The sequence below is a fragment of the Bombyx mandarina genome, chromosome 12, assembly GCF_030267445.1.
Source record: "Bombyx mandarina strain Sakado chromosome 12, ASM3026744v2".
NCBI lineage: Eukaryota > Metazoa > Arthropoda > Insecta > Lepidoptera > Bombycidae > Bombyx > Bombyx mandarina.
Window position 1 is genome coordinate 833,484 of NC_143219.1, and position 60,948 is coordinate 894,431.

Here is a 60,948-nt window from a genome sequence, read left to right on the forward strand (position 1 = left end):
CTTAAAACGATGTTAATAGAAAACTAATTTATTTTAATCGCGTGATCGAGCTCACGTACCGCATTTTTTTTTATTGCTTAAATGAGTGGGCGAGCTCACAGCCCACCTGGTGTTAAGTGGTTACTGGAGCCCATAGACATCTACAACGTAAATGCGCCACCCACCTCGAGATATAAATTCTCAGGTCTCAGTATAGTTACAACGGCTACCTCACCCTTCGAACCGAAACGCATTACTGCTTCACGGCGGAAATAAGCGTGGTGGTGGTACCTACCCGTGCGGACTCACAAGAGGGCCTACCACCAGTAATTACGCAAATTATAATTTTTCGGGTTTGATTTTTATTACACGATGCTATTCCTTCACCGTGGAAGTCAACCGTGAACATTTGTTGAGTACGTATTTCATTAGAAAAATTGATACCCGCCTGGGATTCGAACACCGGTGCATCGCTACATACGAATGCATCGGACGTCTTATCCTTCAGGCCACGACGACTTCAAATACGAATATCTTGAACACGAACATCTTGTGTTTCATGACAGCTACCCGCTACAACAACATATCATTATTAAGAAGCTAAAAGGCACTTTCACAACCTTATCAACAATTTAACTTAAGTTAATCAACATCCAACCTTATTCGTTGCTGATAAGAATAAGACTTCTGTGTAATAATTTGTTAAGATATGATCGGCTGACCTTCCGAAATGTTCGATTTTACATAACAATTTAGATTAGGTAAAGTTCGATACATGCTCTCGAATTGTAATGTACGAAATCGTTTACAAACTATAATAAATCGGTGAAAATATATAAAAAAGAACCAAGATAACAGTAATACCAGACTGAAAGAAAATAAGCTGTGACAGAATGAGTGAAACTGCTCAAATATTTATCGCAAGCCATAAGCGTTTGAATACTACAAAGATAATACAAAAAATCTTTTTTTTTTTCATTCAGATTACAATTTTATTTTTATTTTTTTCATTTTCAAAGCTCTTGTCAACTATTTTAGGAAAACTAAATTGAGGAAGCGATTTTTTATCTTGCTCTAACACTCATATTCAACAGAAATACAGAAAAGTCAGGCGTGCATATTTCATAAAATTTGCACCAGAACTTAGCTGCGTTAACATTAAATGAGTTCCCTCCCTTAATCTTCATTTGAAAAGCAAAACACTTAAAATGTTTTTGAAAAATCGTGCCCGCGACTCGTCAGTTTCATATCTCTTGATGGCAGCCCTACGGACATTCAGTCTCGTATTCCACCGAATAATAATAATTAAAACATTGATATTTACTCAAAACAGGGTCCATTTGTGTATCAGGAGTCAACTTATCGTAATTGCCTTCGAACAACGTACGAGACATTCTTAATTATCGCAACTGGTTGTGTAGCCTTTCTTATATAGGCGTTAAGTAATCGTGCGTTTTAGCTGAGTCGATCGGAAGCCGTACTAAGAACGCATTTACCCACTGATAATATAATCGATACCACTACGCACCTTGAAACATGTGGCCAAACTTTGTACCTTTTTTTTGTTTTTTTCGGGCTGGGGGCTGAACCTCCTACGAGATCCCCCGCGACTAGGGGGCGCGCGGCGTATGTGGGACTTGACGATCTGCAAGGTGTTGGGAGCAGACCGCGGACCCAAGGAATTTTAGGGCCCTAGGCCGAACTTTGTACCAATATCAACTCCGTCTGTTGAAAAAAAAACTACGTTAATTAATATTAACAACTTACAAAAAAAGCACTCTCCCACCCGTCTACTTTGAAGGTACGTCTGCTTCACAAAAAGAATAGACGAGGTGACGGTATACCTGTGCCAGCCCACACTGTGAGGCCTTTAATGAAAAGCCGCAACAGAGAAATCAGTCCCATCAACTTAAGAATCAAAATTAATTGTAAATGTTCCAGAATGTTCCAGTATCAAGACCGACGCCTCTTATCAGGATTCCGATGACTTCGAGTACTTTACACTTTGAGCGTCACGGCAGATGGTGAGTTTTACCTATCTAGAACAATAAGAAACAGAAAGGTCACGTTAAATTTACAGTTTTATGTCCCATTTATTATTTAAGAACGCAGCTCAAGGCTCAGGAGGAGACACTTAACATCCATCGTCGTGTCCAGACGACGTCAGATCACGGCTTACCACTTAATGGAGTCTGCCGCCCAAAACAACGACAAATATCGCATTACAGTAATTGCGCTGGGATTACGAATGTTTTTAAAACACACGTAATTCGATAGTTTGACGTAAGCGATACGATAATGATTGCAAACAATGCGCTGTTGTCGACGTTGGAATCCCTTAAAATTCACGGTCGAATGGTGAGGGTATTTAAAAAAAACCTTTTAAGTACAATCACATTAAATGTTTTGGAAATAAACGTTCAAGCTTACAGATAAGAAATTCTTGGTTAAGTTTGAGCTTAATTGATTAAGTTCAAAAAATTACTGGTAGTAGGACTCTCGCAAAATTATAATTTGCGCAATTACTGGTAGTAGGACGTCTTGTGAGTCCGCGCGGGTAGGTACCACTACCCTGCCTATTTCTGCCGTGAAGCAGTAATGCGTTTCGGTTTGAAGGGTGGAGCAGCCGTTGTAACTATACTTGGGACCTTAGAACTTATATCTCAAGGTGGGTAGCACATTTACGTTGAAGATGTCTATAGGCTCCAGTAACCACTTAACACCAGGTGGGCTGTGAGCTCGTCCAACCCATCTAAGCAATAAAAAAAATTTAAAAAAATTGGTTGCGTTACAGAGGTTTGTTGTTTTTCAATAAAACTTTACGTAAGGTCTTAATTTAGTCGGTACAGTGGTTTCGAACTGAATGTTGATTCAACCGTCGGAAGCGGATGCTGTAGTCGCTGTCCTGTCTCGATGGTGGAGCCATTGACGGTTGACAGGCAGACTTGGACGTTTGAGTAGTCTTTAAAGTTCACTCGCAAATGTTAGCGATATTCTGACTTTATCCATTCTACAATGTAAACAATTAAGGGCGATTAGTTGACGTTAGTTGTAGAGTTCGAGAGAATATTTAACGGTAAACATTAGTTTTGACAGTTTCCCTGACAACGCCATTGTCAAAGAACAATATTAAACAATATTCTAAGATCAGGTATGTAGGTTGTAATTTCAGCTGCCGTGGAAAAGCAAAAATGCATCTGTAACATGATATATAGCTTTAAAGTCCAGAAGCTTCTATTGGAAATTTTAAAATTTGATTGATAATAGTTATTAAAAACAGAGCGCTCCACAAAAGAGCAACAAGTTATCATTGTAAAAACTTATTGTAAAAATGAGTAAAGCGCGGAGATCACTGGCAAATTTCATGGGATCTCAGTCGAAAAAGTACAGCTTAGTACAGTTGTTTCAACAACTTCAAATTCCACAAAACACTACGTGGCGAATTTTATTAAAAGGTCACCTACACCTACGCCTAGACAAGAATTATCGTAACTAAAAACTCAAACCAGCGCACTATATAATAAAATACAAACGCCTGAAATTCGTTCAACGCACAAAGTTGATACTGAGTTTTTTGGAAAAAAAATCATCTTCACCTATGAACCGAATTCTCTTCTTAACCTCTTTGTGAATAAACGAAATTATCGAATCCAGGATTCAAACTATCCTCACGCAATCCATGAGAAACAAATACGTAAACAATAAGAAATTATCTGCGAGCGATATTTGTTGCCCAATAACGGCCAATCTTCGTGGTCTCAACTGGATGATACACTCGTGGATCCCACCGACTTAACCCACTTTAGGCGTATACGACAAAGGGAAAATTTTCCACCGATCGAGTGAATATTGCTCTTTAGACTGACACCGCGACGGTCCGAATTTGGTTGTTGTTACTTCCTTTTAGGCTTTATGAAGTCTAAGTTTATGCGAATAAACAAGAAACATTGCCTAAGCTCAAGGCCAAAAGCTCAATATGTCATCGGCATCAAATCAACATCGATAGCGATATCAAAATCAGGAATGACCTTGTCATCAAAGACGCGATGGCGATTTGCTGGATCTTCCGTACTTAACACGTTGACTGCGAGACTATATGAGGGATTTTTGGCCAGTACGTATAAGGTTTTTCCAAGGCAAGATTGGACTTATTTACCGTATGAGACCTGATAGCCCTCAAAAATATTTTCGAATGTATCCGATTGTACCCGTACTTATAGAAAGAAATGTGGACTTGTCGTTTTAACGCACCAAGCGAAAAGTTTTGACTGCGGCATCAGGGAATAATCGTGTGTGGGGCTTTTAAGTCGCATAAGCCGTCAAAATGTTAATCGGAACATTTTTACTTTACATTAAAATTTTCAGAAATCGCTAAAAAAGACATTGCCGATAAAAGTATACCTCATGTTGCTTACATATTGCCTGACATCGAATTATCTGTTTCTGTATTACTTTCCCGGATTTATTCCACAGTGAAATCATACATATAAAAGATGAGCTCTCATTTCCAATTCACTTCATATGTGTCCTTAACACTCCTAAATAATAAAACAATACAAACACGAACAGCACTAAACTGAACTCCCGTATTTACCTCAGATCACCATATACCAGCGGTGATTAATCAACGGAATCCATTTACAGAGTAGCATCAAACAAAAGTCGAGATAACACGCAAATTAACCCGTCGTTTGAAGCCGGATCCATGATTGGCCATCAATCAGGCGGATCAAAAGATCAATACTAATTGATTTCCCTTTGTCTTGTTTATTGAAACCAAAAAAAGCTCCCACCGCAAACGGGAACCTAAATATGCGTTTGATTGTAATGCGAAAAGCTGGTACACGAAAAGCAATTCATCAGACATATCTGTAATAAGGTTGTGTTGTCCCCAGTATCCGAATCACAGACATACTAATTGAAACTGTTTTTAACCGACAAAAAAAGGAGGAGGTTTCTTCATTCGACTGTATTTTTTAAGCGTGTTACCTCCGAACTTTTTTCTAGATGAACCGATTATGATGATTTTTATTACAAATCTGGTACTTCTCATGTGGTCCCATTTAAATTTATCAAGAACTGACCAGTAGTTTTAGAGTACTTAGTCCTTAATAATTTATAATCCTTAATTAACGGCAGGCAGCAGCTTAGCTTTATTCCTGGCATTGCTGAGTTCATGAGCGACGATAACCACTCACCATCAGGTGACCCGTGTGCTCGTCAGCCTATAAGGGCGATAAAAAATAATAATAATAAGAATGCATATTCAATTGACTTTAATTACATTGGTAAAATTCTCATTTCATTTTCTTGAAGTAGATCTTTGATTTTTTTTAATTTTTATTAAACGGTTTTATCTCGCAGCTAGATATTATTGTCAATACAAAATGTCCTAAGTTTCGAACACTACAGTTATCGTAGTCATGGTCAACTAAGGTGGTATTCATGGTTATTTCTGTGTTTGTGTGTGTGTGCTCTGCTAACTATGTGCGCGATTAAACCGTAAAAGTAGGTTTAACTATATTGATATATCGATAGCACGGGTTGATGGTGTGCACTCCTCTGTGCGCTTAGTCCGAGTTTTTAACGTTCTCGATAGCGTAAAAGTTAACTCACATTTTGTATGCAGTTGGAGCAGCGCCCCTAGCCGCAAACGTAGGCAAACGTTCCAACTCCAAACAAATTTGAGTTAACTTTTACGCTATCGAGAACGTTAAAAACTCGGACTAAGCACACTGAACACGCTTTATGATAAATACGACTACAGAGGTCCGCAGCTGTATCACGTATTTCGCAGACAATTAGCAGAAGACAAATATTGTGCAAATATTGCTGTCAACTGTCCATTTCGTATTACGGACTTACAACAAAAAAGCAGATCGCGGACCATCACTAGTGCTGCCTCTGCAGAGCGATTTGTGAAACTTTAGTGCATTCTTTTCCATACAACTAACAACAACTGGCCTAAAGTCGGTATTACGGATGCTTTTGTTTGCCACACAACAGCAGATATTTAGCAATTTCGTTTGTCAAATTTGCGACACCTTTTGTATCTGGTGCTGAATTGTTGCTAACTATCTGCAAGTGTAAAATTTGTGAAATTAAATTATTTTAACTTGATTTAGGTAAGTGTAATTGGTTTAGATCTTTATTTGTGTTTGTGTTTTCCATAGTATTAACATTAAATACCACGCTGGGCAATTTAAGTACATTAATAATGTTGAGGTTATAAAGTTTATTTTTTACAAATTAATATTTCTTCTAGGTATGTACTATGGACAGAGCCCAAATAATGGGGCTTTGGAGTCTAAGGAAATTAGGTCGGATACATACGAATCAGTGCGTTTGCGACGCTGTCTTCGGGATCAAGCCTGACCCCTTAATCTATCGGAAAGTTTGTTCAGAACACATTACAGAATTTCGAAACATCAATATTTACAATTGTGCTCTGAATTAAAGCCGTTAATAACCTAGATCATCAAGACGAACAAGAATAGAAAGTAAAATGCAAGGTACTTATATATATTCAATTTAACATTATAATATATTATGTGTAAATAATGAAGAAAATAAAAGATTCACAAAATCTTGTCTTCAAAAGTAGCATTGTTTTTTTGATTTCAGATTTATTCTTAACTAAATGTTTTAAATAACTTGTTTATACAGGTGTTAACAGCATTGCAAAATTTCATACCAGAAACCTGTGGGAATGAGCTTTTTGCAATTTGAGTTAAACTGTAGTAAATCCAATAGGGAAGTGGCTATGGCATTAAACAATCTTCCAGTTTTATTGAAACATTTAAAGTTTCTGCAAACAGTACAATGGGTCACAAGTTATTATAATGGGTAAGTTAAATAATAATCTTATAGTATAGAGCACAAGAGTTCCACTGATTTTACAATTTCCACGAGTCAATCATATAATAATATATCAGTTATATTCTTGAAGCTTTATAACTATAGCTATATTTAGCTATATATAGCTAGCTATATTTTAAACAGAGTTCTGAGAAATGTTAAGTCCTGGTGAAACTGGAAAGGCCTTCAGGCCACCATTAATCTTTCCTACATAGTTTTTTTTTAATTCAAAATTTGTCTTATTTTTATAGTACATAGATATTTGAACAATAATAATTTTGTGATTGAAAACATAATAGTAAATAAATTTCTTTTCATTATAGGTTTTACAATAAATTTGGCTTTCCTGGGGTTTCGGGGTGTATAGATGGCACTCATTTGCACTTATCAGATCTTCTGTATATGAAGAAAGGTTTTAGAACCGCAAGCATTATCATTTTAAGAATGTGCAAATAGTAAGTATTTTGCTGAAGCCTATCATTCACAATAACAAACATTTGATAGTACTTATCTAAAGAATTAAATTTTTCAGATATGTGATAATGATCTTAACATTTTTAGTATTAATGCAACATTTCATGATACATTTGTCTGGCTTATCACAACCGAATATGCCTATGCAGGACCTGCACCATAATAGTGAAAAAGTTTGGTTTTTAGGCAAGTAAAACATCATGAGCTCTGTCTCAGTAACCTGACTACAAAATAATACTCAATCTAAAAGTATATTTAAAACTGGGAAGGCAGTTAATATATAGTACTATAGTAATGTTTATTGTCATACCAGGAACACTGTTGACCATTGTGAGTATTGAAAGGCGGTTGGAGATGCTTGTTGGTACATAGAGTACTGCATTATGATCATCATATGATGGCCAAGACCATAATTGTTAGCTTGTATTGCATAACATGGCAAACACACATGGGTTTCCAGTGCCCTAACTCTCTGACGAAGATGCTGAAATTGATGTTTCTTATCAAATTCATAACATTGTATTTTTTGGGAGAGAAGAGGAAACACAGCACTTAGCACCATGTCAACATTCAAGGGTGGTTCAATTGGATTGTGGAGAACAGACATTAAATTTAGTCTCAACCTTTGTATTCTAGTAATTTTATGTAGTTATTTTTAAAACTGCTGTTCTTAATTATGTGAACTGAGAGGGCAAGAATAGCCTAATTATTTCTGCCTATAATTTTTTAATTGTGCTTAGTGGAAATATACATATTTCCTTAACATTTTTGTGTTTATAGTAAAGGATGGATTCATAACTATTTGAAAGCAAAATTGTGAGGTTGTTTTATTAAGACAATGTTTTAATCTGTCGTGCTCAATTTGTTCTGTATCATTTTATCTTTATGCTAACCCCGTTTGTATGTTGTGTTGTTATATATATTATTGTATATACTGCTGTTTTAAATAATGGAATAGAATGAATAACAAATCGACTAGTAATTCATAATTCTTCTAGATTTTGTTGGATACTTACATGAATATTACTTACAAAATGAAAAACATAATTCATAATTTAGACAAAATGTTGATCAACCACCACTGATTTTTGTTCATTGTGATAATAATAATAATATAAATATTTAACTGGTCCCGTGATAAGTTTGTAAAGAACTTGTGTTACAGGTACCAGATAACGGAAATAAATGTAGGATTTTTATTATACACATACACATACATATATTTAATATACATCCATAACCCTGGAAAAGACATTTATATTTATCATACAAATATCTTCCCTTGGCGGAATTCGAACCCGCGACCCCCTTGTGTAGCGACCATGTCACTTACCACTACACCAGACGGCCGTTAGATAAGTTTGATAATAATTTTTTTTGTGTAATTTTGTTTTATTTGAATAATAATTCTTAAATTAGGAAATCGTAGTTTGTTTGTAATACATGTCCAACTTCTTGCCGGATGAAATTGAAGCCACAATTGAAATATAATATCGACTGCCGATAACTTCAAAGAAACATAACTGAACTTGGGGCCGAGGTAAGTAGGATGATAGTAAGGTGATAGCTCTATAACCCTATAGACTAGAAGCAGAACATGCCGAATACTGCGAGTACAAAATATACAATGAAGCTAAATACTGGTATTCTACTGGTGGTAGGACCACTTGTGAGTCCGCACGAGTAGGTACAACCACTCCGCCTATTTCTACCGTGAAGCTGTAATGCGTTTCGTTTTGAAGGGTAGAGCAGCCGTTGTAACTATACTGAGACCTTAGAACTTATATCTCAAGGTGGGTGGCGCATTTACGTTGTAGATGGCTATGGGCTCCAGTAACCACTTAACACCAGGTGGGCTGTAAGTTCGTCCACCCATCTTAGCAATAAAAAAATAAATAGTGATTTTGAAATGCTAAGTTGAGAGTAGTTTTATTAGCGTAAAATATACTCATTAGTGTCATAAAATTTACTGTAGTACCAGCCTAAAGTAAAACGTATATATTTGGATTTGCTTGACTATTGTAACAAGCGCTATTTCGTTTTTATGGTAATATAAACTATTATGGACTTGGCTAAAATTAAAACAAAATTGAACTTATTATTTTAAACAAGGTTTTTGCCGATATTGGTCAATTCCTTGAATTTTTTTATATATCTCAGCTGGAAGATGCGTGGCCTCTGCCTGCGTACGAGCAGCCTCTGCTGAAATGAAAGCTGCATGAGCCAGTGGTTCGCCTTAGTTTCCATTTTCTCCTCTTTCTACAACTACAGCTCACGATGTGTCTACTCTTCTTTGTTGTCCGCTATAGTCTAGATAATATAATGATTGATTAACATTCTTACTGCCGTGAGTGAGTGCAAAGAGTACCTGGTTAATGAATAAAAATAACTTACTAAATATCGGCCTGATATTTGCAATGAAGCTTCTCTTAAGATGGCTTCGTCGACGAAAAACTGGGCTAATTATAAAAATAAATATTTATTTATTGTCTTAAAATATTAGATTCATTTGTTTAAAAATAATATAGAACATTAAGTTAATGTCTGACATGCAGTTTCCTATTCACGTCATATTGCCCATGACCTTGGGTGAACATTATTATGAATAGTCTGCACAGCTTTTATTTCCCTTCAAGCTGTGAAAGACTGCACTATATTTCTGGTATTCAAATCAAAGCCTACTCTTGCCAAGTCAAACAAATCCACTATCTATTACTTGATAAAGAAAAGCAGCATCTCTCCTAGAATATCATCGACTGGTTGTTCTAGCGTTGTCGGCCTCATGTCGGCGTAAGATGGATCTGTTGTACACTTTATTATTGATAAAACCATAAAACTAACTCATTTATTCTAGAATTTACTATTTAATTTGAAATCTTACTGAACCAGTGCTAGAATCCCGCAGGCAGCTATCAATAAATCCAATGAAACACGTATTTGACATATATACATGGAAGACTTCCATGATTAAGGATTCATTCATCTTTTATTTAAAATCAAATTAGCAAATATTCTGAAATCGTTGGTGGTAGGGCGTTTGATTAACCCGCAAGACCACCATTCCGCCCATTTCTACCGCGAAGCAGTAATGCGTTGCAATTTGAAGAATGGGGCAGCCGTTTTGGTATACAGTTGAAACTCAGACCTCGTTTCTAAAAATGGGGGCGGCATTCACGTTGTGAGGTCTATACCACTTAACACTAGATGGGTTGTGAGCTTATGTACCTACTTACTTAATTGATAATGAAATTAATAAATTAGGCTATAATTTTGATCCATTCTTTTTTAAAATAGGTTCGTAACGTAAACAACTATCTGATTACAAATTATCAAACGATTACAAAAAAAAATGTTATCAGTGTTTGACACGACACAATTACATTTTTATAGCTATTATTCAAAATAAAGCAAAAATTATTATTAGATCACTTATTTTTAGTAACGCTTCATCCAAAAGAACAGAATTAGCAGCTCTCACTTGGCGTTTCAAACGTGAATTCCACTTAAACATTTTGAAATGTTTATATGTAACGCGCTTTTATAAATTCATTTGCCGGTTTGTTCAGCAAAAAAAAAAAGTAATGTGGCTTTTTAGTGCCAATTATTGCTACCCGATTGCGACTGGCGCTAGTTGTATGACAAAAAACTGCAGTAAGCGGTAAGCGAACAATCGCGGTACGTGATACGAAATAATTTGACGTTTTGCGATCGGTCGCGACGCGTCTGCACAACATCTGCAAAATTGTGGCTGTCGCAAATTTTTACGTGATCAGGGGGCCGATGTGGTGACGATTGCTTCCCATAAGCGATATCGCCGTTTTTTTTTATTGCCCTTATCGGCAGACGAGCATACGGCCCACCTGATGGTGAGTGGTTATCGTCACCCATGGACTTCAGCAATGCCAGGGGCAAATCCAAGCCGCTACCTATCGAAACCTACATACCTACCTGCTCGCGTGGTAATGGTACTCATATTGCGTTGTCTGCTGGCCCCCGAAACCACTTATAATCAGGTGAGCCGTGCGCTTATCTACCCATGTGATAAAAACAACATAATTCTTAAGCATCTACCAAGAAATTCAGCGCCAACGTAAATGTTTAATGTAAATTTTCGTAATCGTATGTTTTAACACTGGCCAGTACAGCGGCGGCAACATCAAACGGCCAACAAACAACATCAAAGAACGCCGCCCGAGGTGCGTTAGTAAACCGAGACTAGTTAAAAGATAATCTTATTGAATTTAAACTGATTAATTTCGTGATAAATTAACAATGTGAGTACTTATGGAGGTTTTTGGAGCTTTCTTTTTGAAATTGGTCGGAAGTTTTGAGCTTTTGTCTGTGTGTATTTAAAAGTTCATAGTTTACGAGTTTTGAAACAAGTATAATATACTTAAAGGCAAAGATTTTTTTTTTAATTTCCCGTTTAAAGGAGGAAAGTAAAAGATTAACAAAGCATTAAAGTTCGTCATTCTGAAGGTGTTTATTACGAAATTCCATATTGCTTCCTTAAAAGTTAGTCTTTGTCATTCTTTTAAAAAAAGTAAGCCTTTGAGGTTGTTTTTTATTGCTCTTGTAGGTAGACGAGCATACGGTCCAACTTTTTTTTAATGCTTAGATGAGCTTAGGGCTTAAATGCCAAATTGAGATATAAGTTCTAAGGTTTTAAGTATAGTTAAACGGCTACCCCGCCCTTCAAACCGAAACACATTACTGCTTCACGGCAGAAATAAGCAGAGCGGTGGTACCTACCCGTGCGGACTCACAAGAGGGCCTACCACCTGATGGTGAGCGGTTACCGTCGCTCATAGACGTTAGCAATGCCAGGAGCAGAGCCAAGCCGCTGCCCACAAAGAGGTTCTAATGCTTATATGCACCTATATATTAGAGTACGCAATTTATATGGGATGTTCGTAATTTTTGAAGCAAGAAGCGTAAAATTCAATGTATCTTTATAATTATATACAATTTTCTATTTATAATTTAGGAAACAATACTATAAATAATATATAGAAATTACTGTAAACTTAGTGTAAGCGCAATATCCTGATAAAATCGTATGAAGTCGAAGCCCGGACGCTGCTAAAAATATTTAACAACGTACACTTGGTAAGAGTTATAGTTACAAACTTATGGTACTCATTATGGCGCTCATGAGCTTACGGTAGAAGACTTCAAAACGTCTATATCGTCACCCACCTCGACACATGAGCATGAGCACCCAAATTTAAAAAGCTAAAAAAAAAGCACTGAGAAAACTTACAGGAAAATTAAGTGCTTTTATGTGTTTCTTTACTGATTAAACAAATGAGGTCATACACCTTCTTATTAAGTAGCTCATTGTGACCTTAGATCGAAGTTGGAATTTCATCACAGCACACAGCAATCTCATTCTTCAGAATGGAACCAAAGTAAGAACATCCACTGCTGTGTAAATATTAAAATTTCAGTAAATTTACTTTTCACGAATTTTCATTTTTGGATGAAAAAAGACTTTTCTATTATATCGACCGCCTGGTTGGTTGAGAGCTACGTGACCCAAACTATCATATCACGAGCACCGAGTTCGATTCCCTGTAAGAATTCCTAAAGATATCTTCACTACCTTCACTAAAGATATTTAGTGTTGAGAGCCTAGATGTTTCTTGTCACGTACATATGTTTCCTGTTAATTTTATCCTGGGGGCGTTAATTGTGGATTTTTAATTCAACTATTTTTTTATAATCTGTCTTTTAATAAGCTCATGTTTATTAATTTTCGCCAGCATCAAAAAAAAACAACAGCTAATACATACCTATAACACTTTTTGTATTGAATTTACTAGGAATTGTAAGTTGAAATAAACGTCGCGTTGCTCTGAAAAAAAAGGTTTTATTATTTTAATAACTTAAAACGTACATAACAGTACCAAACAGTATAGGTAATCACATTGCAAACCTATAATAGGTATCTCACCTGAAAACAAAGAAACGACATTCAAAGTCCACCACTATCAATTCCTTATCATAATTATCCAATTTAATTTAATTTAGTAATAATATGCCCTAACATCGCAGATGACATCTCCTTAAATATCTATGCATGTTACCATTATCGGCAGCGCCATCTATATGATTACAAAGGAGCTATAGAGCGCTGTACAAATGTACTATAAAGAAATATAGCTTACTGGTGGTAGGACCTCTTGTGAGTCCGCGCGGGCGGATACCACCGCCCTGCCTATTTCTGCTTTGAAGCAGTAATGCGTTTCGGTTTAAAGAGTGGGGCAGCCGTTGTAACTATACTGACACCAGTAATTACGCAAATTATAATTTTGCGGGTTTCATTTTTATTACACGATGTTATTCCTTCACCGTGGAAGTCAATCGTGAACATTTGTTGAGTACGTATTTCCTTAGAAAAATTGGTACCCGCCTGAGATTCAAACATCGGTGCATCGCTCAACGCGAATGCATCGGACGTCTTATCCGTTAGGCCACGACGACTTCACACAACTCAGCAATAAAAAAAAATCTTTACATACATAATGTTTAGAGGTTAATTATACCTGAGAACGTCACCCGAATCAGATTCAGCTACCAACGACTATGAAAACTACAATTCAGCGGCTCTCCTGTCTATACCTGACGCCTCAACTGACCCTAGCAGATATATAAAGCTTGCAAAACCAACGCATCTTGTAATACGCTACAATTTTCTGCGTAGCATTAACACAGACCACCTCAGAGTCGTTCCAAAATCTTTAGGAGCGTGTAGCGCGCGTCTAGTGCAACTAAAAACAAAAAATTCTTAGAACGAACGAACGTGAGGAATGTTTTGAAACATCAGAGGAGGTGAAGAGTTCATAATGGCGTTAGATTGTTTTATAAACATTTCGTTTTAACACACAACTTTTATACGTCCATCTTTTTAATAGATCACCCTACATACGTACATAGATGTATGAGTAGGTTGCAATGCGAACTTTTTAAACACTGGAAATGTTACATTACCTCAGTAACTAATTTGAGTGGGGTGGGGCCTGTTGTGTGCTCGTACGGATAGGCATTATCATCCAGCCTATTATGCCGCAAAGCAGTCCAAGATTCCACAGCAATCACGCTACGAGCTCATCGACTAATCTATACCTAGTCAGGTCATAAATTCTGTCACATGTTTAATGTAAAATAATTGAAACAAGTTTATTCATTAAGTAACCATTCATATACCAAAATGAACTTAACAAAACATAAATTCTTATGACACTAAAGTTTATTCAAAATGACCTCCGTGATTTTGAATACAGGCCTTCAATCTGCGCGGCCAGTCGTCTATCGCAGCACGAACGAGGTCCATGTCAATATCGGCGGCTGCCTTAATCAAGGATGTCTTGAGTGACTCCAAATTGGGATGAGGCTTTGAGCACGCCTTTTCCTCCAAGTGTTGCCATATCTTGTAATCTAACGGATTCAAATCTGGACTGGAGGAGGGCCAGTCTTCGTGCCGGATAACGTCGATTTCACGCGCCGCCAGCCAGTCTTGTGTGCTCTTCGCTCTATGAGCTGGCGCCGAATCTTGTTGGAATACCCAGTGCCTGTTATTGAACATGGTATGAGAAACAGGTTCCACAAGGTTCGTCAGGACTATATTTTGATACACAACTGCATTCGTTTTTACACCTTTCTCACAAAAATGTACCTCTGTTAAGCCCCAATAAGAAACTCCCAACCATACCATGAGCGAGGATGGAAAATGACCTCGTTGGACACGCGGAATACGGTTGCTCGCTTTTTCACTACTGTGTGCGTACACCTTATCATTTTGTTTGTTGTAGCTCTCTTCTACGGTAAACATTTTTTCATCCGAAAAAAGAATTTCCCGATATTTTTTTCTCGCGTACCGCTTCAACAATGCGCATGCCGCGCATTGTTGAAGCGCATTGTTGAAGCTCTTCAGTCTCAGGTCCATTAGACGAGCATTCAAACGATGTCCTGTTTTTCTTCGATATGCCCGAAGCCCTAAGTCTTCATTTAACATCCTTTTTACCGTGGTTCTGCTTAACCCCATCTGAAGGGCCAACAGTTTCTGCTTACGTTTGGGATTTCTTTGAATTCGCGCCTTCACAGCTTTTATCACTGCTGGAGTCCTAACAGACCGAGGGCGACCACTTCTTGACCTGTCATCTACACTAGAGTCTTCATTGTATCGTTTGATGGTACGATAAACGAATCTTTTGGTTATATTCAAATTTTTCAGTATGTTAAAAATTTGAATTGGCGCGTAACCGCAACGATTCAACGCAATAACTGCAACACGGTCTTCTTTAAGCGTCCACTCCATATTTAAAAATGAGTAAAATTCTAAAAGTATACATTTTTATTTTCATGAGCAATTCGAAATTCGAATTCAATAAACTTTTTTGTGGCCAGCATTCTAAGAGAAAAGTTTTTACTGTGTGACAATACTTATGACCTGACTAGTTATATATAAAAATGAATTGCTGTTCGTTAATCTCGCTAAAACTCGAGAACAGCTGGACCGATTTGGCTAATTTTGATCTTGAATGATTTGTGGAAGTCCAGAGAAGGTTTAAAAGTTTTAAAATAAATATGAAAATACTGGGAATTAAATAAAAATAACAATTTTGTTTTTCCTATGATGTCCCCCCATAGGACGGATTCCTTTTGTTTGTTTTAACTTTATTTTATACAAAAGTTTAGGTATTTTATTTATCGATTGAGGCACTACGAAGTCTGCCGGGTCAGCTAGTATGCAATAAAAACTCTCGAAGTAGTGTGACCCCGCACAAGTGATGAACTTGTGATCCTGTGACATGATATCAGTAATCACCCTTTCAGATCCAGGGTCCACACGTATTAGGCATACAGTTTAGTTTTACATTAGTCTTAGAACCGCAAAGGATCAAAGCAGAATTAGTTTCGGACAGAAATAGGATGGTGGTATCGAACCGACTTATCGTCCAGCCACCAACTATAGACCACCAATGGATATCCGACTTACCGTAGACATTACAACATAGGATGAAGTTGACGACTCATTTGTATACAATAACGGCTGACCCACTCTTCAAACTAGGTTGAATGCCTTTTTTTTTTATTGCTTAGATGGCTGGACGAGCTCACAGCCCACCTGGTGTTAAGTGGTTACTGGAACCCATAAACATCTACAACGTAAACGCGCCATCCACCTTGAGATACAATTTCTAAGGTCTCGGTATAGTTACAACGGCTGCCCCACACTTCAAACCGAAACGCATTACTGCTTCGCGGCGGAATAGGCAGGACGGTGGTACCTACCCGCGCGGACTCAAAAGTGGTCCTAACACCAGTAAAAAAAAAAAAAGACGAAGCATGTTGCGGATAATAACATGTACTTTTAGGTTAGGAATATTGTGTTCTTTTTTTTAATAAATAAATTAATTTGTAAAAAAAATGACTTATGGCAGATACAGACAAATTAGGTAAGGGGTCATGTTAAATTATAACAGAAGTATAAAGACGATTAATTAATTATGAGTATTACAGACGAGTGCGGGGAACCCTTACTGTGGATCTAATATTTTAAAAACGTTTGTCAGATACCTTAACTTAGCAATAAATGAAAAGATGTGTCTTAAATTTAATTTCCGCGCTATTATTAAAGGTGAATACGACCGCAACGTCTTTACGAAGTTTTAGTTAAAATCAAAGGACTTTACTTGTACACTAACAGACATTAAACCTAATTTATAAATTTTAGATGTGGGTAGGTCGTCGGGTGCAGAGATTATAAATTATGTCCATGTGATTTGTAACATCGTCATATTCTCAATTTCATTTATGCCTTGTGCTTGGTGTGTTTGAGTTAGTTGAAATTGTAACTACAAAGCCATTTGTGATTTAGGAGATAATTGTTAATAATTACAATAATTTTTCAGCTTACATAAAAATAATAATGTATTATTATTACTTTTGAATACTGCTACTACTTTAAATTCGTCGTGGCCCAAAGGATAAGACGTCCGGCGCATTCGTATCTAGCGATGCAACAGTGTTCGAATCCCGCAGACAAGTATCTAGTAAGGCTGGAACACGTGTTACACTTTTTGGCACTTTCAATCCTGTCACAAAGTTCCAGTTTTTTTATTTATTTTTTATTGCCTTTGTAGGCAGACGGGCATACGGCCCACCTGATGGTGAGTGGTTACCGTCGCCCATGGACTTCAGCAATGCCAGGGGCAGAGCCAAGCCGCTGCCTACCGCTTAATACTCTCCATAAGCCTCGTTTGAAGAAGGACATGTCATAGCGCTCAGGAAACACCGTGGAGGGGAGCTCATTCCATAGCCGGATGGTACGTGGCAAAAAAGATCTCTGGAAACGCACTGTGGATGACCGCAGTGGCTCCAGGTAGTATGGATGAACTCTACTCCGGTAGCGGGCGGTGCGATGGTAAAAACGAGATGCTGGTATCATCTCGAACAATTCCTCAGAGCACTCCCCATGGAACATACGGTACAAAATACAGAGGGAACCGAAGTCCCTCCGCAGACCCAGAGGCTCCAGTTTCACCAGGACGAGCAAAGGCTCAGCCAGCAGGAGCGGGACTTGCTAACAACTGCCCAAGCGCCTCCGTAGGAGACCTAACAACTCAAAAACAGCTGCTTCGCGAATGAGTCTACTACCGGATGAGAATCGCAGCCCGCTGAGAAGATCCGGCGAGAAACTCAGCGAGCTGATGCATAGATTAGGTGTTAATGTACTCCAATTGCCCAGTAGACCCTCACTGTATACTAATATTATTTCTAATATAAATACTAATGTAATACCTTTAGATAAGGATACAGAAAAGGATAAAGTGTACTTTTATCTGCTACTAGCGACCCGCCCTCGCTTCGCTTCGGAAACATTAAAACACACATGAAACTAAAAAAAAAATTAAAAAAAGTAGCCTATGTTCATCAGGGACAATGTCGGCTTCTAATGGAAAAAAAATTTTTCAAATCGGTCCAGTAGTTTCGGAGCCTATTCGAAACAAACAAACAAACAAATCTTTCCTCTTTATAATATTAGTATAGATTTCCCGGGGGATAGATTATTTTCTCTAATTACGTGAGTCGAGCCGCGTTTGAAAGCTTCAATGTTTTAGTGCCGCTGTCACTTAATAATCAATTACGAATGAAACGAACATTTTAAAATCCTTTTTCTTGGGTTTACGGCTTGAATATATTCGAGCATAATATCTAATGCTCATGCATTTCCACAGTACAATTATAATGCCAATCACGTCATTTTAAATTCCAAAATTCAATACACGTAATCACAACATAGATAAAAGAGCAAAATATTTACAGAAAATACATTGAATGTCACAAAAGGCGGACAGTACTATTATTGTAATTGTAATCTCGAAATAGGATTGAATGTGACAATAATCTTGCCAATTGTCAGTCATGCGTCCATTGGCCAAGCATAAATAGGTTCCATGTTATTATGAATGCGATGTTATGAATCAACTAAATGTGGATAAACACATTCACAATAGAATCTTCAATAAGAATAAAAATAAGATTAAAAATACAAAATTGTGCGAGCTATTCATAAATTTTGAAATATTTCCTTTCTTATAACGAAAGGGTAAGGGGACTTTGGTTTTTTTTTAAATATATTTACGAAATATTTAAAGGTATTTGTAGTGACATATGGATAAAATATCACGCTCAGAGTCAACCTAAAATAACATTGTCTGTATGTATGTATGTATGTTTTGCTTCCGAATGTACCAAATAGTTGTATCTCTTGATTGATGATTTATTATTGGCGGTGGAATTTTAACTGTTCACGATATCTATAACATTAGTTTCTTTTATTTTGAGAGCCAATGAATATTGTCAATAACAATAAATACACCAATGACAAATTAGTTCGTTGTTGGAATCTATTTTAGTTTTTAAGGAAAGAAAACAAAGTTGTGTTTTGAATTCTATTTAGAAGTTCAATTCAGAATTCTATTTAATTTTATTATTGCATTTATTTGGTTTCCAGTTTACTTAAATATTTTTAGTCGTGGATACAATCTGAATTAAATTTATTTACAAAACATACCTAATCATCTTAATTGGTTATTCACTACATAAATACTAATAATTACGAGTATTTTGTGCTATTACTATTTTCGATGCTGTCACATTGCGTTGGGTAAATACGTCAGCTATTAATTAGGTCCTTACTCAAATATTAAAATAAAGTCCTTTATTGAACATCCAAAAAGGAAATGTAATTAGTTTTAATAACTTTATCATAATATATTAACCCTCCGTAAGTCTTAAAAAAAGAGAATGAGCACTACATTATATGTATCTTCAGTTGTATTGGTGTGAGTTATCTTGAAACGACAACACGTTCTCATCCGACAGTTCTTGTATACGTGTATTTGACATTGGTTTTTAATTAGGGCACCGTTGAAAAATTCTAATCCCAAAATTTATGTAACAACTTAACAACGAACAAAAACAAGCACACCATATATAGAAATACATTTCCCGAAATGTCCCGCAATGTGGTACCATATTTAACTAAAGATTAACAGCGACGATTTGGCGGGAAGCAATGACTTTCCAAATGCACCGCATAAAGCAGTAACCCACTGAAACGGGTTAATCGTCGAATAATCCCCTGACATATGTATCTGTCTTTCGATTTTGACGCAGATTTACAATTATTTACAAGAAATTCCCGCGGGCGCACCGCTTGTGTCTGCTCACGATAATCCGTGGATTAACTCCAGCGCTTGTTTATGGTACGCGTCTCCCGTCTAATTGTCTATGCTCATGAAAAAGCGCGGGAATGCTGAAACAAAATGATCGGTTGATTTATTATGAGGTTAAACATTTTCACAATATTTCCTGACAGCAAGATGTTTTCTGTCGCTTAAACTGCGGGATTAGACTGATCTCTTGTTACTGTCAAGTGTTTTTGTTGGCTCCGCTTTAGTGCGAACGTAGTTTTATAAGGAACACCTTTAAGTTAATCTTGGCCACAATCAACGGCCTCATGTTGAGATTTCCTCCCGTATGGTGGAATGCTAGGGAGAGATATACAAGACAAGAACAAACATGTTATGAACATAGCTATTTAAAAGAGTTGGTATCCATGATTCCACCAAGTCATAAATATTTTACGCTTCGTCGTACGTAATATGCAATAAAATTATGATAAAATTTAACTGATAACTGGTCAATAGTTGACATTACTATAATTAATACACTGCACGTCTTAAGTATTGGACCACGAATTTTTTCGATACTCAAGGCTGAGAAAGAAATGCTTTTGAAAAAAAATATTTATATGAAAGCATTATAAAACGCTATATTGAAAATAATCTGAGTGTATTCGCAATAACATCAAACGACATATGGCGACCGTCAGAAGCTGACGACCACTACGTAAATAATGTAAATGTTTGGACTGAAAACAGACAATTCACTCCCTAACGACTCCAATATTTAAAAATGTGTGTTAACAATGACGTTTTTTGTTTTTGAACATAAATTTTAATAAATTAAAATGGACTATGATTTTTAAATTAAATAAAAAAAAAATTTTAATAAAAATTCGTGGGTTTCGCGTTTATTTCCGATCCTATTTCCCCCTCATCTGATTCGTATAGTGTTTCGGAATTATAATATGTACCTACAACGGTGTCCGTGTTTGATAGGCCAGGGTGAAGACTTACCTTTTTAATTCATTATGAAGATGGATTAAGTGAAGGCTTAACTGGCGACAGCTACATTTGAAAGAGTCACTTAGGAAAATGTCAATGAATATCAAACAGCTTGGTCATCCGTAGCCACGAAAACAGTAAAGGATTAGAAATGTCGGAAATCTCAAAGTAATTATAACTGTGTCTCGCGAAAACCGAAGACAACACTATAGTTACACTTTATATTAGGGATATGGGTTTCCTTGTTGTAATCTTGTAGTGGCCATAAATCAGCTAGCTTGGAATCGTTAAGTGTGATTCGGTTCACGATTAAAGTTAGAAATTTAAGCTTTGTCTTTACCTCTCCATTTCAGTTGAGTTACGACTTGGATCTTCTTCGACTTCGTGCAAACACTTGTATTTTATTCGGTAGTCATATACCCTGACAGTTCCTCGGTTCTAACGTATTTTTGTTGTGAACTGGGTAGGTCTGCGTTAGTACGAGTACATTTTATTAATTGGGATTAAAGTAACAAATGCCCGCTTTGCATTAAAATTAAAAAAGTATACCTAAACCAAAATTCATGATTTGAAACATAGTACAAATTTGGCATAATATGATAGTACTAAATATGATGGTTTTGTGTTCGGATTAACACGGATACTTCAGAAATTAGGGTAGGCTTCCAGTGCGCCCTTCAACGAGGATCCAGAGCAGCACAGACAATTTGTAGCTTCAATGTTGTGTTGGATAATATTAACAATTTCGCTATGGGTAAAATTACTATCCATGGGTAAAATTGTGTCAAAAACACAAGATATTTTACAGATCCCTCAATCAGGTCTATGACATTTTCAAGATATCCACAACTTCGATTCCACCCAAAGGCAAAGTAAAAAGTGATAAATGATAAAAAATATTGTCATGTTTGGATTTTCGTTAACCCACAAACTTTCTGCACCAATTTTGGTTAAAAACTAGACCAACAGGTGCTTTGTCATGGGCACTCATGCTGATTATATAAGCATATATGTATGTATATAAAGAAATGAAAGGATCTTGAACCGAACCGTGATGTGGTATGTTGAAATGTAAGCAATAAAAAAACGGGTTATTAAAAATAATCGAAAACTAAAAAGGCAATAACCGAACTCAATTATTTATTTATTCAACTAGTGTGTATCAAACAAGAATGGCAGACAGAGGCTACCTTAGTGCTTAAGGCATTCTACCATTCAACCAAGGTTGGCGTGGAGGGCTTTATTTATTTATTGCTTATGTGGGTGTTACAAGCTTACGGACCACCTGGTGTTAAGTGGTTACCGGAGTCCATGGACATCTACAACGTAAATTCCGCTACCCACCTTGAGATATGAGTTCTAAGGTCTCCGTTTTTACAGTACAACGGCTGCCCAGCCCTTCAAGCCGAAACGCTAACGGCGGAAATAGGCAGGGTGGTGTTACCTATCCGTGCAGACTCACAAGAAGTCCTACCACCAGTAATTACGCAATTAGTAATTTAATGGATTTCATTTTTATTACACGATATTATTCCTTCACCGTGGAAGTCAATCGTGAACATTTGTTAAGTACCTACGTATTTCTTTAGAAAAATTGTTACCTACCTGCCTGCGGAATTGGAACACCGGTGCATCGCAAGATACGAATGCACCGGACGTCTTATCTTTTAGGCCATGACGACCACAATGTTGAAGAATAAATGTTTTTGTGAAAAATAGTCATGAAAAGAGTGTAGGGTAATAAAACACGGTACTGCCTATGAGATAGTACAACCAGCAACTGGATTCATACATGAGGTGGTTGTACTGAATGGAAGTAGCTGATCTGGTTGTACTGGTGGTAGGACCTCTTGGGAATCCGTGCGGGTAGGTACCACCATCCTGCTTATTTCTGCCGTGAAGCAGTAATGCGTTTCGGTTTGAAGGGTGGGGCAGCCGTTGTAACTACGCCTGAGACCTTAGAACTCATATCTTAAGGTGGGTAGCGGAATTTACTTTGTAGATATCTATGGGCTCCAGTAACCACTTAACACCGGGTGGCTGTGAGCTGGTCCACCCATATAAGCAATAAAAAAATAATAAATAAATTTAAGCATCAATTGAACTAAGCAATGCTAGCACCCATCTGAACAGACACAGCCAGCCAAGCTAACAGTACCTATGCTCTGTTTCATTGAAGTTTTATAAAAACGGAAATACTTCTTTGAGACAGTAAAAAGTGGTTCTTGACCTTGAGAACTTACAAGTAAAATATTCGAAATTCTAAAGGAAATTATATCCAGCTATTCGTGACGACTCATTAAGCAATCAAAAATGTTATCACGAAAACTGTCCATAAAGCACTCAATTAAATTGTCACTCGTTTTCAAATAAAGAAAGGGTCGATCTCAGAAATGTTAACTCAAGTAGTATGTCTTTCCGGGCGCGATTTTTTCTTTCTAGCACACTACGACGTTTATGATCGAAAATATATTTTTTTATGTAGCTCTTATCAGCTTACCTATATTATTTGATAAGATTCAAAACGAGCGACGAAATTTTAAATATATCAGAGCTATTTATAAAAAAATACCTTATACGTTAAAATTGTCATCAAATAGGCCTAGCAAGAACAGACATGTAACGCACGTTTCACAAAACCATACGTAGTTCAGGACAAAAATCTTTATTGCATTAATATAACTTAAATTAATTATCTTATCCGCTACAATGAATTCATTAAATAATAGCTTACGTCGACAATAAATAGCGATACGACTTTATACAAGGTTCATTCTGTACATTCTCCGTTCACGGCTATCACAGTCCAGTGCACTACGCGGTCACTTGTCTTCGCCGGGATATACTGAAATATCAGTGCAAAGACCCCTGTCGATCAACTGTGCTTGACGAGGTGGTCGGGCTCCGGCGGCGGGCTGGTCGGAGCCGCCAGTCCGTGCAGCCGCCGGTACAGCTGGTGGTACGGGCTGGGCGGCGGCGGCGGCAGCCTCAGCAGAGGACTCGGAAGCGCGTACCGCCCGTACACTGACAGCAGCGGCGGGTACAGACCGACCAACGACGCGTAAGGGTTCCCGAACATCGGGTGCAGCAGCGCGCCACGTTTGAACGCGGCCAGTCGCGACCGGGACGCGGCCGTCGACCTCCTTCGTAGCTTACCCGTCGTTCCGCCGATGAACACGTCATCCGAAGACGGATCCAGCATCCAGTAGTTCCCCTTGCCGGGGTCGTCGTAGTGGCGCGGCACTTTCACGAAGCACTTGTTCAAACTCAAATTGTGACGTATAGAATTTTGCCAACCTTGTTTGTTCTCTTTGTAATACGGAAAGTTTTTCATGATGTACTCGTAGATACCGTTGAGAGTGAGTCGTTTCTCGGGGCTGCTGCGGATGGCCATCATGATGAGTGCGTTGTAGCTGTAGGCCGGTTTTTCGTTTTTCTTGTTTTCGTTCGATGTCGAGGCACAGGGCGGCGGCGTCTCGGTGCCCGTGACGTCGAGCTCGGCGTCGGAGGGCGAGGGCGAACGCGACAAGGCCTCCGGGAGGATGTCGCGGATCGCGAAGCTGTGCGGAGGACTCATAGTGGTGCGGCATAGCGCGCCGCTCGCGCCTTACTAAGGACCGCAGCCGCTCCACGCCCCGCCTCGCGTCGCCGCCCAGTGCACTCAGACCACACCCTCCAATCATCGCTTTATGTGCCGCCACGCTCAACACCCGCACTATACGATATACAACTTTATTACTTTCGCTTAAAACTCATTCTCCATTCAAATGTGGAACGAAAGGTTCTTACAGGGTTTTGTTGGGGTTAAATTTGACGCGATAAGCCGCGCTTATTAAACAGGTTTTTTAATAATTTTTCACGGGTTGTTTGTGAGTTTATTTAGCGTTGCTATTTATGTGTCGTAAATGTAATTATTAATTGTGTTTTTAAACATTGAAGCAGATGTTCGGATTCATGTAAATTATGGAAGTTGAATTTGACAAATTGGCTTTAGAAGTCACCTCGTAAACCATTAATCTAAATAATAATTGTGCTTGAAACGGCCACAAAAGATTTATTATAACTTCATTACTTTAAGACAAATAGCTTTTGTGTTCACGCTGAAACGTTGACAACGGTTGATATTATATTTAAAGTATGAAACGACATTTATTAGCCCCGGAGAGAATGTGCTTGGAATTTAGATTTTTTAAAACTTACTGTATAGGTAGGTACATACGTTCTCTTACTAATAACATATCTTGCTAAAGAAATCGGAATTAGCTCAAGATTTCTTCGAAATTGTAATATAGCAAAAGGAGAGTCGAAATAATTAACTTTAATTATCTGCTTGAGGTGTTTTGCATTCCATTTTCTAGTTAAATTTTAATACAAGTAATAATCTATACTAGTAAATAAAATTATTTTACAAAAAGTCGTGTTAAAAACTCTAGAGTGCGCTCGAGGCTGCTGTAGGTAGAACTTACCCACCCAGCGTGTCTCATGCGAGAGACCATGCGGTCGTAGCCAGACATGAACCAAAAAAATTTCAGTAATTTATCAAGAACCATAGATAATACACTTAACATTTAAATCATGTCCTGTCACGATTGTCCAATCACGTATAAAAGATTTGACATGAACAATGAACATAGGTGCTTGTTTAATTTCTCTCAATTTTCTTAGTTTATCTTTGTACAATAATAAACTTATTTTTCTTTAGTCTGTTGTGGTTTCAGTTTTTAATTTTATTCTAAGAGTTACTGAGAAAGAACGGATTTTCCTGGTAGAAGCGGTCTCTCCCCTTAAAAGGATGGCTCCAGTATACTATAAATATTATATTATATATAGTATCATAATCATCAGCCCACAGTCGTCCACTAGACATATATAATACTATAGGTATATATTATACTGTAGTACCTATATCTAATATTGTACTATGTAATATAGTCTAAAATGAAATTAAAAAAAAATATTTGCAGCGAGACAAATGCTTAGTGTTGGTATTCTTCTAGTAATGTGTCATTAACTTATGGTATGACTACGATTTCAGAGATTTACAACCTAATTTTAAGAGCAAAACAACACGTCTGATACACGTAGTTATATGTGTTCATTTATTACCTAACATTGGCATAAAAGTCTCGGGAGAAAACTAGATATGTAGGTATATGGAAAGACATATCCTGCTTGGTAAAGGCATCTCCCCAATTGGAGAGTCCTAGTCAATGTGTGACATTATACAGTATCTAATGTAACGTCCTTTTTTTCATGTCGATTTAAAGTTTTCAAACAAAAATTAACAATACTTGTTAACAGTTACTAAGGTACAGATTGAAAATAACCACAGAAAACATAATTAAAATTTGAGTACCAAGTTATTTAATAGTAAAAAAAATCAAACGCGAAAATATCACACGGCAAACTTTGTCACAACGCTATAGTTTATCTACGGTTGTTTGTACAATGCTCCCGCCCACATTGCGACACGCCCCCCGGTACTTCAAACAAAGCCGCTCTCACGTGCGACGTCTGCTTCCCGACACTCAAGATATACTCGTTACAAATATTCCACGAGCGTGGACCAAATAAGCTTCGAAGACAGGGACCGCGGAACTATTCGAAATGGATGAACGTTTGAAATAATAAATCGACCTGCAATATGACAAACAATTTCTGCCCTAACCCCACCCAAAGGCATTATTACTAGAGCAGAAATAAACAGAAAACTTATAGATAACCACCCGGGACGACCTTCACTATTAGTTCTATAATATTCTTAAATTAGGAACTAAAAAGTTAGTGAATTAACTAAGAACAAGTGTTCTAAGACTGATTTTTTAAGGGTTTTTATGACCTGGTGACTAAGACCTTTAAGTCATGTCATATTTTAATTTATATTTTAATTTTTATGAAAAATGATAATATGAAGTAAAATGAAATGAAATGAGATGAGATGTTATGGTATGGTATGAAATATAATCTCAGTAAAATGGTGGTCATTTACTGAGACTTTTTTTCAGTGGACTTTTTGGAGGATCCCGAGAAGTTAAGTTCAGCGGCTTTGTATGATTTTTCCACATTTGTGCACTTTCACATTTAAATCTGAAGAAACACTAAATAAACAAAACAAAACAAATCACCCAACTTCACTCCTCGCGTTCCCGCCAAAAAGCCCTAAGACGGATAAAAAGCTGGTAAAAATCAGTAGCACTAGCTGGCCCGGCAAACGTTGTTTTGCCATATAAATTATTTGTAGGAAAGATAAGTAATCTAGATACTGACTGCAGCGCCATCTGCCGGGCTGGTTTGTGAATCTAAACCATCCAGGGTGCCACCCAAACGCATACAAAAAAAAACATTCAAATTGGTCCAGCCGTTTAGGAGAAGTTCAGTGACAAACACACGCACATAAGGAATATATGTATAAAGATTAGCTCGGGTAAAACCTGAGTCTAATACGCTATTACCAATAAGATCCTCGGAACAAACATCCAAAGTACGAGTAACATAGCTAAATTTGGAATCCCTCTAGAGTTGACATTGATTGATCAAGCAACATACAAAACGGAATGCAACGGTGATACTAAATCTTAAAATAAAAAATTCGCATCCCTATTGTGGTGCCTAGTGTCAAAAAGTTTGACGGACGACATCTGATATGTCAAATGTGTTCAAATATTTTATAGCGCCCAATTCGATACAGTTTGTAAAGTATTAATTATGTTTATTTGTTGGAGAGTTTAAAAAAACGAGTAAGGGTGTGTTGGAGAGTACAAAATGAAGGGTTCTGTAAAATAAATATTATAAAAATAAAATAAATAAAAAGTGTGTGTGTCCGCTCCGACGCACGACTGGAGTTTACTGGATATAAAAAATTAAACGAAACAATACGAGAAATAGTTCTATATTACGACAACACGATACACTACAGATTATTAACAAATTAACGAGACACAAAACAAACGACTAACAAATATATGAAAATACAATAATGAGAGAAACGCGCGATCAGTACGAGGCTTTGTGGCGGACTGCCGGCGCATGTACTAGCATGTCACACGAAATGCGCATAACGCATTTCGTGTGACATGCTAGTACGATTTTGGTCCCCATAATTTTCATACCCCGGGCCTATATATGTAAATCGATTCTAAAGGAGTAAACTCCAAAAATACATATTTCAAAACAACAACATTTGCAACAGCTTTGAATGTTAAGAAATTATATCGTATGATACTTAAGGCAGATTAAAAGATACATAACCATTAGACTTACAGAGCACTTAGGCAGACTAATGGATCTAACTAGTAGTAAGTAGGTAATCAAAATGGCGAAGCCATGTGACCCCGCCCACCTAAAAGCTTGAATTAGGCGCTATTGTTTTCAATCGGCCTTGTTACGTCACATTATTTCATGTCTAATTCTCTCATCGCTGCTGTCTCCGATACGCCCATCGACGGTGTGTACACTAAGAACGAATAGTCATGAACTACATAATCGAATTCGATGGTTTTTTAATATGCTTTTATTAGCTTCAGACGTATGTATGTTAGTATGTATGTTTGTAACGGAATTTTTGAACATAATTTTGACCCCCTTCAAAACGTCGGATTAACTCGAAATTTGGTATACTTATTAAGGACCGATGACATTTTAATATTTAAAAAAATATTGAAAAGTTGAAATTCAACTAAAAAATGAAAAATAAATAGTTTAAAAAAATTAACAAAATGCGCTTTTATAGAAATTATAACAAAAAAATAGAAAATAAATTTTAATAAATTTGAATTAAAAATAGTGTAAGAAAAAATGACTTTATTGAAACAAGCGTTTGATGCTTTTCAGGATATTATCAAAATAACCCTTCTACTCATATCTGTTCATAAAATATAACTACTGATACCATGCACCCCACGCTTTTTTTACAATAAAATATTTTTTTCTTACACTATTTTTAATTAAAATTTATTAAAAATTATTTTCTATGTTTTAGTTGGATTTTCTATAAAAGCGTATTTTGTTAGTTTTTTTAAACTATTATCTATTTTAAATTTAAACAGCTCCTTCGTTATGATATTTCGAACCAAAAAGTTGAACCCAAATATTATGTAAACATACGCAACGCCTCCTCTTCCTCCTTCAGTCGATCGCTCATTGCTGAGCATCGTGATGCGCCCACCTGTGACCTTTTTTGTGATTTATTAACCACCACTTATATTGGTCAGTGGCACAGTGAAGTGCGCGGCGCAGTCTCGTGTCCAGAAGCTGCACCAGTGTGCTTAGTGCGAGTTTCTTAACTTTCTCGATAGCGTAGAAGTTAAGCAAATTTTGTATGGAGTTGGAACAGCGCCCCTAGCGGCAAACGTACGCAAACGATCCCATTCCATACAAACATGAGCTAACTTTTACGATATCGAGAACGTTAAAAAACTCGCACTACGCACATTGGTCACTCCATCTTTTTTGGTTCCGACCTCTGGATCGTCGTCAATCCACTTTCCCCATCACTATGAGTCACTCCAGGTCGTCAGAGGGTTTTCTTGCTATATGACCATAACGCAACATCTAAGGAGGCGCAATAGTGATTTGTCGTAAACATTATTTATGAAAACATATAATATTTAAATTTATTTTCACAAATAACGTTCTTATGCAATTGAAGTCGAGTTCGATTGTGTTCACCTAACTGCAAAAGCTTCTGGAATATTCGTGCTCCACCTTAGGCTATTCCCGTGAGAGCCTAACGTCAGCTGCACTGTAAAACCCAATTTAGTGTCATTTAAACAAAGCATTAATAAAGCAGTGCCAAGTTGAAAGCGTTTTATTTCGAATGAAATCATTCTTTTTACACGCTTTATATTAGCTTCACTTGTATGTATGTTTGTATGTTGTAACTGACTTTTTTAGACGCTATATTGACCCACTTTAAACGGCCAGATTTCATTCAAACTTTGTAGATTTATCGAGGACCGATGACAATACACTAATTTGATAAGATTATTCCATTATTCAATTTGCAAAATAATATTTTTGCCAATTTATATAATTTTTATCTATAGTCGATAAGGCAAGAATTGATGTTAAAGTACTTAATAGTTTTAAAAATACGCTTTTATAGAAAATTTAACTAAAAAATGAAAAATAAATAATACTTTAAAATAACTAAAAAACACGCTATATATAAAATTCAACTAAAAAATAGAAAATAAATTTTAATAAATTGAAAATAGTGTAAAAAAAAATTTTTTTTTTTTATAGCCTTTGTAGGCAGACGGGCATACGGCCCACCTGATGGTGAATGGTTACCGTCGCCCATGGACTTCAGCAATGCCAGGGGCAGAGCCAAGCCGCTGCCTACCGAAAATATATTTTATTTAAAAAAAAGCGAGGGTTGCTTTTTAAGATATTATTGAAATAATAATTCTTCTACTCATATCTGTCAGAAAAATATAACTAATAACACCATGCACCTCATGCTGTTTTTACAATAAAATATATATATTTTTACACTATTTTCAATTTAAATTTATTTATAATAATAACTTTATTCTTTTTAAAATAACCCGCAATCGAAGAGCCTAAAAAAACTTGTCTACCGTCAAGCTCGTTAAAAGTCAAAAGATTTACATCGAGTGTCCGCACCTTGGAGTTTTTAAACAAATGTTATAAATTTTGTATACAAGGATATGTAAAGGGTGCACCATCTGCATGCGACAATCAATTATCACTATTGTAAAGCTACTTACAATGATTTCTTAGCATGTCGTCGTGCCGTGTTAAATATTTGGAGACTCTCGGAAATTGACATATCCTGTGGACGTGACGTAATGTCACAGGTTTTGATTTGTTACGGGAAACCTTTCTGCGAGAAAAGTAGGTTCTAAACTTTTAATATTTTAAACAGTTTATCTAAATAACGATAACATTACTAAAAGATTTTATTTGATTTCACCGTGTGTCTTAAGCTGCTTTCAGACTACGCTATAGTTTTTTTTTATTTTTATTGTCCAGCCTATACTTAGCCAATAATTTATATAGTACAGTGTGAACGTATTCATAATAATGTATGGTGTGCGATATTGTTGTGCTATGAGCTATATACTATATGCTATTATATTATAGCGTAGTCTGAAAGCGGCTTAACGGCAACGTTACGATTTATAATACTAATAAGGTTAAAGTTTGAAGTAATTAGATGTCTTGAAATCAGACTTAGTTACTAAGATTAGAATTTTTTCACGAATTCCAATCAGAACTGTCTTTTTTTAGAAACTATTTTGTTGTAATAAATGTTAATTCATTCTGAGCTATTCTTGTTACAAAAAAAAAAGTCAACACCAACTAACATAGTGTACGTCAAATATTTTGCAAAACAAAACAATTCGACGATAAAATGCTCCGAATTCGAATTACGGCGACGTTCAAAAATAGTCTTTACAATTGACAATTTTAAAATCCACATTTCCTTTTCCTGTTAAAGTTTTTTTTTTCTATTCGACAGGTGCGTTCGGAAACCCGACCTCCTACAGCTCGTCGACAATACAACACTACGAACACAAAAGCGCGCCATTGTGACCCACGTGTCAAGTTGTGAGGACTTCATTAAATCTGTTACGATTTTTATTAAGCAGATGACGCTCGTGTCTCCTGAGGAATATTGTGTTTTGATTGATTCTCAATAAAAATTATGTTCCCGTGTGAAGCTTTGTAGAAATACATATGGTAAGTTTTTCTGAGATGCGATACACTTTGTAGCATTGTTCTGTTCTTAAATTGCGTTTATTCCCATATTTGCTTGTACCTCTTTGAAGGAATTTGAAATGTAGGTTAAGAGAAAATTTAAATTATGCGAATTATTTAATTTCATTGCAGCAAGCTGACAGAACAATTTACACATTGGACGCGGGTGAAGCAGACGTCACAAAATCTCAAATCCGCTTAAACCGAAACTAAAAACAATTGATAATCAAAATTAAAATAATCATTCATAAAAGTTCCATAAATTTAAATCGACGCACGCTTTTGCCAAAATAATAACAAAATGCGCTTTATATAAAAATAGGCCGCAAATCTTTTGACCGGCGGCCATTGTTGGCCATTCCGTTACACGTAATCCGCTTTGGCGCTCCAACGTTCAAAACACGAGAACGCTCTAACAATCGCGAATCCATCACATTCGGACAATCGAACCTCAAACAGTTGACAATAGGCGAGCGATCGGCGGCAAGCAACGCCGGCCCCCCGCCAACAAATCCGATCAACTCGGAATACGAGAAAGAATAAAAAAAATCGGCCAAACGGACACGAGGACGCGACAGATGCAGTGTAAAACATAGTGCAGTGCGTTCGGAATTGTTCAGTGATTGAAGGCAATCGAGTGGGCACGGCGGTTGTTTGATGTTTGTGTCGGGTAATTAGACAGAATAATATTTTACTGCGCCTTACGGAGGACACAACTGTAAGGCTTGTTACGTAACAAAACATCGTTAAGTTCTAACCTTACATATGTGTATATTGTTACATAAAGTGTAATTTGATAATTCCAAACAATCACACAAGAAAACAGAAGAGTCAGTCACATACAAAATACTCGTCTATGGTTGATCGGAATCTATATATTAATACGCGAAGCAAAAACTTTGTATCCCTTTTTACGAAAATTGCGCGGACGGAGGAGTATGAAATTTTCCACACTTGTAGAGAATATAGAGAAGAAGTGCACAATGCTAATATTTTTTTCAAATAATGCATAAAGATACATTAAATCAATAAAGAAAACACTACACACACTACATACCATGTACCTACTTAACGCACACACGCATGCGTACTATTTATTGTCAAACTTTTGTTCTTGACGTCTGTTGTCAAATTGAGAATAGATTAAATATTGTTTGTCTTTATTAATATTTTTTTATAGAGTAGCCTTGGCGAAATTTGTGATTATAAAAGTATAAAATACAATCATAATAGTGTACAAACTTACAATTTCAATGAATTATAGTCGAATTTCGACTACTGCGGGACCTCTAGTTTTAATAAAATGAACAATCACGTACCTGTCAACAAAACGTAGTATAGAATAATGTAAATGTCACTAAATCACAGCATCCTTCAACCGTTCGTAAACACAATAGACTTTAAAGTTTTGTAACGAGCCAAGCATTCATAATGACTCCTCGATTATTTCTTTCAGTGGCCAAAAAATGTCAGCGGGGCATTTCTCGGGCGCTTTCCACATCACATTGTATGTAATTTGTTGTATACAATGCTCCTTGTTTATTGGGTAGTAGCTTGTTCGAATCCAATTCTTGTACCATGTTATTGTACTGACCAGGTGTGCACTGTGTACTTCAGTTCGAGAACACTTGAATTTGGAACACGCACTAAAACTAAAAAAGTTTATGAAATATTTTTCAAAACTCAAATGTTGAGATAAATGGTTAATAATTAAAGGCCGGCAGTATAGCGATACTTGTAAAATGATTTCATAACTCCTTAATTTTATAGCGTTCATTGTTTGACGTTGCTCAGTTGAGCATTCTGAAAACGGCCGTACGTACGTATTGTTCTAAAAAATATTTTCAAATTCTTTTTTTTTTCGTATTTTTAAGGGCACTCGAATTCTCGGTGTGCCAGTAACAATGGGGAGAAAGAGTATCTGTTGTTGTAAGTAGAACGTTATCCGACAGAGGGCGCCGGGTGGCGGCGGCTTCCGGCACTCGTCGCGCTTCCGCTTTCGAGTGGCAATCCAACATGGCGACAATATTAATCAATATTTCAACAACATTAGCTACTGGCACGAGAGCGCGCCTTCTTAAGATGAAACGGCTACTTTGCTGACGCCGTTTCGAGATGAGCGCCAAGAACAAGAAACACGTAAAGTTATTTCGTAAATTTTCTGTGATTACAACATTTTAAATACTTTAAACCTTAATCAAAATAATTTTCTATTTGTTTTTTTTTTATTATTTGACTCCTTTTTCTTTATTCAGCTTTCAACGAAGATACGTGAATTTGTTTAACATAATAACAAAGAAATACGTCAATCTACAACGAGCCGTTGTTTATTGACCTGGCAGTCGATGGTGAGAGGGGCGGCGTAAGCGCAGTAGGCGATGTGTTTGCGCCCCACCCCGCGCCTCGGGGGTTACACGTTCGATTACATCTCAATATTTCAACAATAACCCGAAACGAATGCATAAAATAACAGCTTAATGCTTCATGAAGTGGAATTTAGACAGGTGGTAACGATCTGATCTTTACGACGTGCATACGCGCCAACCACCGACCTAGTATTAAATAATTACAAACATTCACAGACCAACACCAGAAAGAAGTGAACGCCACCACCTAACCGGACTGACACATGATGTGGAAGACGCATTGGATTAAACTAATTGGAATTCTACTCTTCTAATCTCTGTGCTTAGTGCGAGTTCTTTAACGTTCTCGATCGCGTAAAAGTAAACTCTTTCTATGGAGTTGGAACAGCCCCTCTAGCGGCAAACGTTCCAACTCAATACAAATTTGAATTAACTTTTACGCTATCGAGAACGTTAAAAAACTCGCACTAAGCACACAGAACGCATCGCTGCTTTGCGACAGAAATACCTAAAACTACGTAACCCTATTTCTTCTTCTCAGTCGGACACTCTTGTCAGAGTGGTCGTGGTTGCACTGACGCTGTATGTGCAGTAGGACCTGTTAGGTCGCCCATGTTTCCGACGACAGCCCAATGCGCTTCCAGGTCTGGCGGTTCGAAGCGTTTCGAGTACATTCGACCATAGTGGACTCAGTTGCCTTCTTTATTAGGTCAGTCCAGCGGGTCGGTGAGCGGCCGCGTGATCTTCTGCCTTCCACCCAGCCCTGGACTACCAGTCTCTCCATCGAGTGCTCTTTCCTGGAGATGTGACCAAAGAATTTTAAATTCCTCAGTTGCACAGTTGACGAAAGTCGGTCTTTGATACAGAGTTCTTTGAGGAGACCCTATTTAGAGTGTATTTTATTATATTTTATTGGTTAGATGGGAAGACGAACACACGGCCCATCTTAAAGCCCATACACATCTACAACGTAAATGCCGCCACTCACCTTGAGACATGAGTTCTAAAGTCTCAGTTCAGTACAACGGCTGCCCCACCCTTCAAACCGGTAAACGCATGACTACTTCACCCCAGAAATAAGCGGGGTGGTACTAACTATCCGTGCGGACTCACTAGCTGTTGTTCTACCACCAGTAAAGTGCAAAAGCTTTAGTGCAACTTATATTTTTAGTGCCTTTCTAGATGAGGGTGCGGTCACTTTGTTGGTGCGTGATGATATTCATTCATAAACGCCAAAAATACCAGAAGCACTGTTGAGCCACTGCCTATAACTAATATATTGATGCTTTGAGTATATTTTTGATCAAGTGTAGGGTAGGTACAAAAATTAAACTGCCTAAGAATCGACTAGCTACATCCCTAGACCATTTCGCCTATTTGGCGATAGCGACTGTTTTTATATTATCAAGCACACACTAAATTACTGTTTACTTAATGACAACGTAAACAAGCCGCAAATAAAATGAAGTCGTACAAATTAAAAACAATCAAGTGAAGCTGCGAAAGATCGACATAAACAAACAGCCCTTTGCTTTTATAAATTGTCAAATGAAACCTTATTGAGTTTACTTTGAATGAGTTTGCTAAGTAAAGCCGAGTGGATAATTGAAACTTTAAAATAGCTTGCCCTCCACGGTACTTACTACCTTCTTCACACAAGAGGAAAATCCTCAGCGGTCATACGTCCCTGGTATTGCTAATGTCTATAAACCACGATTCCTATTAGTATGATTGTACAGATACAATAAAAAACAAAGTACAAAAAAATCGAATCGGTAAGAACGCGCCTCTCAGCGGACTAGTTGGGGAATTAAACAATTTGCATAGCAAGTATTCTCTGGACCGTTTTGCTGGCACTGTTGACAGTTTTCGACGAGAAGTCTACAGCCTTGCTCAATGAGCTTTCTCAATTAAGTAATAGCGTATTTGGTAGTAAATGTGTAATAGTGTAAGGTTTTCATGTAATGTTATATATAGTTTTTTTTTCTTTTATACAACGAACCGCTACCTGTAATGTCTTGTGCTGATATATAACATGTCAGTACCCAATAAATAAAATAAAATAAAATATTGTATTGGGGTAGTTTTTTGTAGTAGCACCCCAACTCCGCGAAGCAAAGAAGATGATTCGGCGCAGACATAGACTATAGATCCTTCCACTATTTTTCCTTTCACCCCTTATTAGATTCCTACAGAGAAGTCTACGCAAAAACATCACGTATATTCGTAACGAAAATATAATTTTGACAGTGAGAACAACATCGCTCAACATAACGCGCCGAGCGCAGAGCCAGCTCTCGCGGTAATTGCTCCAATAACGAACGAAACACGCGCCGCACTCTTATTTATTTATTTACCGCGTATTTACTGAAACTTAACGAGATCGAGGGAGGGAACGGTTTTACTGTATTTTTTAAGAGCCGTGCCGTAATGTCCGCTGTACACAGACTGTGTGGTGTTAAGTCGTAGATGTGGTACCTGAACTGAAAGTCACCGTTATAATAAATACGTTAACAGCTTACAGCTGTTGTAATGTATGAGAATAATGAAAAATATCCTTAAGCTTAAATGCGCGTGATTTCTTACGAAAATACAAGGGTGACAACAAACTGCGCGTCTCTACTGTATCAGTGTGCTTAGTGCGAGTTTTTTAACGTTCTCGATCGCGTAAAAGTAAACTCGAGTTTGTATGGAGTTGGAACAGCGCCCCTAGCGGCAAACGAAGGGAAGTTGAAAGTAAAAAAACTGGGACTAAGCACACAGTTTTCAAAAGGTTTATGCATTGTGAAACTGCGTTGTGGGTAGGAATTCATAAACGTGAACCGATGATTTGATGAAAGCTGCCGGAAGTTTCTAGATGCCGGTAGCGCGCTATGAGGAATAGTTTGAGTATTCCGCAAAAGGTTACGAGATATATAATTTTTCATGTTTTATTATACTTTTGACAGAGAAACCGTCCTGCGTCTACGACGAGCTCAAACTCCGTCTGACGTGGCCTTCAGGCATCAGACCAGCTAGGGTTTGTTAAATATTTGTATAGCACCACCAAACACGAAGGACCGACTTCGATGCTGAGGTGACCACGTTTGTCTAGTATTGTGGATAATTCAGATAGTATTTATTTTTTATTTATTTGAAATGGACAGCTTGTTCCTCTATGATCGCCAGAACCATAAGACATAAGTTGGTAACTCATTCGTACTGGGTAACACCCTTTCTCAGCAACATTTTAATTGTCAAAAATAAATTAACAATTTCAAATATTAATATTGTATTTCAATTTTGATGATTTTTTGCATCCCAATTCATAACACAATCATCTTAAGCTCACTTTTCGTTTACCAAATTATTGAAAATCTAGATTGTGACGAGTTCAATATTTAATTTTAGCAACAAATAAAACACTCCCGGAAAAACAAGGATGTGGAGAGGTTTTTTTGTGTGAGCCAAATATTCTGGAGGAGATGAAAGCACGGAGGCTCGAATGTCTCAGGCATATAGTGCGTATGGAGGAGGATCGGGCTGTGAAACGGGTGTATGCGGGGGTACCGGAGGGACGCACGCTGTGGATGGAAATTTATGTGAGCTCCAAGTGTCGGACTGACAAGGTGTTGCGCAACGTAGGGATGAATAGAAAAGTTTATTGTCGGATGCCAAAACCCACTTTGGGGTCATAGCGCCAGCGCAGTAGCAGTAGTAACAGTTTTCTGTTGTTATGAAACAAAAAGAGATATTTTTAATAAAAAATTATTACACTTTATCCCAGTATCGGTATTAAAGCGTGGCGACCCTATCTTTAGTATCGTCGGGATTGCCTCAATCGTCCACAAAACACGCGTCGCGGTCAGACTCGAACTGTTTTGCGCGCGCTGCACGTTCTCATTACTACTGCGCTGCGTGTACGTACATATACGTTTGTAAACTTTGCTTTTGGATGTCGAATACAAAGAGCTTGTAAATGTCGGTCTAATTTATATACCTAGTCAGGTCATAAGAATTGTCACACAGTAAAAACTTTTCTTTTAGAATGCTGGCCACAAAAAAGTTGATTGAATTCGAATTTCGAATAGTTCATGAAAATAAAAATGTATGCTTTTAGAATTTTACTCATTTTTAAATATGGAGTGGACGCTTAAAGAAGACCGTGTTGCAGTTATTGCGTTGCATCGTTGCAGTTACGCGCCAATTCAAATTTTTAACATACTGAAAATTTTGAATACAAACAAAAGATTCGTTTATCGTACCATCAAACGATACAATGAAGACTCTAGTGTAGATGACAGGTCAAGAAGTGGTCGCCCTCGGTCTGTTAGGACTCCAGCAGTGATAAAAGCTGTGAAGGCGCGAATTCAAAGAAATCCCAAACGTAAGCAGAAACTGTGGGCCTTCAGATGGGGTTAAGCAGAACCACGGTGAAAAGGGTGTTAAATGAAGACTTAGGGCTTCGGGCATATCGAAGAAAAACAGGAAATCGTTTGAATGCTCGTCTAATGGACCTGAGACTGAAGAGATGCCGCGCTTTGTTGAAGCGGTACGCGGGAAAAAAATATCGGGAAATTCTTTTTTCGGATGAAAAATTTTTTACCGTAGAAGAGAGCTACAACAAACAAAATGATAAGGTGTACGCACACAGTAGTGAAGAAGCGAGCAACTTTATTCCGCGTGTCCAACGAGGTCATTTTCCATCCTCGGTCATGGTATGGTTGGGAGTTTCTTATTGGGGCTTAACAGAGGTACATTTTTGTGACAAAGGTGTAAAAACAAATGCAGTTGTGTATCAAAATACAGTCCTGACGAACCTTGTGGTACCTGTTTCTCATACCATGTTCAATAACAGGCACTGGGTATTCCAACAAGATTCGGCGCCAGCTCATAGAGCGAAGAGCACACAAGATTGGCTGGCGGCGCGTGAAATCCAGTCCAGATTTGAATCCTTTAGATTACAAGATATGGCAACACTTGGAGGAAAAGGCGTGCTCAAAGCCTCATCCCAATTTGGAGTCACTCAAGACATCCTTGATTAAGGCAGCCGCCGATATTGACATGGACCTCGTTCGTGCTGCGATAGACGACTGGCCGCGCAGATTGAAGGCCTGTATTCAAAATCACGGAGGCCATTTTGAATAAACTTTAGTGTCATAAGAATCTATGTTTTGTTAAGTTCATTTTGGTATATGAATGGTTACATAATGAATAAACTTGTTTCAATTATTTTACATTAAACATGTGACAGAATTTATGACCTGACTATGTATATACATAAATGTTTTATAAAATGCTTTCAAGAAATAAGATTAGACTAATACTTTTTTACACATTTAGACATATATTCGCAATGTGTGCGTATCTGTATTAAGATGCGTAAAGAGAACCTTTGTAAGCTTGGAATACACTATAAAGCTCCGGACAATAAGAGTGCCCCAACCTCTTTCAGACTGTTTATCTTTGAAAGTAGAACTCCTGAAGTTCTCACAATAGTCACATATAATCAATATCGCCAAGAGCAGAATCAAAACAAAACACCCCAATTATTTTAACAAGTAACCCCACGAAACCTCTCCACAGTGTTTATCTGTTTATTCAAATACACACGTTATTTGTAAAACAAGCAAGCGTTGTCCGAAACTAAACAAATCTCGGATTAAAATCTTTTTACGTTTGTAAATGTACAAAAGGACTCGTCATTATCAAAATATTAACGCGCGTAGGACAGCGGGGCGCCAATTATTTGCGCTTGCAACCCCATCACGCGGTGATTATTCGTTATGGCAACACAGTTACGATAGTTCATCATCGGACAGTCGCGTGCGCACGCGACAACGTTCAATTTAGTTTTTTTTTATTTCAAAATGTGCAAGTATTAATTGTTGTTTTAACAAGCTTACATTTCATGGCTACCTTACATGTAATAAGCTGCCTGGTTACTAAACAGACGGGCCTAAAGTATAATTGGGCTATACACCGTGATAATTTCTACGGATTGTTCTCTGGAAATATACGAAAAAACAATAATAATACACTTAAACTTCGAATAATAAATATTTTCACAAAAAAAAACCGATCGGGAAATTGCAATTGAAAACAAACCTCATAGTCTAGTACTCAGAAACAACAATCGAGAGACCAGAGACCGTTCGACCAAAAAGGCTTTTAATTACAAATCAATCAGATAAGATAGATTAAAAATTAGAACAGAAAACCTTACACGATTTTTACGAGTTCCCGATATTTCATTATCATTATGATCATTATGTTATCCGAACTTTTAAAATAGGAGATTTGACTAATAACATGAGACACGTTTGGGTAATAAAGATTAATTATAACTAATGTTTGCCCCGTGATCGAAATTCGACCATAATCACTGAGACCTTAAGTTTTAGATTGATTTTGCGTTGAACATTACCTCTTTTGTTATTAACATATTGAAAAGAATCTGACACCCAACTCAAACTGAATTCCAAACTTTTTTAATTGGTAACAATACAGCTAATTGGTAACAATACAGCTCGACAAAAGGTGGAAGGATGGATCAGCTTACGGCTCGTCTGATGTAAAGTGGTTACCGGAGCCCATAGACATCAACAACGTAAATGCCGCCTACTTTAAGACATGAGTTCTAAATCTCAATTTTCAGTACAACTGCTGCCCCATCCTTCCAACCGAAACCGCATTTCTACTTAACGGGTCTTCTAAGTCTTCAAAGAGGTCTTCTAAGTCTAGAAGTCTTCTAAGTCTTCAAATATTTTTAGGGATATGACAAGTCATAGCGTAGGCGACTAGGCGTAGCAAAAGAAAACAGAAAATAGTGCTTAGCTGTTTTATCTTTTCCTATTTATATATCGATAGCCAGCGACTTGTCTATGTCCTTACATTGCTAGGCCATACACTCTTTTACCGTCATAGACGTTATTTGTAAATAGGACCCATTATAATTACTCTTTACTTCATAATATTGTTCACTTCCCCCGTGAACCCCCAAAATCCGGATATACTGTGTTTCCATACCAATACACAAGATATTTCACATAGGAACTCCTCAACTAACCATCTTAACATTTCTCATGCTTATTAACAGACTTGTAGACCCGCTGAATCTCAACGATCGCCTTCAGAATGGCACCAACAAGCAATTAATACGGTCCAAGCACCCGAAAGCACACTAACAATACTTAGTGTTTAACACAAATAGTTTTAATCTTCTCTCCCGCTATTCCCGACCCCAGCTTGTGACGTTTCACTAACGATTAAACACCCAGATATTGTAAAAAATATTTAGCTCCCCGCCTTTTGTCACGAATCGCGATTCGTTCGGAAATCGCCACTTGGCCGATTACATTTTTTTTTCTTTTCTCATAATTGTGGGAAAGTAATAGTCGATTTGCAATTCAATTGTGCCGATTTTAATTAGTTTGTATTGAAGTGCTTCGTTACCGTGGAATCTGGGTTTTATGTTGATTTGTACTAATTACACAATTACAGTTGTGAGAAATAAAAATAGGGAAGGCGATAAATTTTCTCAATATTAAACTAGGTCAAATTATTATTGGAAATATATATGATTATGATTATCTCATATTGGAAATAATATTATTTTTTTGGGAAAAATGCTAATTAATTAATATGATGCTTTTTTATCATCTTTACAATAACTTAATCCGTATTACGGAGACTGGTGCACTTAGCTAGTTCTTGTATCTTATATATATTCACTTGCATAAAACACAGCAGAAAATCCTGGCCTAAGGCCGCAGAATGTGGGAAGTTTGGATTATTATTTTTTATATTAACTCAGGTTTGTTTTTTAAACCACTCCAATCTGTCCATTGTTTCGATTTTGAAGCTTTTTTTTCTAAATAAATTAAGTTTCTTTAATACAAATGTTAAACATTGTATTGTTGTCAGTAAGCGAAAGCCCCTCGGAAAAATATTTAAGAAAACATCGCCGACATATCAGTTAGCAAACGTTACGTATCGTTTACAAAGCAGGCGGCGCCGGAGGGCAGTACTACCGACCTCCTGTTCGAAAACAATTAAAAACTAAAGAAATAATAAATAAAGGTTCAAGCCCGGGGCGCGGCTGTGGGAACGGCTCATTGTTTTTGAACGAGCTCATTGTGGATGCTCATTCGGTCGCGGTTTCCGAACGGTGTGCGAAATAAACACGAATTGAATCGATTCAAAATCGATTAGTGCATATGGCGTATATTGTTCTGTTTTTTTTTCTATAAACGCTTTCGTAAAATTTTCACGCGATTGCGTTCACGATGAAATGCTCTGATTCATAAAAAAAAACGACTGTTGGAATAATATCTGTTTTGAAATAAACATCGCACAATATAAGCAATGCTTTTACTGTGGAAAATATGTCCTAATAATTTCTTCCGTTTTCGCGAGTCGTAAACATAATTAAAACTACTTATTTTAGGTTTACGTTTCATTTCAGTGGAATTTCGACGAATAACTCTGTCGTCCATGACCACAGTATGCAGTGGTAGAAATGTACTTCAAAAACTAGACATACTCAAATAGCAAACCGACACACAGTTAATTTCATGTTGTTTTATTCTCTTGATACTGGTCAGGATATTAGAGCGAAGTTATAAAATTATTCTATTGTCATCGGTCCTCGATGCGTGTTCAAATATTCTAGTTAATCGGACCTCTTGAAATCAGTGAATAAGACATACAACTATTCCATTATACATATACAAACACATACCAATAAAAACGTGTTACAAACAGAACAAAATACTACTTTTGTTAAAGGAGCTCCATATTTACTCCAGGCCTTATCTGTAAGACCCTTATATACAACTACAGCTGCACAAAGGTAACGCAAAACGCATCACTGTCCTTTACCTTGGATAATTCAAAAATCCATCCCATTCATTTAAACAACAAGAGTTACTTAACTCTTCAGTTCATTATCGTTAGATCGGCGATCGTCGAGAGCATTTAACAAGTTGCGGTACTTCGTTTTAACATCTCTAAACATGCACGTGCCCTCAACAATGACGCTGACACTATGAGACGCACTCGACGCGCGATTAACGACTGATTAATACAATACTAGTGAAACGATGATGTCACAGATCTGCATTTGGGTTGCCCCAAGAAATTTTTTTCTTTTGTCGAAGTCGTCGTGGCCTAAGGGATAAAACGTCCGGTGCATACGTGTTGAGCGATGCACCGGTGTTCGAATCCCAGGCGGGTACCAATTTTTCTAATGAAGTACGTACTCAACAAATGTTCACGATTGACTTCCACGGTGAAGGAATAACATCGTGTAATAAAAATGAAACTTTTTTTTTTTTTTTTTTTTATGATTGAAACTTTACTGATGGCCCGAAGGCCTTTCCAGTTTCACCAGGACAGGTGGGCGAGCGAAGGCTCAGCCAAGAGGTGTGGGATTTGCTAACAACTGCCCGAGCGCCTCCGAAGGAGACCTAACAACTCAAGAGCAATTGTTTCGCGAATGAATCTACTACCGGATCGGAATCGCGACCCGCTGAGAAGATCCGGCGAGAAACTCAGCGGGCTGATGCATGGGTTAGGTTGCACGTCGACCTCTTTGTCGAGTTCGACGAGTACGGTTACCGGGGTCCCTAAGCCTGCCCCTAGTATTAGAGCTGAAGGCATCTAATGCAAAGGTTATTGGATCTGATGGATCCGTAAGGACGTGTCTAGGGCGTCGACGGTGACTGGCTCCTGCATGATCAGGATTCGGGGAGTAGTCAGCGGCGGCAACGATAAGGCGATTATCATGACGCATAGCCTTATCGAAGTATCGTTCCGACGCTGACTTCATGTATTTCCGAATTGATTCGAGGCCCAGGTCGTCGTGTAGGTCAACGTTCCTCACGAACCACGGAGCCCCGACAGCTAACCTGCAAAAGCGGGATTGTAGGGATTGGAGGGTGTCTATGTGTGTGCGGGCCGCGTGAGCGAACACCACACTCGCGTAAGTCATGACGGGCCTTATGCAAGTTTTGTAAAGTGTCACCTTGTTCCGAAGGGACATTTTACTCCGCTTACAAATCATGGGGTAGAGTCTACCGAGAATAAACGCGGCACGGTCACGGACTGATTTTATATGCGGGCGGAATGTCATCGATGCATCCAGGGTAACGCCCAGGTACTTGACCTTCCTGGCCCAGGGTATGGGTTGTCTAAAGAGAGTAATCGGGGGTGTGAGATTCCTCCTCCTAATCCGGGAGGAAATCCGTGTGGAGCTTCCCCTCTGAAATAGCACCGCAGTACTTTTCGCTGGGTTGATGTCTATGCGCCATTTTCGGAACCACTGTCCTAGGGCTAGGGCTGCGCTCTGAAGCTTCTTCGCGATTAGGGACTTATTTCTACTAGAATAGTAAACAGTCGTGTCGTCGGCGAATAAAGCTAAATGGGTCGGCGGCGACCGGGGAATATCGTTGACGAATAAGCTAAATAGGAGGGGTGAGAGGACAGAGCCTTGCGGGACTCCAGCTGTGAGAGGTCGTGGGGAGGAGCGGGTTCCCTCGACTCGATATCGAAAAGAGCGGTTCGACAAGAAGTCCCGTATGATGAGCACGAGACTATCCGGCACGCCCATGTTGAATAGTTTGAAAATCAAACCATTGTGCCAGACTTTGTCGAACGCTTTTGCGACGTCGAAGAAGAGAGCTCCCGTGTATAACGGTTTTGGTCGATTAAGCCCCACAAGAATGTGCTCCGTGAGGCGGTGCACCTGTTGAACGCATGAGTGATTTGTACGGAATCCGAATTGTTCATCGATGAGAATGCCCTTGGATGAGACGAAGTCTCTGAGGCGTTTGTAGAGCAGACGCTCATACAGTTTGCCTAGAGACATGAGGAGGCTAATCGGGCGGTAGCTCGTCGGATGATTTTTTGGTTTACCGGGTTTATGTATGCCGATAACGTCCGCTTCTTTCCACACCGCGGGAAAGATACAGTTCGCCATAGCGGCATTGAAAATAGATGCCAACATCACGATGAGTTGGACGGGTAGAAGTTTAACAACGCGGTTAGATATACCGTCGGAACCGGGAGCCTTGCGAGGACGTAGGTCTTTGATCAAGTCTTTAACTTCTATCGGGGTGACGGGTGGTAACGCATCCGATGGTGGCAAGGAGGCTCTGCGTTCTACCTCACTGTCTACTAATTCTACATGAACAGGGTCCACGGATTGAGTGCTGGGCGTGCACTGGGTTTGTAATGTATCGGCCAGCAGCTCTGCTTTTTCGTCATCATCGAACGCCGCGAGTCGGCCTGAGGGGCCTACGAGGGGGGGCATAGTTACTACCGTATCCGATTTGAGAGTACGAGCTAAGCGGTAGTAAGACCTTTGGGAGGGCGCGAGTCCTTCTAAGAAATCAGACCATCTGGCATCTCGGACTTCGGCGATGCGAGACTTTACGTCGCGTTGTAGGGCACGCATTCGAATACGATTTTCCGCGGTAGGATACCTGTCGTAGGCGCGTATCGAGGCGTTCTTAGCTCTAAGGAGTTCCCTAATATCGTCGGACAATTTGAAGCGGTGAAGGAAGTCCTCCGCTACAACTTGTTTCGATGACCTATCTAATGTCGAGGTGATGTGTGACGTTAAGATGTCTATGGCTTCAGCGGTATCCTGAGGAGACGGGATAGAGTCCGGGTTAAACGGGAGCGATGGTGGATCAGATTCAGCCAGGCTGATGCCCAGCGTGTGCCAATCCACCACAGTCTTCGTGACGGGAACGGAATCGGGAGCGCGACCGAGCTTCATAACGACGGGACGGTGGTCTGAATCTAACTCTGAAACTACTTCGATTAAGTGTAAGCGCAGAGTTACGTTTTTTAATAACGCTATGTCGAGTATATCCGGGCGATGCGCGATATTTAGCGGGTAGTGAGTCGGGGTTAGCGGAGCGACGATATCGAAGGCGAGATCATCGACTAACGCGTCAAGCCGCCTGCCATTCGGGGTTGTGGTGTGTGAGTTCCACCTGATGTGTTTACAATTTAGGTCGCCCGCCAGAATGACAGAGCTCCCCATACCGAGCAGCGCCTCGATATCACTGCTTAGAACGATCTTATCCGGTGGAAGATAAACGGACGCGATAACGATCGGCGCGTGTCCCGTCAGTGAGATTCGGCACACTGATGCTTCGATATTAGCGAGCGCGGGAGGATCGAGCGGGACGCAATGCAGGGCTCTTCTATAGTAAATGACGGTACCACCACCACGGACAGAGAGCCTGTCGTTCCTGACCATGTTATAGTTCGCGATTTTAGGGTCACGGCGCGCGGGCTTAAGTAGGGTCTCCTGCACTAAAAAGATATCAATTTGATGGTCACGCAAAAAGTCAGAAACCTGATCACGTTGATTTGCGAGACCGTAAGCGTTAAAAAATCCTATCGTTACGGATAGGGGCTTTATTCTACTTATATACGCCATTGATTACCGGCGGAGTGAGGGGAGGACGTACGTATTTAATGACGCGTATACGTCGGCGTATTCTTGCACAACGGCGATAAAGTGTTGTGCAGTGGAGGCAGCGCGAATGGCGTCGCCCAAAGCGTTAACGCGCTCAAAGTTGATCGACTGAAAGAAGTCGATCGCTAAAGCGAGATTGTCGGACGCGGTCGGAGGGCAAGTCGCGGGAGAGGGACGAGTCGCGGGGGCGGGACGAATCGCGGAGGAGGGAGTTGTAGCCGTGTTCGTGTACGGCAGCGGTTTTGCCCAGGCCGAGACACTGGGCACCGCCGCCGGAACGAACGCTGGCTTAGCCTGCGACGCAGAGGGTGCCGTGGCTTTGATGTCTGGGCCGGAAGCTCGGAGGCGGTTTTGGCGGGCGACGCGGCGATTTATTTTAGGGGCTCGGGGGCAACCACGGTAATTCGCGGGGTGACCCTGTGTTCGACACAGGACGCAGCTAGGCGGTTCCGTCGCGGTTTTTTGGTCGCGAGCGCAGAGGGCCGTGGCGTGATCGCCCAAACACTTAACACATCGGGGGCGCGCGTGACAGTTACGGGAAGAGTGCCCGTACAATTGACAGTTATGGCACTGGCTAGGAGTGCCTTTTTTATGGGGGGCTTCGATGGCGATACCGGAGAGCCTACAGACGGTCTGTGTGTTGAAGATTTTCTTACCCTCGGGGGTAGGCTGGAGGGTGACTAGAACCATATTATATGGCTCCCTACCGCGACCGGTGTGCATACGGTGCACAGAATTCACTGGAAAGCCCTGTTCTAACAGATCGGCCTTGACGAGCTCTACATCTAACTCTTTAGGGATTCCGCGTATTACAACGCGGAGTTCGCGCTCCTCCTGGAGCGTATAAGTATGGAAACTTATACGTTCCTTACGGAGGTAAGAAGAGAGGGCCCTATGGTCGTCAGGTGTTTGAACCTTAATTTGAATGCCGTTCGCGAGGTTACGGGCATTCGTGAAATTTATATTTTTGGCCTTAAGGGCCAGGCAAACTCGATCCCAAGCTGCCTTCTCCTGAAGGATAACCGGGGGAGGGGTCTGGGTTTTATTTTGTGCCACCGGACGCGGCGACGGAGTGGCACGGGCTGGGGGCGCAACGGGAGTCTGAGGGCGGGGGCGCGACGCGTTCACGGCTTTGCTAATTTTAGCGGCCGCGGGAGCTCGAGACTCCGCGGCACGCTTCTTACCCTTCTGTACCAGGGTGAATCCATCCGTCGATGAGGCGGGGGCGAGGTCGACCTCCATGTCCGAGTCAGAGTCGGAGCACGAGGAGGCGGGTGCAGGCGACCTACGAGCAAGTGTAGATGTTTTAGAGGGCGCGACGGAGGCTGCGGATGATCGCTCAGCTGAAACGATGGTCACGGCGGACGACGCAGCAGCTTTTCTCGCCAGTATAGGCGACACGGGAGCGGCAGGCACGACAGAGGCTGCGGTGCTCAATGCAGAAGCTCTGCACGCAGGTACAGGCGACGCAGGAGCAGCGAGCGCGGCGGAGTCCTCGAGAGGGCTCGCAGTGTGATTGGCCTTGAAAGCCAGAAACTCTGAGGCGAGCTGTGGGTGGCGAAGTCGGAGGAATTCCGCGAATACAGCGTCCATGATCGCTGAGTACCCAGGTGGGGCGGCCCCGGGTCTTGAAACACTCGCCTTGCGGCGAGGCCCCAACTTCTCGGACCTGAGCGGTTCTATTGAACACAGGTGGCAATGCGGCGCGATTACTACAGGACAAAGAAAAAGCACAACAAAACAGAAATTACAAAAAGAAACAAAACAAATAAATACTTGCAGGAAAACACTTTGTCGGCAAATGTTCCACGAACACAAAAATAACTAAAACAAAACAAATAAAAGCTTCCAGGAAACACACTTGGTCGGCAGATGTATCACGAACACAGGCCGCGCGAACAATGGCCGGGCTAACAAAAGCCGGGCGAACAAAGACCGGGCGATCGAGTGGACGATGAGCACGTCCGCACGTGACGGGTGCCTCTATCGGAATGAAAAAAAAATGAAACTATCTCGGCCAAGGACGCCTAGACAATATACGCCTAAGCTTAAGCCAATTGGTATCGTTACCACTTTAACCTATTACTTCATATATCTTAAGTCTCTGATTTTATATGATTATTAACCATGGTCAATTTCAGCTTAATATTAATTCTTATTAAATTGCAGCGAAGGCCCTTTTGGCGAGCTTCGGGGGAGGCCTGGAGTGGACGTTTCTAAGCTGATGATAAATGATGACAATTTTATTTAAATATTTTATATTGGCCGTCCTGAATACGCACTGCAGTGTTGAGAGGCAGAGATAGCGCGGGTCACGTAGCGCCCCTCCCGCGGCAGCACGTGCCGAATCGACCGAACACGACAAGAGGCACGCACGTGTGTCGCCTATTGTTTAAAACGATACTAGATAAAGGCAGCCTCATTTAAAAGTCACTTTGGAGATATTTAAATAGTTTTTACCGATAAATCTTGAATAATGGTACATACTTGTTTTACTTGGTCTTACTGGAGGCAGGACCTCTTGTGAGTCCGCACGGGTAGGTACCACCACCCTGCCTATTTCTGCCGTAAAGCAGTAATGCGTTTCGGTTTGAAAGGAGAGGCAGATGTTGTAACTATATGTACTGTGACCTTAGAACTCATATCTCAAAGTGGGTGACGCATTTACGTTCTAGATGTCTATGGGCTCCAGTAACCACTTAAAATCAGGTGGGCTGTGAGCTCGTCTACCCATTTAAGAAACAAAAAAAAACTTGAGACCTTAGAACTTATATCTCAAGATGAGTGGCGCTTTACGTTGTGGATGTCTATGGGCTCCAGTACCCACTTAACATCAGGTGGGCAGTGAGCTCGTCCATCCATCTAAGCAATAAAAAAACAGTCTTCTTTTCATAGTCACAAATATCTGAGATGTCCTGTGGTAGACTGGTGGTAACGCCACTTGTACGCAAGAGTTGCTACCCCCACGTTTCAACCTTGGAGTAATATTACATACTGGTCTGAAGAACGGTAAAAACGTTATTCTGATAATCCTTATTCAAGAGCCATGACCTGTCATAGCGCTTCATTTTAATGATTATATCGAGGAGTGAAAGGCTTAAGCGACATTTTTGCAACTTTACAGGGGAGACTTATTTTAAAGCTTAAAATTTGGAAAAAATATCATAGCAAAAAGACTTCTTCAACTATTTGAATGGGGTAAGCTTCATTGAATTTAAATTAAAAATATACGTTTGTTGATATTAATCTAACTAAAACGGACCTTTAATTACAAAGACTAATGTAAGCGAAATATCGCTTAAAAATCAAATAGCATTTCATTTTCATCCCACTATATCGTGGTGAGTTATAATAAATTAATGAAAACAAAACCACGTCTTAACAATATCATTAACATTTAATTTATTTCATTCATCAATCATTCTAACACAAGCTTCAATTTTAAAACCAATCCTGCCACCTAGCGTCCAGTAGCAGTACCATTTTTTCCCACCATAAATGAGTCAGTCAGCGCAAAAGTGGCCTAAACTTACTTATAGCTAGTACGGAGATAATGAGGCTTTAATTTTTTTTACACTGCTTCTTAAGCAAAAACAATACGGGCAAAAATAATATTTACAAAGCCATCTGTAAGCCATGGGTGAAACTAGGGATAGGCCGGTTTTGTATCAATATTTATTGTTTTTATTTATTGCAGATGTGTGGACGAGCTCACAGCCCACCTGGTGCTAAGTGGTTACTGGAGCCCATAGACATCCACAACGTAAATGTGCCACCCACCTTGAAATATAAGTTCTAAGGTCTCAAGTAAAGTTACAACGACTGCCCCCACCCTTCAAACCGAAACGCATTACAGCTTCACGGCACGCTGTTTTAAATAAATTGCAATACATAAGCACGAATATGAAAAGTTGTGGATCAGAAATTTTTACACTGACGGCCTCAAATATGAAGATCAATTTTAGGATACGTTTTTTTGTTTAAGTACCTAATAATTGTCAAAACTTTTATTTTGTCGTTGTGTATATTTTTTGACGGCTTAGCTTAACATAAATATTCCTAATTTAAATATTCATGACGATACCTATTAATTTAACACAAATGAAATAAAAACGCCTCAATGTAATATTTTCTTCGGAATGTCACCCGCGAGTCTGCAAACAAGCAACACGATCGCCCTTAATCTATAAAAATACACAAATTGCTTCTCGTGTTTTATTTTGCTTCCAATTTATCTGGAACCCTCGTGTATATGCACGTGGTTGAGTCAAAAGCGCTCCCTAAATTGGAAAACCGTGCGGTCATGTTGCGTATTGAGTCTGATAGAGGGCTTGTAAACATTTGGCGCGGAATGGTCCAACCAAGGTAATTGTCATACGAGAAGGGAAATCAAGTTTCACACACATTACGCTCTCACTACGAAAACAGGGAGCTTTCAAAGAAAGTAGAATAATAAAATAATCGATAATAAGCTGTTTCTGTTTTTTCATTACTTTGTTTACTTTAATGTCAAGCTTACACAGGAGGAAATTCTTTAGGGGTAGACTGATAGCCTTGAGAGGTTATATCAGCATTACCCTAGCATATAAGTAAGCTCTCGGGGCTCAAGCGGGAGATGATGCTAACACTGGCCCTAGCAAGAGCAGTGCTTCGCAGAATCTACCACCGGATCGGAAACGCGACTCCCCCAGTATAATACCTAACCCATACATCAGCCCGCTGAGTTTCTCGCCGGATCTTCTCAGCGGGTCGCGATTCCGATCCGGAAGTAGATAAATTGCCGAAGCAGCTGCCCTTGAGTTAGTAGGTCTCCTTCGGAGGCGCTCGAGTAATTGTTAGCAAATCCCACCCTCCTGGCTGAGCCCGTGCTTGCCCTCTTGTCGTAGTGAAACTGGAAATACCTGGAAAGGTAATCCTAATAAGTTACAACTGAAAAGATAATCCTTCCTTCATAAAAAAAACTGCTTTAAATTGAGTTTATTAGCAGCCCACCAGTCTTGTAATTTATAGCCCGTTAAATTCCCAAGACGCATACCATGATGAGCATACCTGCTAAGACGTAAAAGTTTTGTGATATTTTTAATTTTTCTATTAATTTTCATTTAAGTTGTATACAATTAATATTATTACGCTGATAATTATTTTATGTACCTACATATTTTTCAGATTATTAATTTTCAGCTCACAACACTTTTTTTTTCAATTCTGCACACTTCGTTTACAACTGCTACATTTATAGCACACTACCAACTACGCTAGTGCTATTTTGTTGTTGCTTTTTTTATAATTTTTTCCTTACCTATTATCTTGTAGCCCATGAGGATATTTCAGCTACACCCTAACGAGTGGGTGAGATCACGGGCTCGACTTGAGAGCTGCTTACAGTTGGACACTTTTTTCCAAAATTCTAGACAAATTTTCCCAATGTTAAGACAGGTCTCCTTTTATCACTACCCTCCATACTAATTAATTTGACTCGTCCATTGAATTAACTAATAGATCACACTAAATATTATTTTTTTACAAAATATATTTGATGTATGAAAATTGAAAAGCAAAATGGTAGTTCAATTAAATAGATTAAATGGGTGAGATAAGTCTATAGGACCTAAATGAGAAGAAATGTAATAACTTCTCAGTAAAGTGCGGAAAATGTACTCAAAGTGTCTTTGGGGCAATCGGGCATTTTTATTTAGTATTCTCATATTTATGCCCTTTCACGTACAGAACGGTTAATATGCGATGTTTTAACCTTATTAAATACTAAATTAACAAATAAAATATTTAACATAGCTTGAGGCCACGCGTTCCTCCCAAAGTAAAAGTAAAATGTACGTAGTGCGTACATTCTCTTTTGAAATTTACGAATAGAATAAAAAACAAACTTATGGAATAACAACACTCGTCAAACTTTGTGATGAAGTTTACACAACATCAATTTTTTCTCTGAAAATCTTAAAACAATGAATATTCACAAGTTGTGGGAATACAAAGAATACGTTAATGTAAATGGTGCTACATTAAACAGCGAAATCATTTCATTATTACAGAATTCTCTAACAGTACTACAGGTCGAAAACCATTTCACCATCGTACAATATTGGGGACAGATTTACGCCACGGATCTAGATTATTACATCGCTGTTGGCCTAACAAATGACGCTCTGACAGGTAAAAAGTATTTTTACACCACTGACTTTCAATTCTGGTCTTTACTTCCTAGGCCGAAAAAGAAATACAAAGAGCTCTCGTTAATTACTACGTTTCCTTTTCGCGGAGACCCGTCACTCAAAATCAAAGTGCTAGATGAAAGTTTCGAAGAAAACCACCCTGACCGGTGTCGCTTCATGAAAGAAGAAAATCGCTTGGCTGCTACAATCAGTAATATTTGTGAAGAAGTTGAAATATGCGCAAGAGGACAACTAATCAAACGGCCAGATGGCTCTATTACGATAAATCCAAATTTCTATGGCCTTACTGCAACGGAAGCAAAAGAACTAAAATCCTATTTACATATCAGACCTGCTCAGCACAGATGGAACACAAATTTACTAACACGCCCAGACTATAATTACAGTATGGATTTTCTTGACTCTATAGATCAAGATATACCTAAAGGGTGCTGGAATTTATCATTAGAAAAAACTGGAAGTGTTGCGTATTTGAAAAGCTTATATTGGCCCGGTATGTCATATTTTCACAAAGTAAAAACGTCTGATGCAGGATTTCTTTACATCGGTAACGGTCGTAAAAATTTGGATGTACCGTTTCTTATTTAACTATGTCTTTTTTAAAGCTAAAATAATAAATGGATTGAACTACATCACGCTTAAAATCTTTTAACTAAAAACTGACTACATCACTATGAACAAAAGTTCGGCTTAGTCGATTTAGGAGTTTCAGTAGTTTTTTTTTAAGTACAGCTCTAAATTCTGTTAATGTTGGTTGGTGGATTCTAAACTTATGTTGTTTTTCATTTCGCTACAGATCTTTAAAAAGTACGATTGGCGCGTAATCAACCGGCTTTTTTGCAAAATTAAGATAGATTCTACATTACATTACTGTCGTTTAAAGTCTCTTAAGTAATTATTTCTAAGACATGTCCACGAACAGTGTGAATACAAATGAAGACGTCGATATGGCAGATTGCGATGGGGAAAAAGTTGTAACTATGCTCGATGTTTTACAAGAACAGCAGGATTTTGAAGACGACGCAAACGCTGTTCTTGGAGCCTCCGACGAGAAGAACTGCACCTATTCTACGGTAAGATTATGTGCTAAAATTCAAATGTAAGACGGTCAAAAATCCATTAAACATGGCTGGCGGTTACAAAGATCGTATAAAGTAGCTTGTAATGGAAATATGAAACGTTAAAATACAAAACAAAACTCTCAATCATTGATAATAAATACTACTAAAAAAAATCTACCGAACGTACAAAACGGAGAAATTATCTAACAAAAACGCAGTTGATTTAAAATTTTGTAAATGTTACGGAAATAATGTGTTCCCTTAAAAATTAAAGTGAATTTACTATAACTTATGCATTTCATAAAAAAAATTTTTCACCAATAATTACAGGGCTACATAAAACGTCAAGCTATTTACGCCTGCATTACATGCTGCCCTGAAGCCAAAGACGATCAAAACCAGAGAGCCGGAGTCTGCCTGGCATGCAGCATCGCTTGCCACGAAAACCATGATCTGGTCGAGTTATATACAAAAAGGAACTTCCGTTGTGACTGTGGTAACCCAAAATTTAAATCCCACCCGTGTCAATTCACACCAAATAAGACTGACTTCAATAAAGATAATATTTATAATCAAAACTTTAGTGGACTTTACTGTATTTGCCATAGACCTTATCCTGATCCAGATGCAACATTTGAAGATGAAATGATCCAATGTGTCATATGTGAAGATTGGTTGCATTCTACACATCTTGAAGCTATTGTACCGAGCAGCGAACTATATTCAGAAATGATCTGTAAGGCTTGTATGGAAAAGAATGAGTTTCTACATGACTACAGTGAACTAGCTGTGAATGTAGAAAATGGAGAAGTTGATATCCTCTCTGTTGATGCTGGAAATGTTGTTATATCTTCTATTTCTTGTAATGGGGATATAAAAGATTTTTTTGAAGAAAATACTCAAGTAGCGTCTGATAAAATAATTCATGTTACTGAATCTGCCCCAGGAGATAAAACCCAAACTGCAAAAGAAATTGATATTTCTAATGACTTTATTCCAGAAAAAAAATATATAGAAACTTTCAATGGACAAGTAGATGATGTAAAAAATGTGAATGAAAATATAATAAAAACAAATGATAAAGAAATGAACCACAACGATGATTTAAATATATCTTCAAAAGAAATTGAAGAGAGTGCTAATAAAATAAATTCATTTAATACTGAAGACATAAGTCAGGATACTGATAATGATAATAATACATGCAAGGATACTATACTTTCTCAAAGCTACACTCTGGAAAAAGAGACTGAGATAGAATGTAAAAAAATTACAAATAATGAAGATACTGCAGCTAAGGAACCTTTGGAGATAGAATCTAGAGATATAACACATAGTCATGAAGATATTCTTCAAACAGCTACTGAAGATCTTTCAGAGACAGGATCTAAAGATATAGCAAATGGTAATGAAGTTAATGTTGGAATTACGGAAATAGAGACAGAAAATATAGAAAATACAGATGAAGATACTCTTGAAACAGCCACTAAAGAACTTTCAGAACTCACAAAAGATATTGATAATGAAGTAAAACCAGAAACAATACCAATATCAACAAAAGAGTCAGAAGTACTAGATCAATTTGAAAATATGGCTGAAATCACTGACAGTACTGGTGAAACATTGAAACTAATTGATACAAATAATGAAAATAGTCAGAACATAACCACGGAGATTTCAGATCAAAACATAAATATGTTGCAAAATAATGGTAGTGCTGATGAAGAAATGAAAATCTTTGATTCTGATACTGAGACTGGTCTCAACAAAATTACGGAGATGCCTGTTCAAAAAGAAGACACATCAGAAATTAAATGTACTTCTAATCAGGAATTAGAACAATTTTACTCAAATAGTGATGCTCATGTAAAAGAAAATACAGAGATTCTGAATATAACTGAAAATAAAATAATTGAAAATGGTCAAAGTACTTCTAATGGTGGTGACAATATTGAAGACAATTCCCAGAGAGAAATAAGTGCACAAAGTAAGAGAAAATTTATTGAATGTACTGAAGAATTGCCCGTTAAAAAGCAAAAGAGTGAATTGATACATTGCAAAAGACCTAAAGGAGTGAAAAAACGTCATAAAGGGGCTACATTTTGGGCTCCTAATTTCAGACAGAAACTATGTATGTGTAATGAATGTGTAACAATGTATAAAGATTTGAATGTCTTGTTCCTTATTGACCCAGAAGACACTGTGATAGCTTACGAAACATTGGGTCAAGAGAAAAACAATGGTGGGCCATCATCACAGTATGAAAAGGGTCTGCAGGCCCTATCATCCTTGGACAGGATCCAACAAATAAATGCTATGACTGAATACAACAAGCTCCGAGATAAATTGCTGGATTTCTTTAAGAGTTTTAAAGACAAAAAGGAAGTGGTAAAAGAAGAAGATATTAAGGCATTCTTTGCAGGGATGAAGCCTCGAAGAGAGCCAGATGGTGTATACTTCTGCAGATAACTGCTAAAAATGTTTTACTTTATATTATCTATGTATTACTTGACATTTTTAGTCCTATCCTTATTTTATTCATTATTTTAGTTACATAAATAGAAAGCTAATTTTGTGATATTTAGTTGTTTTTTCTTTAACCTTCATTAAATTATCCCATTGTGTTATTTTGAAAGTATAGTAATATTTTGTTTATTGCTTTTAATGCAATATAAATTTTGTAGCGGTTATGGCCTAAAGAATAAGACACTACAGTGATGTGACTACCAGGTACCAGTTTTTTAGTACGATCTGTTATTGACCTTAAATGACTGCGATTCCCTTACCTACTCGTTTGATTTTCAAGTAATTGAATGCTTAGCACGCTTGTTACGAATTTGACCATGCTTTAAAGCATTAGTTGCTTTATACTTTATAAAATAATACCCAAACATTTAAATTTTTTCATTAAATTTAAAAACAATACGTAGGCACTTCCTAAAGTAACATTAAAAACTAAAATGAAAGACAATGTATAAAGTATAATTTATGGTAAGAAAATGTTTGATCACGCATACAATATATCATAGTGGCCAGGCCGGTAAAGTAGATGGACAAGCGGAGTAGAACCCTCTGGAAAATCATGTGCTATCACCTGCAATAAAAAATTTTGACATTTACTAATTACCACGTTAGCAAGTAGAAAAAAGATGCTGTTAAATTTTTATAATGTAAATCTTTTTGTAACAAGGTTCTATTCACAAAACAGATAACAGAGAGTTAGGATATTTTTAGTTTTCTGTGAAACTGGTTATTCTTTTGGTTGAACCAGAATTGAAATTAAAGGAATGAACAATTTTGAAGTAGGTACTTTACTACTGCTTTACCAATTTAAATATTTTTGCTTTCAATTTAAAATTACATTACAATATGTAATTCACAATCAAATTTTTTTGGTAACTATTATCTAAGTTTTATTGCTCACCTGACTACCTTCACCCCGATCCATGTACTTCACTCGGACACACACCTTGAGTGCATTACTCAATGCTATGATATGGATATGGTCAGACTCTTTGTACATCGGTTCCACTTCCTGCAATAACAAATTAATAGGTCTAACAAAAATATTTTTGAATCACGGTTCTCTTTCCAACTGAATGAACCTAGGCACCTGCATGGTAAATGTCATACGATACTAAAAAAATCACTTTTTAATTGCCCTTTTAGGATGACGAGCATACGGCCCACCTGATGGTGAGTGGTTACCGTCGCCCATGGACTTCAGCAATGCCGGGGGCATTTTTTTTTTTTTTTTTTCCGGGCCGAGGGCCGAACCTCCTACGAGGTCCCCGCGCTTAGGGGGCGCGCGGGGTATGTGAGACTCTACGATCTGCAGGTGTTGAGAGCAGACCGCGGGCCCAAGGTATTTAGGGCCCACCCACTAAACGACTCCCCTGCACTCTTACACCCGGCGTCCGATCTCCGTCCGGGGTCAAAACCCGGTCAGAGTAGGGGGGTTCCCGCGGTCAACACTACAACCAGACACGCGGCGCCACCCCGAGGACGCCCGACCGACGGGTCGTCGAGGCGATAGTCGACGACCAACGACGTCAGTCTCCGCGGTACGGCGGCCCTTCAGGCCGCCCGGGCGATGCCGCTGGTGTTCCGGGATACCCCGCTGGGCCAGAACCAGCCTGCCGGGTCGGAACGCGATACACCGCCGACCGGGTTGCTCTTCCACAGTATGTTCGGCGACGACAGCGACGACGAAAATGCGGACCGCATCGCAGTCCGCAGCCGCCGACGCGTCGTCCCGTCCTCCTGGTGCCAGCGCGCTAGAGTGACGGTAGCGTGCGGCGCAGTCTCAGCCCCCTTAGGTCGCCCCGTGACCATCACCGGTAGGAGACTGCCTCCTCATAGGGGCCGGAGCTGGACAAACGCCCTCCTCCGACCCCCGGCTCGACGGCGGCGGCACGGCGCCGAGAGGGAGGAAGAGTTCTCCCTCTCCCGTTCCGCCGATATGCCGGGGGCAGAGTCAAGCTGCTGCCTACCGTTAAGCACTCTCCACAATTCTCATTTGAAGAAGGACATGTCATAGTGCTCGGGAAACATTGTGGAGGAGAGCTCAATCCAAAGCCGGATGGTATAGAGCGCTCCCTATGAAACATACGGTCACCTTTTTTTAACATAAACAAATTCACAACATGTGGTTTGACCATACTTTAAGCAGAATCTGTTGTTTATACACATGGGACTAATTTCAAGACTATGTCGGTGACCATGAGCAATATGAACAATTTTAAGTGTAGTGCACTATACTATTGATATAAAAATATTTTGGGAAAAAATACAATAACCTTGTTGTCTCTCGCAAAACAAATATCCACAATCGTGTTTATTACATTTTATTATTATTCTACCCTCAAACACTAAACCTGACTACTATGTAGCAGAATCACAACAGTAAGTCAGAAACTTTATTTTAAATTATGTTCCTTTTTCAGGAGTTAACTTGCACATATGTTAGAAATACAAATAATATCAAAATACCACATGGTACAAAAAGTTAAGTGGTTACTAAAAACAACCTAAATGCTGCAGCACAATCCTTTTATTGTAAATAAATAAATTGTAAAACATTTATATCATTGTTACCTGTCTACAAAACTCAGTAACAGTGCGTGGTCCTTCAATAAAGTTCTGATAAAATTCTTGGTCTGTCTGCAGCTGACCAGATGTAATAAGACGAAGGTACACCACTATGTAATCAGAATATCCCTGCTTGTTGAACTTATCATGAAGCTCCATACGAACTGTTTCTATCAAATCCGGAGTAGAACCAGCATGTTCCCCTACTCTTTGGATTACTTCCATAAACTGCAAATTATAATGTTAATTAGATTTGTTGTTTTAGTTTACATTGACAAAGTTGAATGTCTTTTTTTAAATTATATTTTAAATAAAGAAGTCTGCAAACTATTAGCTACTTGATATTAGGAAAAAGTCCAGATGACATGAAGACAATGTGAAGACTGGTGGTAGGACCTCTTGTGAGTCCGTACGGGTAGGTACCACCGCCCTGCCTATTTCTGCCGTGAAGCAGTAATGCGTTTCGGTTTGAAGGGTGGGGCAGCCGTTGTGACTATACTGAGACCTTAGAACTATATCTCAAGGTGTGTGGCGCATTTACGTTGTAGATGTCTATGGGCTCCAGTAACCACTTAACACCAGGTGGGCTGTGAGCTCGTCCACACATCTAAGCAATAAAAAAAAAAAAAAAAAACTTCAAGCGTGTAGATCAAGTCTCAACTCTATAGTATCAAGGTATCTAATTATATGGTCCAAGTATTACTTAGAAACACTGTCTTCATCAAACACTTAAAATTGATCTATCCTAATAGCTTTTATATTCAGAAATATTTTTGGGCTTTCCTGGTGTTTAGACAATAAGCTTTGTTATATTATGCATTGTCTACACAAGCCATTAAGATCTTGCCTATTCCAGTTTAAGGCAGTCACCCAGGCTTTATAAACATTTGTGGTTTTTTAAAACTGCTCGAACCAGCCACGCTTTACTGCCCCCAATAATTTTCAATCAAACAATTATGCTAACAATCTTTTTTATTAAATTTTATAATATTCATGTCTGACTTATCTCTGATGATCTGACTATTCAAACCAATACTTTGGTGAGTTTTATGATGATTAACAGCGAAAATTTTATTTTCTGAGAAAAAACCATAGTCTCCGGCCAAGGCCCCGTGCGCGACCCGTAAACTTGAAACGTCCTTGTCAACAAAACAAAAAGAATGTTGCAACTTACAGTTTCGTAAAAATCTTCAACGGTGAACTGCGAAAACCCTAAGGCGACGAGAATATCTTTAGAATTTTTAGCTATTTCGTAAAACTTATCATATTCCTGCTTATCAGTCAGTAAGCGTTCCAAATATGCGTATGAGAACGCGCGAAAGAAACAATTGCCATCGGGACGCGTTCGTCTAATGCTTTTGTATTTCGAAGACAAATCTTTCACTTTGAGCAAATAAATCGGATCCTCGTTATATTCTTTCTCTAAAGTCTGCAATTCTTCAATTTCACCAACCAGCGGTATTGTTTCCGATATCTAAAAACAAACAAACAGTAACGTCAAATTTCAAAGTATGTTTTCAGTGTGAAGTATAGTTTTAGGTAGTTTTCTGGTTGTATATTATATATATTACCTCTTTTTCTATTTCACGTTGCTGTTTCATTATCAATTCATCTTGATTAATTGAATTTTCAACCGTATTACCGGTGATACCGCTACTGCTTGATGCATCATCCGCCATTTTCAAATAACAACTGACATATGTTTTGACAGAAAATTGCAACAAAACAAATGACTAAAATGACATTCGTTTATCGTTCAGAAAAGTTGATTGACAATGTCGTCGGCAAATTAATACAAAAAGTATCTACAGTTAAATTCCTTCATTAATCATTAATAATCTACGCAAATGAAATCGTAACCGTGTTAATCAAACCCTTGCACTGGTACAAACACAGTTGTAGAAACCTAAGAATATTGAACCAAATAGGTTTAAATACCTACCTACTACATTGCATCCGTGCTGGCCCATTCGTTCTCGTGAAACTAGAAGGACAACTAGTAGTCTATCCTTCGAAAAAAATTTGTAC

The 60,948-nt window shown here is 38.6% G+C and overlaps 4 protein-coding genes and 2 long non-coding RNA genes across 7 annotated transcripts; 3 read left to right on the forward strand and 3 right to left on the reverse strand.

The window, feature by feature from the left end:
• Nucleotides 1-5,906: 5,906 nt before the first annotated feature.
• LOC149501716 (uncharacterized) lies at nucleotides 5,907-8,734 on the forward strand. 2 transcript variants are annotated; one of them, XR_016323954.1, is made up of 5 exons: nucleotides 5,907-6,104; nucleotides 6,245-6,491; nucleotides 6,646-6,825; nucleotides 7,161-7,292; nucleotides 7,370-8,734. It is a non-coding gene; the product is annotated as an uncharacterized LOC149501716 (long non-coding RNA). The 2 variants fall into 2 exon arrangements; XR_016323955.1 differs by having other exon boundaries at nucleotides 7,625-8,734.
• Nucleotides 6,568-9,847, reverse strand: LOC149501717 (uncharacterized). Its single transcript, XR_016323956.1, has 2 exons — nucleotides 9,706-9,847; nucleotides 6,568-9,621 (listed from the first exon to the last, which is right to left on the reverse strand). It is a non-coding gene; the product is annotated as an uncharacterized LOC149501717 (long non-coding RNA).
• A 13,813-nt stretch (nucleotides 9,848-23,660) lies between these two features.
• Nucleotides 23,661-24,725, reverse strand: LOC114243610 (fork head domain transcription factor slp2). The gene has a single exon (XM_028175164.2). The coding sequence runs from the start codon at nucleotides 24,586-24,588 to the stop codon at nucleotides 23,887-23,889; it is 702 nt and encodes a 233-aa protein (XP_028030965.1). The 5' UTR covers nucleotides 24,589-24,725; the 3' UTR covers nucleotides 23,661-23,886.
• Nucleotides 24,726-52,540: 27,815 nt separating this feature from the next.
• On the forward strand, nucleotides 52,541-53,669 carry Rsph9 (Radial spoke head protein 9). Its single transcript, XM_028175094.2, has one exon. It carries the CDS (start codon nucleotides 52,541-52,543, stop codon nucleotides 53,354-53,356), a length of 816 nt encoding a protein of 271 aa, XP_028030895.2. The 3' UTR covers nucleotides 53,357-53,669.
• On the forward strand, nucleotides 53,498-56,409 carry LOC114243662 (uncharacterized). Its single transcript, XM_028175234.2, has 2 exons — nucleotides 53,498-53,841; nucleotides 54,160-56,409. The coding sequence occupies exons 1-2, from the start codon at nucleotides 53,677-53,679 to the stop codon at nucleotides 56,296-56,298; spliced, it is 2,304 nt and encodes a 767-aa protein (XP_028031035.2). The 5' UTR covers nucleotides 53,498-53,676; the 3' UTR covers nucleotides 56,299-56,409.
• A 393-nt stretch (nucleotides 56,410-56,802) lies between these two features.
• LOC114243623 (ubiquitin thioesterase otubain-like) lies at nucleotides 56,803-60,650 on the reverse strand. The gene is made up of 5 exons (XM_028175181.2): nucleotides 60,492-60,650; nucleotides 60,095-60,394; nucleotides 58,927-59,148; nucleotides 57,254-57,364; nucleotides 56,803-56,923 (listed from the first exon to the last, which is right to left on the reverse strand). The coding sequence occupies exons 1-5, from the start codon at nucleotides 60,597-60,599 to the stop codon at nucleotides 56,837-56,839; spliced, it is 828 nt and encodes a 275-aa protein (XP_028030982.1). The 5' UTR covers nucleotides 60,600-60,650; the 3' UTR covers nucleotides 56,803-56,836.
• Between the last annotated feature and the right edge of the window lie 298 nt (nucleotides 60,651-60,948).

Coding starts and splice junctions, on each gene's coding strand:
- LOC114243610 (XM_028175164.2), bottom strand. CDS start 24,588: ATGAGTCCTCCGCACAGCTTCGCGATCCGCGACATCCTCCCGGAGGCC.
- LOC114243662 (XM_028175234.2), top strand. CDS start 53,677: ATGTCCACGAACAGTGTGAATACAAATGAAGACGTCGATATGGCAGAT. Junction 53,842..54,159: donor AGAACTGCACCTATTCTACG/GTAAGATTATGT, acceptor CAATAATTACAG/GGCTACATAAAACGTCAAGC.
- Rsph9 (XM_028175094.2), top strand. CDS start 52,541: ATGAATATTCACAAGTTGTGGGAATACAAAGAATACGTTAATGTAAAT.
- LOC114243623 (XM_028175181.2), bottom strand. CDS start 60,599: ATGGCGGATGATGCATCAAGCAGTAGCGGTATCACCGGTAATACGGTT. Junction 60,395..60,491: donor AACGTGAAATAGAAAAAGAG/GTAATATATATA, acceptor GTTTGTTTTTAG/ATATCGGAAACAATACCGCT. Junction 57,365..58,926: donor TTACTGAGTTTTGTAGACAG/GTAACAATGATA, acceptor TTGTTATTGCAG/GAAGTGGAACCGATGTACAA.